This window comes from Brassica napus, chromosome C4 (assembly GCF_020379485.1).
Source record: "Brassica napus cultivar Da-Ae chromosome C4, Da-Ae, whole genome shotgun sequence".
In the NCBI taxonomy this organism is placed as follows: Eukaryota; Viridiplantae; Streptophyta; class Magnoliopsida; order Brassicales; family Brassicaceae; genus Brassica; species Brassica napus.
In genome coordinates, this window is record NC_063447.1 from 53,302,963 (window position 1) to 53,367,331 (window position 64,369).

Consider the following 64,369-nt stretch of genomic DNA (forward strand, 5'->3'; position numbering starts at 1 on the left):
CAATGAATATGAAGAAGCAAGCGGTAGTGACCCATAGGTCTAAGCTCCATGGTTGGAGAAAAAACCATGTATTGTTTTCATTGTCCTTCATTGGTACCAACATAAACACACCAGACTCTGTGTATGGTAACGTGAAATCAACAGACAAAAACCTATTTTCTCTGATGGTTATATCTCCCACAGCTGCGTCGAACATCTGTCTCATTTATTAATGATCTTTTTAGAAAACACACATCAATAGATAGAGCTATATAATCTTATTATAGAGATCGCTTTTTTTTAATATGGAAGTGGATGAACAAACAACATTTATATTTTGGATTTGTAAGAAAAAGAGAACTAACCCCATTATGGACTTGCTCTACCAGAGTGTCGTAGCTATGATTTGGAGTATCGAAAGTGACGTAGCGGTGAATGACAGAGTAAGGCAACCTTTTAAGAGCAGCTTCAAAGACTTCTATGGAGTAACCTGTTGGTATTGTTGCCTTCCTCGGATCAGCTTGCTTTACATCCACAAAGCCTAAAAATCCTCTCTTCAATGGAACACCTACTTTAAATGTTTTCTTCCCGTCCGTTGGAATCTCCCATCCTCTCGGAATGACTGTCGACTTCCCGGGCCATATCACAGGACCCAACCTCTCACTTGTTGGATTTTCATTCACAAGTCCATTGGTAGGTGTCCAGGATCCGATAATCCTCTCTTCTTTTCCAATAAAATTGATGATATCAAAAGTTGATGACTCGAGCTCCATGTTAACGAGTTTAAATTTTCCTGCTAAACCGTTGAAGTCTACATCCGACAGAGCCTTTAGAAGACTTGGACCGTAGCGAGAGACCCCTAGTGTCCCCAAATCCGTCGTGTTATTTAAGAATGCGCTAATAAGTTTATCATACCGTAAGTTCTTTGTGTCCGCTTTCTCCACGGCCATGGCCAATGCAGTTATCGAATCATACGCCCGTAACGCAAAAACGTTTGGTTTTGCATTAGCCTGCCCAAATATTGTCTCCCATCTCAAGCTGAAGTTTCCAAGCTCTTTTGAGTTGGGGATACGGCTTCTCAAACCCAACACCCCTTGCATATTCTCCAAGCTGCTACCGTGTTCGGTAGAGCTAATCCAATTCGTCATTCCATCTGTAAATATCCATACGTACCCTTCCCCCATCATCCCAATATCTCTAGCTTTCTGAATAACCCGAAACCCAAGATTTGGTGGCATGTGGGCAACAAACACCCTTGTCTGCATTGTCATGAGCTTGTAAAGCTGGTTTGTAATCTGATCATTGCTAGCCTCCAGTGAGATCACACTTCTAATCGTTATACAAGTATGCACATCTTGTAAAGCGTCAGCCAAGTATGGCATGATTCCTTCTCCGAATTCGTTGTCCACATAAATTGCGACAACACTTCTCCATTCAAAGGATTTGACAATGGCCGCAATGGCTCTGACCTGTGATAAGTCATTAAGAGTGGCTCGGACGAAGTAAGGGGTCTTGGTAGATGTCAAAAGAGGGCTTGTTGCCGAGAATGTGATGACAGGTACTTGAGATTTGTTGGCCAGTCTAATCATAAACTCGGCTTGCAGAGAGCTTCGTGGTCCGATGATGGCGCTCACTTTCTCGTTCTTGATTAGGTCCAAAGCTGCTTGCAACACAAGAAACACACAAATGAAAATATTATGAGTAAGTTATCCATCAATAACTTTCTGAGTCTAGACATTGTTCTCAAACTAGGTTTCTTATGTACTGTTGCTTTATCTTTTTTATTTGATCCATTTTAAATAGTTTTTGGTATCTGAGTTTCTTTGTATATTTACTTCATTTCATTCTTTAATTTTTCTTTGTTGAAAAGGATCAACATGTTAATAGAAAAAAAATCAAAATTATTTTGTGATTATTAGTAGAGTTTATCAATGTATAGATAAAGAGGTTAACAAGTTCAATTATATTTTAGAAAAGAAGTTCAATAATAGGTATAAAGAGAGTAACTAAAATGAAGTATGTGTATTTAGTTATATTTCATTCCATATTAAAAAAAAAAAATCAAGAGTAGGCAAATGTGTGTGATTTGAAATTGGTCAATCGCTAAGCTATTAATTTTTTGTAGCTCAGTTTGTTAAACTTCATTCAAAAAAAAAAATTGGCCAATAGCTAAGCCATTTTAAACTTACATGATACTAAAAATGTACATTTACATTAATGTATAAAATCGTTTGTCATCATTTAAATAGATTACATAAAAGTTCAGAATTTTTATGGATTTATTATTGGTAAGTTATCCATCAATAACTTTCTGAGTCTAGACATTGTTCTCAAACTAGGTTTCTTATGTACTGTTGCTTTATCTTTTTTATTTGATCCATTTTAAATAGTTTTTGGTATCTGAGTTTCTTTGTATATTTACTTCATTTCATTCTTTAATTTTTCTTTGTTGAAAAGGATCAACATGTTAATAGAAAAAAATCAAAATTATTTTGTGATTATGAGTAGAGTTTATCAATGTATAGATAAAGAGGTTAACAAGTTCAATTATATTTTAGAAAAGAAGTTCAATAATAGGTATAAAGAGAGTAACTAAAATGAAGCATGGGTATTTAGTTATATTTCATTCCATATTAAAAAAAAAAAAAAATCAAGAGTAGGCAAATGTGTGTGATTTGAAATTGGTCAATCGCTAAGCTATTAACTTTTTGTAGCTCAGTTGGTTAAACTCCATTCAAAAAAAAAAAATTGGCCAATAGCTAAGCCATTTTAAACTTACATGATACTAAAAATGTACATTTACGTTTTTTAATGTATAATCGTTTGTCATCATTTAAATAGATTACATAAAAGTTCAGAATTTTTATGGATTTATTATTGGTGGTCTACTGCAGGTTGGAACATAAATGCATCCAACATTCACTACTTTTACATTTGTATTCATTAAAATTCACATTTATCTATATTTTATAGTTTTTATATTACAAGTATATAATATGTATCAAAGGAGAGTGGACTGATTTTCAAATACCCAAGGAAAGCAAAGTTCTCAAATCTAATATAATGTCTATGGGCTCCTCTCTTTTTTTTTTTTCTGTCTGCTTCGATCCATTCCTGTGGGACTAGATATTAATTTTTCACTCTAGCTGTACGACAGGAACTTTGGTTGGTTAGATGTAGAAGACGCGGATGCGGGTGTGATAATTTCCCGAAACTGGTGGTTTCAGTTTCAAGTATTATTATGCCACTCATATGATCAGTATAGCGTTGAAATACTTATGATTAGTTGAATATTGAATGAAATAGCAGTTAAACAAAAAATTATTAGTATAATTTTATTCTACAATGATAAGCACGTCAAAAACTATATTATTATAGTACAATATTAAATATTTATCTCAGTATAGTTAGAAATAAAAATAATATGTATAATACCAATTTATATTTTTTTAACTTTTAGTTTGTATGAATGTCTAGTTTCAATTTAGAAAAAGTACTTTTTGTAGAAATTAATGTTTGATTCCAAAATAATAGGTTGTAGATTAGATATATTAGCAATCGAGAAATAAATTATCAAGAAATTTTTAATTTTAATATTTTGTAAATATAAATTATGATAATTAATTAGTGAATATTAACTAGACAATGAAATTTTATGTTTATCTTTTTTTAAATAATGTTTAAATTTACTTATTATATGTATTAATTATGATTTTAAATGAATTTTGTCTATTTCAAAGAGATTTTTTTAATAACCATATGTAACCAAACACATTCAAGGAAATTTTTTATGATTTTGAAAATCTAGAATGTTATAAATGATTAAAAAAAAAAGCATTTTCAATAATTGTTACTAAACGCCAATAATCTAATCGCTACCATCCGTTAGTTCGATGTTTTTGTAGGGGAAGAAGGACCATCTAACTCCAAAAACTTGAAAGATAAAATGAAAATGGAGATATTAATTGTCCATCAACAATTTTCTTTAATAAATACAGACCACAGGAGATAATATTTCTTCCGTTTTCTGAATAGTCAACAGAATGTTTCATCTCTCTTCCAACGGAACAAGTTCATACAGATATTATCTTATCCCATACGATTAAAATTAGAACAGTGTGAGTCCATGTGTGTAAGAAAAAGAAAACCTCCATTTCCTAGTTATTTCCATTCTACCAAAGAACTTTCTTTAATAAGTAACAAAATTAAATCGGCTATATTTTGCACCCACCAAGAAAACAAAGTTGGAGTTTGAAAACCTTTTTTGTTGAATATTCTTGTAGTTTTGTGAGAAGTTAAAAAGGTTGAGAATAGCCGTTCATATATGGCTAAATACTTATAACAGAAAGTACTGAAATTCATTTAAGAAATTGGTTTAATTAACTCTGGCCGTAAACCTGGCCTTAGTTCGTAAGTAGGTGGTAGTACTAACGTTTCATTCAACAGCAACGGCGGAGAGGCAAAACAAGAGAGACAGAGAAAAGAACCTAACCTGCAGCTGAAGCCTGAACAGGATCTTCCAAGGAATCTCTTATATGAATCGCAAGTCTTGTGGTGTAATTAGAATGATTTTCGTAGAAATCAGACAACGACATATTAATGGAAGTGAGGCAGATCTGGGAAAAAGGAGTTTGGAGATCAAGAACTATTCCTATTTTGATTTCACTTGTTGGGTTTTTTCGTAAACCAACGTTCATCATCATAAAACCCCAAAAGAACGGGACTCCCAAAAAGATATTATTAGCTTTTGTAGGGTTCATCATCTTCGTCCAAAGATTCTGGAACTTTATGTCACTCTTTAACTTTGCCTTTTTCTGTAGGATATATAGGACAGAAAACAAGTTTTATTCCAAGAATTATACATACAATTGAAATTAAAAAATAAAATTCATTAAAAGGTATGAAGATAAATATCTATTAATATATAATAATTTAAATATATTAAAATAAAAAAATATTAATAAAAATAAAAAAATAAATAGATTTTAAACCCAAAATGTATTTATTTTTAAAAACAGAAAATGCGGATCTAGGTTTTAATGTTTACTGTTTAAAGTTTAGATTAATTTAGTTTTTACTATTTAATAAAGAGAAAACATTTTTTGTCCTTTTTTCGACACAATTACACTTACCCTTTTTTAGACTAAATGAAACAAATAGTCTTAGGAATTAAAAAAAATTATAAAAAATAGAATCAATTGATGAAATACCATATACAAACTGATATTTATTTGAATTGTAAAACTTGTTAAATTAAAAATTTTAATTATGTTCTACGGAAAGAAGATTTCATCTTCTACGAAAAATGGCATGATAAAAATTGAATTCTACTTTAAACAATTTATTCTACTTTCTCTAGAACCAATAATCTACTTTTAAATAGAATTCTAAATACGAGGAATGTGATGTCTACGCATTGTAAATGTAGCTACATTTATTCTAAATGCAGCTTCTACTTCTATGAACAATTCTAAAGTTGAAAACAAAATCTAGACACGACTCAAAATGCTACATATGGTAGAATCTACTTATGAATTAGTTGTATGTTCTTTACATAGTGTAGAAGCTACATTCTACGGATAAAAATAACCATATTTTCAAAAATATTTCTGAAAATATTTGGAATTTTTTTTACTTTCCTAAAACGTATTTCAACGATTTTGTTGTAGAAAAAATAGATTTTCATTTATTTCTTTTGATTTATTTTCAAAAAATCAAAAAAAAGTAATTTTTTTTATTTCTTTTAAATTATACTTAAGAATATATATATACATATATATATATATGTATATATTTAAAATTATAATTTACATAGATTTTCATTTATTTATTTTGGTTATGAGATATTAAATAAAATTTTAGAAAAATAAAAATTGTATAAAAATTATATAATTATCAAAAGTAAAATTAAGCAGAATTCATATATTAAAGTAATTTGGGCAAAATGGGAGAAAATGTGTGCGCCTAGGGAAGAGGGAGGAATTGGATTCCGTATGATCCATGAATTTAATCTAGCCCTCCTAGCCAAATAGCTATGGCGCCTTGTTCAATATCCAGATTCATTAGTGGCAAGAGTTCTTCGGAGGAAATATTACCGTCTAAGTTCGCCCTTGCGTTCTGGTGCTGTGGATTCCCCATCGTATATTTGGACGAGTATCATAGCGGCAAGGAAGCTACTACTATTGGGCATCAGGAGTAAGGTACACTCAGGATACGAAATTAATGTGTGGGAGGACCCCTGGATTCCTTCGACGCCGGCAAGGCCAGCAAGATCAAGAGTCCCAGTTGTACATCCAAGCATGACCGTCAGCAGCCTTATTAATTTCGAGTCAAAAAAATGGGATGCCCGATTACTGGAACAATATGTGGACCAAGAAGACATTCCGTTGATTAAGAGTATGGCCATAATCCCTACTCACCGACAGACACTTACTGTTGGAGCTATACTAAAAGTGGTCAATATACGGTAAAGTCTGGATATTGGGTTGCTATGAACGTGATGAGAACAGAGGAGGCTTTAGAAGTCCTACAACCCAATATAACTAAACTCCAAGCCTTTGCTTGGACAGTAAATGCGCCACAAAAAAATTTGTCATCTTATATGGTAATTAATGTTTGGACAGGTAGCGGTAATGAGGAATCTAATACGCCGAAATATGCGATGTGAGAACTACTGCCCAAGATGTGGTGAGCCAGAGGAAACTGTTACTCATGCAATCTTTGAATGCCCTCCAGCATTACAACCATGGGCCTTATCATCTACACCTTCGAGCTCTCAAACCTTTCTGGTACCAAGTGTTTACGCTAATATGGATTATTTGTTCTGGAGGAAGAATAATATAATGGAGCCAGAAGATGATAGAGACCCTTATCCTTGGATAATTTGATACATTTGGAAAGCCAGAAATGATAAGTTGTTTAGAGGCATCGATAGAGACCCATTGGAGCTAGTTAGGTATGCAGAAAGTGAATGTCAAGCTTGGCATAATGCGAGGGAAACTATACCTGCTCCCATACTGGGACAACCCGAAGTGGAAGAGCAAGCCGTAAGCTTGGGTGAGATATGTATGGTGGATGGCTCGTGGACCTCCACAGCTCAGTTTAGTGGAATGAGATGGGTCTGGAAGGATAGCACGGGAAAAATTCAACTTATGGGTTCCAGGAATCTAACGCGGCGTGAAACACCTTTACATTCAGAGTTGGAAGCGCTAAGATGGGCAATGGAGTGCATGATACAACATTCGACCTGCCAGAGATTTAGGACGGATTGCAAGGACCTGATCACAATGATGCAAGAACCACAAGCATGGCCCAACTTTGCAACGAAGCTGGAAATCATTGAAACCCTTCGGTTGTGTTTTTCGGAATTCAAGATCACCTACTTACCAAGGACGCAAAATGAGATTGCAGATTCGTTAGCTAGGAATGCACGTTCTTTCCATAGATCTTTATGTTTTGTTGGTTGTTATATTCCGGTCTGGCTTCCCAGGCCACCTCAAGTTTGAGTAATAGAATAGCCGTTTGCTGTAAAAAAAAAAAAAAAAGTAATTTGGGAATTCTTTTTTCCTTTTTTTTTTGTTTCCATTAAGATTTTGCTTTAATTAGATTCTGGTTTAATTTGTTTTTGTTTTCTTTCTTTTTTGATCAAAATTCTTTTTTTTTTGTTTTTAATTGATATTTTAAAGTAAGTTATAAAATTGCTAATTGTTAAAGTACGATTTAGATTTTTTTTTTAGCAAATATTATATTAAAAGTACTAATTTAGGTTGGCTTTATACTATGGGGACAACATATGTTTATTTGTTCTATTGTGGCAAATTTTCCTTTAATATATACTATCATTTTATTCTCTCATCCCCTATATATTAATTGAGAAATATTACAACTTCTTTTTGTAGCCATGTATCATCATTAAGTTGATTCTTAGAATCTCTAGAAAAATAAGTTGGTCCATCTAATTATATAATAATTATTTTATTAAACTAACCATAAATTATTTATTAATGTTCTTTATTATTTCCTTAAATAAAAGTTACAGAATTGCTTAATAAGGCTAAAGTATATATTACAACTAATGATTTTGAATAATAAAGATTTGATAACAATTATTGTATCTTTTATCATATTTGTTTAATTTTAAACTATTACAATAAATTAAACAACCACATTAACCATATAATAAAATTTTAGACTTTTTTGTATACTTTATATTTTGAATTTTTAAAAACGATAATAAATTATTAAAACTGTTAAAAGTTTCACATTCAAATTTTGTGATCCATGGTTTAAAATTTTTGTTATGACAAAATACAAATGATTACAAAATCATATAAGTAAAAAATCTAATTTAGTTAATTATTAAAATGTGTTAAGAAAATAATTATTAAGATTAAAAAAAATATACATATATATATATATATATATATATATATCATTTTAAATTAAACTATACACCATTTAAAATACATAAATATTCAAATTTTGAAATTTACTTTGAACAATGTTTTGACAAAAGCTTTGAACGAATATTGACAACTTAATTTTTAAAAAAAATTATAGTTACTAAAACTATGAATCTCACAATAAAAATTTTGTTATCAGTAATTTAAATTTTTTGATATAAAAGATACAAATGATCAAAAAGATCATATGAATAGAAAACATCTTTTAAATTCATTAATATTAAAAATATACTATGTATGTTAATATCATTTAAATTTAATTACATATCCTATGAAATAGAAAAAAAAATATTGTTTGGATTAATAAATTGATTTATATGTTTGCACCAATTAATTATTTATATAATAGTTACTGACTTTTTTATTATTCAGCATATATCTATAATTTCATAAAAACATATAATACATAAAATAATTTATATTTATAATGTTCATCCCGCATAGGCGCATGTCTTAACCTACTTTTTCATTATTTTATCAGAAAAAAACTTCTAACGATATTAATGAGGTTTGAAGCTTTAATTAGGTTTTAATGTTTTTTTCTTGAAAAAGAGATGTTTTATGTTTTAGGCAAAAGATCTTCTTTGAGTTTGACTTTTTTTATTTACGTTTTATTTAAATTAGCTACTAAATAACTGAGACCTATAAAAAGTAGGAAAATTTGTCAAAATAGACCAAAAAAACACGCTCTTAGTCCCCTTAGTATAAAACTAACCTAAATTGGTCTCTTTAATATAATATTTGCTAAAAGCTCAAATCTAACCCTTACTTTATCAATTAAAATTTTAAAAAACCACTTTTAAATATCAATTAAAAACAAAACACGAATTTTGACTAAAAGAAAGAAAACAAAAAAATAAATTAAATCAAAATCCATTAAAACAAAATATAAATATAAACAAAAAAAGGAAAAAAAAAACCCAAATACTTTAATATATGAATTCTGTTTTTTTTTTTTAGATAATTATCTAATTTTTGTTTCATTTTTTAATTTTCTACAATTTGATTTAATATATCTTAACCAAAACAAATAAATGAAAATCTATCTAAATTATAATTTTAAATATATACATATATATATATATTCTTAAGTATAATTAAAATAAATAAAATTGTTTTTTTTTTTGAAAATCCTTTTTTGAAAATAAATCAAAAGAAATAAATGAAAATCGATTTTTTTTTGAAAGGAAAATCGTTAAAACACATTTTAGAAAAGTAAAAATATTTCGAACTTGCCATATTTTTGAAAATATGATTATTCTGATCCGTAGAAATAGAATTTAGCTTTTACACTGTTTAGTGAACATACAGTTAATCCATAAGCAGATTTTACCATATGTATCATTTTGAGTTGTGTCTAGATTTCGTATTCCTAAAATTTTAGAATTGCTCATACAAATAGAATAAATGTAGCTACCCTTACATTGCGTAGACAACGCATTCCTCATATTTAGAATTCTATTTAAAAGTAGAGTATTGGTTCTAGAAAAAATAGAATAACTTGTTTAACGTGGAATTTAATTTTTACCATGTCATTTTTCGTAGAAGATGAATTTTTTTTCCCATAGAACATAATTAAATTTTTTAATTTAATAAATTTTACAATCCAAAAATACCAGTTTGTGTATATGGGTATTTCATCAATTGTTTATATTTTCTATTATTTTTCTATTCCTAAAACTATTTATTTCATTAAGTTTGAAAAATAAAAAAGGTAATTATATCAAAGGGGACAAAAAAAAGAATTTATATTAATGGGACAATGAGGTTGTTTTTTCATTCTACTTTGGCAATTTTCCCTAAAATGTATAGTATTCCTTTCAAGTGGGTTTAAATAAAAGTGAGTCTGAATAAATAAATAATAACGTGAGTTCAAATACATAACACCCAATTAAATGAAACGTGTTTTTTCTACTTTTTTATGGGATCAACTAAAAACATTTGTGGGATAATCTATACTATTAAAGTAGGATCCTATTGTCTTTTTTACCTTAGTTTGTCATTTCTTTACTAAGATTACATGTTTCATTAAGGGCAATCAAGTATCTATACTATTAAAGCAGGATCCTATTGTCCTTTTTACCTTAGCCTGCAATTTCTTTACTAACATTACATGTTTCATTAAGGGCAATCAAGTAATATTAATAACACATCTATATTGGGCCTTTTTTTTGATTCAGCCCACTGATCACATCAGATCTCTCTTGGACCATTTGGGCCGATTAAAAAATCAGATCCAATTCTCACTTTTTTTTTCCTTTGGGCCATTTAGTCCAAGTTCGAAAAAAAAAAAATTTCAACCATTCCTAATTATTTTTTTTTCTTTTCTTAATATAATTTAAGCATTCATAAAAAATTGATTTTTTCATTGAAAAGTATAAATCTTTATTAAAAGTATATAATTATTTTTATTAAAAATATTAACCACATAATACAATTAATTTATCAGAGTTATACCAACTTAATTCATTAAAAAAATAAAGTTTAATTTTTTTAACATAAATAGTCATTTAAAATGAAACACGATAAAGAAAGATAAAAAGTTTAAGTCTTTTATAAAATAAAACACAAATATATGAAATATGACATTTACTAAATATTTGTCAATTGAAAAAAAAAAAAAATGAACCCAAAGAGCAAGTCAAAATCTAGTAACATCTTAAAGAAAAATAACTTGGTAGGGTCACAACATTTTTGATTAAAGAAAAGAAAACTTAAATTTCTAAAAATAAACAGAAACCACCAAATTTCACGCGGGTCTCCGAGACTAGGACATGAGGACGTATCCTATGGGCAAATCCAAAACGATGAAAAAAGTCTAACAATTATAATTTTTTATCATTAATAATGTTAGGAAAAAATTTGCCAACTAACCAATTTTAGAGTCAAAATTAAGAAAGTAGCTTTGATTTTGATGTTATTAAACTGATAACATTTTATACATGTTTTGTCTGGTTATGTCCTTACAATTTTTAAGTTACCGGTGACAGAGTGATCAAATTATGACATCGACGAAAACACATATGGCTAGAAGAAATTAAGGTTGAAGATGGCGAATCAATAAATATGTAAAGCTCAATTTTTTTTTTTGTTTGGCTTTTGTTACAATCATCAGATTTGATGTGTAACTTTCAAAAAGATAAAATGCAAACATAATTTACAAAGGAAGATGACAAACAATGGAGCAATGCCGACAACATTGTTTTCTATGTACAAAACAATAGAAAAGAACACCAATAAAACTACATATTAAATAGCTTATTCTATTTAGAAATGAATTAAAACATAATATATAGTATAGTAGAGTTTAGTGAAATTAACCTGGCCCTCAACCTCACCCACCCTATAAATATTAAATCCTAAACCTCATTCACTAAACCTTAACCCTAAAATATAAACCCAAAACCTAAATATCAAAACATTATCAAATAATATAGTAGTAGAAGATATCAAAAACACATTTAAAAAACCATCATATAGAATGGAACATGATAAAATAAATAATAATAGAAGAAATTGTGTACATAAGTGAAATGGAATATCAAATGAAACAAAACAAGGCCTGGGCATTCGGGTCCTCGGATCGGGTTTGGATTGGGTCGTTGCGAGTCCAGGTCCTTCGGGTTTAAGAGTTTATATAGGACCATACATGGTAATTTGAAATTCTCGGTTCGGGTCTTCTCGGGTCCGGATCGGGTCGGGTCTTAGATAATTAGACCCAATATGGTAATTAGAGTTTGTCGATTTGGATTCGGTTCGGTTACGGATCAGGTTCGGTTCGTATCATGTCGGGTCCAACCCAAACAAATACCTAAAAAACACTGAAAATATCTGAAAATATTTAAATACCTAAAAAATATGAGAAATTTTATCTAAAATCTGATCCAAGGACATGAAAAATATCTGAAATTTTATCTGATTATCCAATTATATTTTAAAAAATCTAAATTTTTATCCGAAACCCAAAACCATACCCAAAAACTAAAATTTGAAACTTAAAAAAAATACTCATAATACCAAAAATAAACTAAAACATCCATATATACCTAATATATACTAGAAGTTTTAGGTACCCCACTCGGATCTCGGGTTCGGGTCGGGTCCAAGACCCGCGGGTCCATCACAACAAGACCCAATAGGGTAAAAGGACCGGGTCGGTTTCGGACCGGACCGGGATTTTTCGGATCGGTTTCGTGTCGGGTCTCCGGGTCCGGGTATAATGCTAATATAAATTTTCTCATCCCTAAATTAACCTAAGTTCTTACAAATTTTTTATTTTTTTGACAAGAAAATCACAGGTACATGTTTTACGAAAGTAAAAAAAGTTTCAATATATTTTTAGAATATTTTGTAACTAAATTTTTGGAAATATTATTCTTATCCGTAGAATACATCTTTTACACTGTGTAGAGAAACAATAACTAATATGTAAGCAGATTCTACTATATGTACACTTTTGAGTTGTGTCCAGATTTCGTATTCGTAAAACTTTTGAATTTCTTATAAAAGTAGAAATTGTATTCGGAATAACTTCGCATTCATCATATTAGAATTATATTTTAACGAAAGTAGAATAGTTTGTTTAATATGGAATTAAATTTTCACCATGCCATCTTCCGTAGAATATGACATCTTCTTTTCCGTAGAATCAGTTACGATTATTTACTAAATAATTTAACATTTAAAAAATATAGAATACATGTTCTAACTAGGTAGAGCGATTAAATATGGTCAAAATATAAATAACAACCCGATTAAAACATAGCATACACGTAACAACTAGATGTATTGTATTTTATAATTAACGTTTTCGAAAAATCAAACGCAGAAAAAAACCTACAATACATATGTATTGTAATTTACAAATAACAAAGAAGTACGAGTACAATAGAGGTTGGTGTATTTTATATTTAGACAGATAGTAGAGAAAACTTTATAATATATACAACAACTTCTTTAAAACATAGAAGGAAAGTTAAAATACACATTATATCCATGTAAAATGGTTATATTATAGAAAACCTAGATTAAAATATATAAATTTTAATTTAATTTTTGTATAGTTAAACAGGTTAAAAATTCACAGATTTTATAGATTTTTTATATTTTCTGAGTTGTATATAATTTTTGATAATTAATTTTATTAATATAAGGGAAATTATCTCCAATATTGATAAAAAAAAATACAAAGGTATACATGGAGAGATTTATTTTCAATATGGCCTATTTTTCCAATTTCCCCTAAAACATTTATCGAGAAATTTTGTAAAAAGGACAAAAAATCTCACATTGTCTCCCAATAGTCTATTTTAGTCAAATTTACTCATTTTTCTTGTAAAACCCTTACTCAATTATAAATAATTGTAAATAAATGTATATTATTAGAAAAATAGAAAAATAGACATTATAAATGTAATCTACTTTTAAAATAAATGTATATTTTAAAATTTTTAATGATTTTTTCTACGAATTTAGAATTCATTCTACTTCAAAACTAGAGTAGAAAATGTTTTCCGATTTTTAAACTACTTACCATATGTATAACATACATTCTACCACTTACTCATTGATCTACATCTTGCCAGTTGACACTTTATATCGTTCTTTTAGTTTTGTAAGGGAATAGAGAAAATTCCATAAAAATACCTTAACTAAATTTTATTGAACTTTTTACTATCCAAACTTTTTCGGTACCTAGTTTAATATCCCAACTAATTATTTTGTTTATTTTAATACACAAACTTTTGAAACTCTACTTTTTTTAATACGCAAATGATATCTTGCATATTCACATTGTTTTATTCATTTATTCATGTGCATTTTCATCATATAGATTAGGATTAAGCCATGTCTAGGTTGCATTTTGCATACATATGTCTCTATCAGGTATTGGAGTACCACATGAAGTTCCTGGAGACACTTGGGTGCATTTGGAGCTCAAATGAGGTGATTAGAGTGATCTTTGGACAAGCACTGCCTGGAGGGACCAGCCCAGAGCGACTATCTCAAGTCACTCCAGCCAGAGCGACCTACCGGAGCGACGCCATGAACTCGCTCGCCCTATACGCTTCGGAGCGACCTCCTAGAGCGACAAGGCGAAGTCGCTCCAGCTCCTAGAGCGACCTCACCACAGCGACCAGTCCAGAGCGACGCGCCGAGGTCGCTCGCATCTCACACCCCTCTCGGAGCGACCTCCCAAAGCGACACCCCGAGGTCGCTCGCGTTTCCATGGCGAGACGACACCCAACGAAGCCTGGAGCGACGTCCTCAGAGCGACACAGCCAGGTCGCTCGCGAGGAGACGACCCGGGAGCGACGTCTTCGGAGCGACACAGCAAGGTCGCTCGCGAAGAAACGACCCGGGAGCGACCTCTCACAGCGACGTGCCGAGGTCGCTCCGCGTTACCTTGCTGCCGAAAATCATGATTTCTCGAGGACCTTTTTGCAATTTATTTTGGACGTTTTTCAATTGGAAAAACCTATGTTTTAAACACCTTTGGTAGCCACCAAGGAGATTATCTTTTAGATCTATTGAGAAATACACAAAAACTCTCTTGAGAAGTTCATCTCTTGGATTTTGATTGTTATGTTCTTGTGTTATTGTTGATTTCTTATCTATTTCTCTACATGATTAATCTGAAATCCAATATGGGTTTAAGAGGAATCATGGAGATTAGTGAGTAATCACCTTTTGAATTCATGGGTTAGGGAGATTAAGGGTGATTAGGTTAGTTCTAGGATGTTTTAGTGTAGATCATTCTTGTTCCTTGCTAGTAGAGTATTCCTAATGCATCTTCTGAGTTGGCCACTCAAAAGTTGATCAATAGGCATTTCCCACCCGAAAGGTGTTTGATGAAATGTCTGAGACAACTCTCCTAGGCTTTTAGTATACTTTGCCAAAGACATTTGTTGTTAAAGATGCTAAGATAGCTAATAGACTTGTTAGTAATGATTGCTTTCATATTATTCAACCAAAGACATTTGATGTTTGAGATATGTTAGCAAATGAGCATTTATCTAGACATAGAGCTTGCTTAGAATTGTGTCTAGGCTTAAGGTTGATAGTTTGATTGATCATTTGCCATCCTTAGTTCGATACTTGATCACCCAAGGTCTAATCCCTATGCCCATGAGTTCTCTTTTCCCTTAGTCAAGAAAGTATCATTTTGTTATTGCTTTCTAGTATTAGTAGTAGTTTAAAACCCATCTAAATCATTGGTTGCACTTAGATTAAGTGAGTACTTGCATTCTCAGTGCTTTGATATCCCTCAGAACTGGTTCGACAATCACTATACTACAACATTTGTCTTAGGAGCCTTGAAAGCTCCTAACATCAAATTGGCGCCGTTGCCAAATTCTTAGTAGATTTAAACATTGAGATTTAGTCACTTGCTTGAGACTAAGTCATTTTAATTTTGTTTTGTTACTGATTCTTCTTCTTCACTTACCTTTCACTTTCAGGTGTATGAACTTGAGGAGCAGGGGTCCATCAAACCTAGTTCCAATAGTAGCAGACATCAGAGCTTTTGAGAGGGAGTGTACTAGAGCTAGAAGAGAAGAAGAACACCAGGCCCACTTGGATATTGATATGGCAGATCCACCGCAAGGGGCAGAACACCAACCGCGGGCAGCTCGACCCATTGGCACTTTCGACCGCCCCAACATACATGGTCATAGATTCGGAATCCGAGCACCAGCTGTGGCAGCCAACAACTTTGAGGTCAAGTCAGGACTCCTCAACGTGATCGAGAACAACAAGTATCATGGCTTGGCTCTGGAGGACCCATTCGATCACTTGGACAGGTTCGACAGCTACTGCAGGTTGTCAAAAACCAATGGTGTGTCTGAAGATGCTTTCAAGCTCAAGCTATTCCCTTTCTCTTTGGGGGATAAGGCATGTCAGTGGGAGAAGTCTCTACCCAGCGACTCTATCACCACTTGAGATGAGTGCAAGAGAGCATTCTTGGAGAAATTCTTCTCATCCTCAAGAACTGCTAAGCTGAGAAATGAGATCTCCAGTTTCCAACAGAAGAACTTGGAAGGATTCAGTGAAGCCTGGGAGAGATTCAAGGGCTACCAAGCTCAATGCCCACACCATGGTTTCTCTAAGGAGAGCTTGCTGAGCACATTCTACCGTGGTGCTCTTCCTAAGTACAGGGCCAGACTGGATACAGCTAGCAATGGGTTCTTCTTGGGGAGAACTGAGGAAGATGCAGAGGAGCTGGTTGACAACATGGTAAAGAGTGATGCAGTCTACAGTGGAGACCACGACAGAAGCAGTCGAACAGATGATAAGCAGACGAGGAAGGAGTTGAAAGCTCTACAGGATAAGATAGACATCCTCCTTGCTGATAAAGCCACACAAGAGCAGCTGCACTTTGTTGGTAACCCAAGCCAAGAGACACCACCTGTTGTCCATGAGGTTGAGGGTTTGGAAGGTCAGGAAGAGCTGTGTTTCATCAACAACAATGGTAGCTGGTACAAAAAAGAGCCCAACTTTCAGTACAACAACTACCAACAGAAATCCTATCCCAACAACCAACAGAGTGGTTATCCGCCTCGAAACAACCAGCAAGGCAGCTATCAACCTCAGCAAAACCCCTCATCTGGTTCCTCTGCTCCTCAAGAGAGCAGCACTGACACCCTGCTGAAACAAATCTTGGAGTCTCAGACTAGAAGTGAGAAGCATGTTGGTTATGAGTTGAAGAACCTTCATTCCAAGATTGATGGGAGCTACAATGAGCTCAACAACAAGTTCTCACATCTTGCTTCTACAGTCAAGAATTTAGAGAATCAGTTTGCTTCCATGAACACTCACCAGACTCGCCAGCAAGGATCTCTACCTGGAAAATCTGACCAAAACCCCAAGGAGGCCAAAGCTATCACCCTTAGGAGTGGTAAGCAGTTACCTCCTACAACCCTCACCAGGGATGCTGAGAAACTAGGTGAGGAGGTGGCCATCAACTTAGATGATGAAGTGGTGATTGTTGATGAGAAAATCAATGATGAAATCTTGGAGAAGATTGTGGAAGCCAAGGGTAAAGGAAAGGTTGGGGAAGAAAAGAAAACAGTGAAGGATGGTGAAGTTCTTGCTCCAGCAAGTGAGAATTCTTTTGTTCCTCCTCCCTATGAACCCAAACTACCATTCCCTGGTAGATTCAAGAGGCAGCTGCTAGAGAAGTACAAGGCTTTGTTTGACAAGCAAATGAGTGAAGCTCAGGTTGCAATGCCCATCATCGATGCTTTCATGTTGATTCCTCAATACAACAAGTTCCTGAAAGATGTTGTAGCTGCAAAGAAGAAGGAAATGGAAAGCATGATGATTCTTACCCATGAGTGCAGTGCCATCATCCAAAGGCTTGATGTTCCAGAGAAGTTAGAGGATCCAGGATGCTTTACACTACCTTGTGCTCTTGGACCTATGGTATTTGAGAAATGTCTCTGCGATTTGGGAGCTAGTGTCAGCGTGATGCCTTTGTCTGTTGCAAAGAAGCTTGGATTCACTCAGTACAAGAAGTGTAAACTCTCTCTGGTGTTAGCTGATCGTTCAGTGAAGTACCCTGTGGGCATCTTAGAGGACCTACCTGTGAAGATTGGAAGGTATGAGATACCTACAGATTTTGTGGTGCTTGAGATGGGTGAGGAGGCTCAAGACCCATTGATTCTTGGAAGGCCATTCTTAGCTACAGCAGGAGCAATTGTTAAGGTGAAAGAGGGCACGATTGATCTCCATTTGGGTAAAGGGCATGTTCTCCACTTTGACATCAAGGAGAAAATGAAGAAACCAACTGTGTTCGGGCAAGCCTTCTACATTGAAGAGATGGGCACTCTTACTGATGAGCACCTTGAAGAGTTACCACCTGAGGACGACGAGGAGGGAGCATCTCCCTCTACTCATTCTCCATAGAAGGTAACCCACTACTTTCCCTTGTATATACCATTTCGTTTTTGCATATTAGTTTTCTCTTTTTGGGTATCTCTCTCTCCTTGACAACACAGAGACTGTGTCATTTAAGTTTGGGGGAGGTACCAAGTATTTGATCACGTTTGCTTTGATGATTTTGAGTCTCATGCATTGCATTATACATATATATTTGCATAAAAAAAATTCATTTAGTTTGCATCATTTGCATTTCTAGGAGAGTCTAGAGCATATAGGTTGCATTTACTTGCATTGGGAGCAATGATTTGAAATGCCTTGTAAAGAACATTAGTTTGCACCTGAGTAGCTTATGCACCTCTCAAAAACACTTGTATGCTTCGAGCCTTGAAGACTCTTCCTGAAACTTGTTGATTGCTGAAACTCAGTCTTTGAAGCCAACTACAACCTTATTTGAACTGAACGAACTTAATGCTTCTTGCTCATGGTCCCTTGTGTACTGAGTCATGGCTATACACACTTAAGTTGTCACATCCTTTATGCCAATCTTATTTTGACAAACTCTAGTGGTAGACCACTCCCAAAACCTTTCCCTTCTTTTAAGCTTTCATTGTTTGATGAGTGAGGCCTTCTTCGGAAAGTCTTACATGTGCATAATGTTGAAAGTATCGGGAACGACAATGCTTGATCTTCATTCTTGCTAGATTGGGCACTCTATTGTCTAGCTATAGGTGGGGGGTGAGAGTTGTGATTATGATTTGGGAGCAATGAAAAAGGAAAAGAAATAACTCTTTGTGTTTAAGTGAATTGTCTTATTGGGATAAGTAGAAAAACCTCTAGCTCAAGTTATGAAAAGTCTTGGCCTTCATCTAAAAAAAAAAAAAAAAAAAAAAAAGAAAGAAAAAGGGGGCTAGCAAAGTTTTTAGGAGCTAAGTAATGTTTTGAGGTTGTGAAAAATCCCTTGTAGATTTCAAAGAGAAGGAGTTAATGTTCTTAAGATCTTTTGGTGAGAGATGTGAGTTGGGTTTGACATTTGGGAATGATTGTGTAATTGTATGTTTGGAAAAAGGGTAGAACAATGGAGATTGAGCATTGTATGCATGAGTTGGTCCCTTTCTTAGATATATTATGTGCAATGTCAAGTCTACTTGTTTCGAGAGTAAACCACCTTAAAGATCATATGTTTTGAACCTCTTGAATCACTTGAATAAAAGCCTTCCCTTACTCAACCAAATGATTTGGACCAATTGACCATTTGCAAGAATTCACTTGATGCTATGCTTAATGAACTTGAGAGTTGGCTGATTTGCGTGTGTGAATGCATGATGATGAGTGTAGTGATGAAAAGAGTTCAGATAGGCCTAGAGAAGCTAGAGTATAATAAGAGAGGGTGTACTAATGCTGAATTTAAATGTTGATTTGAGTGCTTTGTGTGTTTCTTTTGGCTATGAGCTCCCACCTTCAAACCTCTCTCCCTATGAGTTCTAGAAAGTTCACTTGAGGACAAGTAAAAGAATAAGTTTGGGGGAGTTGATATCTTGCATATTCACATTGTTTTATCCATTTATTCATGTGCATTTTCATCATATAGATTAGGATTAAGCCATGTCTAGGTTGCATTTTGCATACATATGTCTCTATCAGGTATTGGAGTACCACATGGAGTTCCTTGAGACACTTGGGTGCATTTGGAGCTCAAAGGAGGTGATTAGAGTGATCTTTGGACAGGCACTGCCTGGAGCGACCAGCCCAGAGCGACTATCTCAAGTCACTCCAGCCAGAGCGACCTACCGGAGCGACGCCATGAACTCGCTCGCCCTATACGCTTCGGAGCGACCTCCTAGAGCGACAAGGCGAAGTCGCTCCAGCTCCTAGAGCGACCTCACCACAGCGACCAGTCCAGAGCGACGCGCCGAGGTCGCTCGCATCTCACACCCCTCTCGGAGCGACCTCCCAAAGCGACACCCCGAGGTCGCTCGCGTTTCCATGGCGAGACGACACCCAACGAAGCCTGGAGCGACGTCCTCAGAGCGACACAGCCAGGTCGCTCGCGAGGAGACGACCCGGGAGCGACGTCTTCGGAGCGACACAGCCAGGTCGCTCGCGAAGAAACGACCCGGGAGCGACCTCTCGCAGCGACGTGCCGAGGTCGCTCCGCGTTACCTTGTTGCCGATAATCATGATTTCCCGAGGACCTTTTTGCAATTTATTTTGGACGTTTTTCACTTGGAAAAACCTATGTTTTAAACACCTTTGGTAGCCACCAAGGAGATTATCTTTTGGATCTATTGAGAAATACACAAAAACTCTCTTGAGAAGTTCATCTCTTGGATTTTGATTGTTATGTTCTTGTGTTATTGTTGATTTCTTATCTATTTCTCTACATGATTAATCTGAAATCCAATATGGGTTTAAGAGGAATCATGGAGATTAGTGAGTAATCACCTTTTGAATTCATGGGTTAGGGAGATTAAGGGTGATTAGGTTAGTTCTAGGATGTTTTAGTGTAGATCATTCTTGTTCCTTGCTAGTAGAGTATTCCTAATGCATCTTCTGAGTTGGCCACTCAAAAGTTGATCAATAGGCATTTCCCACCCGAAAGGTGTTTGATGAAATGCCTGAGACAACTCTCCTAGGCTTTTAGTATACTTTGCCAAAGACATTTGTTGTTAAAGATGCTAAGATAGCTAATAGACTTGTTAGTAATGATTGCTTTCATATTATTCAACCAAAGACATTTGATGTTTGAGATATGTTAGCAAATGAGCATTTATCTAGACATAGAGCTTGCTTAGAATTGTGTCTAGGCTTAAGGTTGATAGTTTGATTGATCATTTGCCATCCTTAATTCGATACTTGATCACCCAAGGTCTAATCCCTATGCCCATGAGTTCTCTTTTCCCTTAGTCAAGAAAGTATCATTTTGTTATTGCTTTCTAGTATTGGTAGTAGTTTAAAACCCATCTAAATCATTGGTTGCACTTAGATTAAGTGAGTACTTGCATTCTCAGTGCTTTGATATCCCTCAGAACTGGTTCGACAATCACTATACTACAACATTTGTCTTAGGAGCCTTGAAAGCTCCTAACATCAGCAAACTTTGTTTATTTTAAATTAAAATACTAATAAGTTTCAAACGAAATTTAAAAAACCTCTAAAATCTAAGAAAAATATTAAAATATTCTAATTGTTTTTTAAAATTTAGGAAGGAAGGTAAATTAGTGACAAAATTTTAAAATTTAATTTTGAAGGAGAATAACTAATTTTTTTTTCTATTTCAGAAAACAAACTAAATTCAATATTTAAAAATTAAAACTTTTATTACAAGATTTAAGGTTATACACAATTTAGTTACTTTTATTTCTCAAAAAGAAAATAAAATTAGAATTTTCAGAGATTTTTTTGGTAAATTTTATAGATTTTTTAAATTTACTTTCAAATATATATAAGTATTTTTAATTAAAATGAACAAATTTTGGGTATTAAAATGGGCGTAGTTTTAAAAGATTGTATATTAAAATGAGAAAAATAATTAGTTGGGGTATTAAACTGTATAACGAAAAAATTTGGATATTAAAAAACTTAGCGAAATTTAGTTGAGGTATTTTTATGAATTTGTTTCTTTTTGTAAACTATTATATCGTTTCTTTATTATTCTACCGATTCTATTCATGAATATACATTTTACCATTTCTTATTTTTTACTAATTTTTATAAAAATTTATCTAGTAAAAAGGGTCCAGATCTATATATATTTTTCTTAGATCCAATTTTTTTAACTCTTCTATACTCATGAAAACAAAAGTTATTTTATAAAAGGTGAATTGGTTAAATAACCAAAAAAAAACTGAAATTAAGAAATTAACCATGGCCTAGAGAGATTTAAGAAGAAAAATAAAGAAAGCGCAAAGAGAATTTTGTTAGTTTTTTAATTTTATTTGTTTGTAGGGCCAAATTTCTCTTTTATAAATCCACAACATGAATTTAGTCTTTTTATTTTTTTCAGTTCAGGGTGTTATTTAGGAAAATTGGGTTGTATGACCAAGAAAAAAAGCATAATGCGGTACATAGCCATATGCCCTAGATTTTTTATATACACATTCAATTTTATGTAAAAATACAGTTATACCCGTGAAGCTAACCAGTGCAACTTGCTGGAAAAAAAATTCTTAATTATTTATTGTTAAGTTACGCGTGACTTAATTATATTCACATTATTTCTTTTAACTTTATTTGGAACATTTTGAGGAAGTGAAAGGTCTCTCTATCAACGGTTTGCTCCACCTCATCGAACCTCCACCGCCGGCGACGTCGTCCATGTATATGTTTATTAGCCATCTCGAAATGTGTTGTGAAGGGGATATCGTGTCCGCTTCTTAAATCGCTTGAGACAAGAGGTCGTTACACTACAATCGGCGAGACGGAGCAATCCGAGCTTCTTTTACTTCACATCGACGATTCATATGAGGACTGTTGAAATATTGTAAGTTCTCGGTTATGTGCCTTCGATTCTATTCTTCTGATGCTCTTTTCTCCTATTTGAGATATAGTCAGCGCAACTCAAGACATAGTTCTTAAATCTAATCCATCGATGCCGCTGCATATCAGATCTGATAGGACTAGTAGAAAGAAATGATTTAGGGTTGAACTTGCCATGGTTGGTCGGACTCATCCGTTTACTACGAATTGTTCTGATAATTATGTTTGAAATGTGAATTCAAACTTTAGGAATTAGATCTATATTGGATTTCTATGCAGCTTGAAATGAAATAGCTTGGATACTCTATGTTATGTTAAATGGAATGCTTTGTTAAATATAATAGTTTACACTACTTAATATTATAGTTATACTCGGTTGTACTATTTTTCTGGAATGAATTAGCAATCCGTATGAAGATTTCCATTTCATTTCCTGTTGCTGTTTATTCTGTTTTATGCATATAAATACTAGACTACATAAAATATAACTGGTAATTGAAGACTATGCTGACTTTTCATATTATTTGTATATCTCATCTAATGACTTCACATGTTATTTAACCATCTCAGGTTTTTCATGGATGAGTTGGGTCTTCCAAGTAGACTGTTTGCAACAGGCTTTGAACCAGTTGGAAATAAAAGAGTTAACAACTATTTCAACTTCCGATGGATGGAGGTGATCAAGAGTGCATTAGAGGATGAGCATTTGGTGATGTTGAATGCATCCCAGTTTGGAAAGTATTGCAGATGGGGACCCACAACCTCTCAGTCATGTTTGTATATTACATTCTTGGTAACTGAGAAGGACTTCGAATTATGGTGCCTCGTGTAGAATGGAACAAAATTTTGTGCTATTTTCTATGTTTTGCTATTTGGGTTGGGATTTATATTTCTGTCGTGGGTTTAGTGATCAGTGGTTTTGGGTTTAGTATGGAGGGTTTTAGTTCACTCTGGCAAAGCAGCAGATAATTCAATGTGAGCATATAAAAATTACATAATTTGAACAATTTCTTCCATCTTATTTTACCTTTTCTTATCATGTGCATATTCTACTATTTTGAGTATATATAATAGTACTTATATACCATTCATTTCATAACATATGTTTCTATTTGTTATGTAAATAGACACGGCTTTAACTTTAACAAGGTACCCATTTTTTTTCATTTTCTTATTGCTTTCGGTTAAACCATTTGTGCTAAATTAATCTTTTGTATTTAGTGTGTTTCGATATGTGATTCTCATAACACTACAAAACCAACGACGTTACGTACTACGTCATCTACTCTCTCTTAAATTTCTATTTTAAGTGCCCCATGTAGCATGAAACATGAATTGCTACAGGTTTTACTTTGACACTATTCATTTCGCCTAATAGAGTAAAACTATCTTTCATAATTACATCTTAATACGTGCCTTCTTGGTATTATTTCATGTCAAATACGTTACCAAGTCTTGGCTATTTATTCCATCGCCTACGTCATATTTTCTCACACCTGGTGACCTCGTCTCCCATGACATACCTTCACCTACTTCAATAGTTTTTCTATTCTATATGTCTCATGTAGAATAGAACAAACTATTGTATTATTTTTATGTTTTTCTATTTGGGTTGGGTTTATATTTCTGTTTTAGGTTTAGTGATCAGTGGTTTTGGGTTAAGTATTGAGGGTTTGGTTGACTCTGACAAAGAAGTAGGTAATTCAATGTCAGCATATAAATATTATAAAATTTGGACAATCTCCTCCTTCCTATTTTACCTTTTCTTATCACGTGCGTATTTTATACTATTTTAGGCATATAGAATAGTACTTATACACCATTCAGTTCGTAACATATGTTTACATTTGTTAAGTAAATGGACACAACTTTAACTTTAACATAGCAACCTTTTTCTCATTTTCTTACTGCCTCTGATTAAACAATATGTGCTAAATTAACCTTTTCCATTTGATGTGTTTCGATATGTGATTCTCATAACGCCACAAAACCCACGATATCACATACTATGTCACTTGTAACTGGTAACTTGTCAAAGGAAATGACAAAACTGGATGAATTGTGTGTTAAATACATGACATTATATTTTGTCAAAATCAAATATTACTTACCTAATTAACATGCGATATATGGCTACTTAGCCCTGGGACGGATCCGGATATCCGGGAAATTTAGGGTATCCGGATCCGGATCCGGATCCATCGGATCCGTGGATTTAATATCCGGATATCCGGGTTTCGGATATCCGTCTCGATATTCTATTATCCGCGAATATCCGGATCCAGATCCGGATCCGTCAAAATAATTAAAAATATTTTTTTTGAACAAAAAATACTAATTTTTTTAATATAATACATAAATTAAATATTTATAAATATATTTATATATGTTTATAATATTGTAAAACTAAAATATAATATTATAAGATTAATTCATGTATAAATATTAATATATCAAATATTAATATTAATAAAATTTAAAAATTTAATGTATTTTAAAAATACAGATCCGGATTCGGATATCCGGACCTAAAAATTAAGATATCCGGATCCGGATTCGGTTTGCACGGATCCAAGATTTTACTATCCGGATTCGGATCCGGGCACCCCGGATATCCTATTTTCGGAGCGGATCCGGAGCGGATCTCGGATCGAATCCGGATCTCGGATAATAAGTCTCAGGCCTATGGCTACTACGCAAATAAACCCTATTATTACCATTGGGACGGGCCTGACAGAGACGATAACATTGTAAAACTAATAACATGAATCAATTATATAACAATATATGTAACAAGGATTACATGGGATCAGAGTATACCATGTGGGTTAATTTTTTGATTTACCTGTTCACAGCATTTGAGCATTTGACCCACAAAAATATTCCCACATTGGTCAAGAATCTCTTAGCTCTCGACTCTCGACTCTCGACTCTCGACTCTCAACTCTCAACCAGTAAATTTTTAACGGAAGATTCCTGAAGCAGATTTTTTTAGTGCACCCTTCGGTTTTGGTAATTTAAGGACCCGACCTCCTTACCATTTTTCCCTATAAACACTCTTGTTCAATCATTTAAACTTATTTATTTTCGCGACGTGTGTAATCAAACTAATCATAAAAGCTACACCTTTCTAGGGGTTCGTTTACGCTTTTCTGTTAATCAAGTTAACAAAATAATTAAACGCATAATCTTATATTTTATGGTTCGGTTTTGATATATAGTACCACCTTTGTTTAATTCTTAAAAAATAATAAAGTTTAGTGATCATTATGTAGATCCAAAATGGAATCTACGATCCATGATGACTGGTGAGCTTTGTCTCACTAATAATCCATGATGAATATAGAGCATTGTCTCACTAAGAAGAACAAAAGAAAGAATTTTATCTTTAAAAGACTGAATTAAATTGTTATTTTTGCTTGTTGTGCCCAATATTGAACCTCAATATTAAATAACTTGATGCACAACTTTTACCAAAAAAAAAAAAAAAAAACTTGATGCACAATTTAGCCTTTGTTTGGATATGAAAAAAGGAACGGCCGTTAATAACGCGCATACTGGTAAAGTATGTCGACAACTCTCCATTATCTTAAGACTGTTTGGCTTAATGTTCATCTCTCTCTCAAAAAAAATATTAGCATATGTATTGCTACTTCGAGTATACCTCGTGACCTTGTAAAATGGTTCTTGTTGTTTTTGAAAAGAAGTTTATTATTTATTAGTATCATATAAGTATGGACATGGTTAACAAAAAGAAAATTATGCACATGACCTGTATAATGTAATGGTAATGGTCAAACCAAAATTAAGTTACTGACAAAACATATTAAAATAAATTAATTGAAAATTTTGATATATTTGACCAGTCAAATGAACATTAAGCCAAACAGTCTTAAGATAATGGAGAGTTGTAGACATATTTTACCTAAATGTGCATTATTAACGGCCATCTGTCTTTTTTTCGTATCCAAACAAAAGATAAATGCAAAATTATATATGAAATATATATTTATTCGAATTTCTCAGTATAATACGAAAACCAATTTTTGACTAACCAAATATTAGTCAAATATTAAATACATATGAGCCAGCTTCCTAGGAGTATAAGAAGATGTCAATCGATGACAAAAACGAGATCATGTTAATTAGATAAAAATTATACTGCTTGTGGTAATCAAACGCAGGGCAAGCACTTCCTTAGCCTCCTACGTTGACCACTAGGACAAAGCACATGTCGATATTAATCATAAGTGGTAAAGTATTAGACTGATTTTGTGCAGTAGTATTATTAGATAATTGAAGTGTTACCAATATATATAGCGATTTTGGTTGCTAAAAACTCTTTCTAAAGGAGGAATGGTAGAAGCTCTGCCTTCTCTCTAAGATTAAGAGAGAGAGTCTTCGTGGTGGTTCCTCACGACAGTACTAACTCTGGCACACGGTGGTCTCCTCGACGCGGTGTGGCCGGCTCTGACTCCGGCGTTGCACCTTTCTCACAGTGGACGGCTGGCTTTTTGACTCCGGCATTGTACCTGGCTTTAAGGTGAACGACCGGCTTTAAGATCCGCGTCGTCTGATCCTTCGCAGTCGACGGCGGTTTTATTTGGAAGCGTTCTCTGACTTTGCTCTCGGCGGATGAGATCTCGTGATGATTCCGATGGAAGCTCTCCGGCGTTGAGTTTGTGATGATGAGGATGTAAGAGAACGGAAAGGATGAGATCTCGGAGATGGCTTGCTGAAGCTCTCCGGTGAAAGAGTGGGTGACGAATTTGGGCGCGGTGGTTTGTCTCCAACGTGATTCGGCGAAACATTCGGCGTTTCGTTTTTTTCCGGCGAAAATCTCGGCCTTTGGATCACGGAGTGGGATCGTATGACGCGTGTTGCGTGCTTTCGGTGGGTTCAATACATGGCGTCCATGCGAGTTGACCAGACGCGTGTGTCGCGTGATGATGGATTCAACGCGTGGATGAACACGGGTGTGGGTTTGAGCTTTTAGGCCCATGTTTTATGTTTTCCCTTTGTTTCGGGCTTTGGTGTGTGTTTTTTTATTGTAGTTTGGTTTTTGGGCTTTTGGCCCTTTATTAAATAAAATTAGATGGCAAAAAAAAAATATATATATATATATATATAGCGATTTTGGTAATTTTAATTTCAAAATGTTCAATGTGAAGAAGTAATGAAAGTAGTCATGACATATGGTACGGCATCTGGCCAATGTATTAACTTTGACAAATCTTCCTTACTTTTTGGTAAGAGGATTAATGCAACTACTAGGCAAGAGATTAAAAATGTACTTGGCATACATAATGATGGTGGGATGGGAAAGTACTTGGGAATCCAGAGGATATTAGTGGCTCTAAATGCAAACTCTTTGCATTTCTAAAGGATAACCTGATGCATAGAGTAAATGGATGGACAGGTAGATGACTCTCAAAAGGGGGGAAGGAGGTAATGATCAAATCCATTTTGCTTGCTCTTCCGACATACATTATGTCGACGTTTTCTGCTCCCATTGAAGATTTGCGAAAAGCTCGCTAGTGCCATTGCACAATTTTGGTGGAGTTCGAATCCACCAAAAAGAGGAATACACTGGGCGAAATAGGAAAAGGTTTGTCTACCAAAAGAAGAGGGCGGGATTGGCTTCCGTTTAATCCATGAGTTTAATTTAGCACTATTGGCAAAGCAATTATGGAGATTGGTGCAGTACCATGATTCACTGGTTGCCCGAGTCTTGAGAGGCAGATACTATAGGATGACCTCACCATTAGGAGCAATCTCTGTAAGTAGTTCGTCATATGTGTGGACAAGCATTTACGCCGCAAGGAAGCTTTTGCTTCTGGGGATCAGACAGAAGATTCATTCTGGTTATGAAGTCAAGGTGTGGGAGGATCCGTGGATTCCAACGATACCTGCTAGACCAGCTACACCTGTAGCACCTGTGATGCACCCGAATATGAGAGTTAGTGACCTCATTAACCAGGAATTGAAGGAATGAGACGTAGGGCTACTAAAGGATTATGTCCACCCCGATGACATACCACTCATACGTAGTATGGCCATAAGCTCTACTCATCGCCGTGATACTTTCTGCTGGAACTACACGAAGAATGGCCAATACACAGTTAAATCTGGATACTGGGTTGCTCAAAATCGGTTGAAGCCAGAAGAGGAAAAAGAAATACTGGAACCAAGTATCACTAAACTTTAAGCCTTTGCTTGGAAGTTGAAAGCGCCAAGGAAGATGTGCCATCTTATATGGCAATTGATAACGGGTCAGGTGGCAGTAACGAGGAATCTAGTAAGGCGGAATATGAGGTGCGATAATTATTGCCCAAGGTGTGGAGAATTAGAGGAATCTGTAACACATGCAATATTTGAATGCCCTCCAGCACTCCAATTATGGTCCTTTTCAGCAACTCCTACAAACCCAGGTATATTTCCAGTGGCAAGCGTCTACACAAACATGGACTATCTATTCTGGAGGAAGAATGAAATCTTAGAACCAGACCAAGACAAGGATCCTTATCCCTGGATAATATGGTATATTTGGAAGGCTCGTAATGATAAACTTTTCAGGAGAATAGACAGAGACCCCTTGGAATTAGTTCGATACGCAGAAAGTGAATGTCAAGTCTGGTTTAATGCGAATGAGATGATACCACCAGTAGTACATGCCAGCAATAATGAGGAAAGCCAAGTCTTAAGGTTGGGTAATATTTGCTTGTTAGATGGATCTTGGACAGATTCTGATCGCTTTAGTGGATGTGGATGGGTCTGGATGGATAGCGGGGAGAACACACAACTTATGGGAACACGGAATTTCACTCGATGTGAATCAGCATTGCATTCAGAGGTAGAAGCACTGCGATGGGCGATTGAGAATATGCTACAACACTCGCCATGCCAGAGCTTTGGAACAGACTGCAAGGAGCTGATTGCAATGATAAATGAACCCCAAGAGTGGCCAAGCTTCGCGACAGAATTAGAGAAGATAGAGACGATGCAGATTTGCTTCTCGGACATCAAAATCATCCATGTGCCACGAGTGCGCAACCAGTTTTCTGATTTTTTGGCTAAGACTGCTAGGACCTTTCGTAGGGAGTTACTTTTCATTGGTTGTTCTATTCCAGTCTGTTTACCCAGACCACCTCAAGCTTGAGTAATGGAATGGCCGTTCGACGTTAAAAAAAAAAATGTTCAAAATTTTATACATCAATTTATTTTCCATTTCAACTTTAGTTGATCTATATAAATTTATTCTAATTAGTTTTTACCTTTAATTAATTTAATTTTTGTTATTCCTAGAACAAAAACAAACTGTATAAATTTTAAACTGAAATAAAATCTGATCTAATCATATTTTATATATTGTTAAATTAATTATAAAAATATATTTTATTTATTTATAGATATATTTACCAAATCCAAAATGACTAATTTCAAAAAATAATTAAATTTAATTATGAAAAATAAAGACATTTTAAATTAATCTTATAATGTTTTCTCTGTTTTCACAATTCAGTATATATTTTAGACTGTAAGATCTTCTTGGTCTGCATTTATATCACTAAGGCTTCCAATGGGAAAAGTGGATCTAGTGCTGCGGATCAAGCGGAACAAGAGTGGGTAAACCGGATCTAGCGGTCCAAAATATATGTATGAATGGTGAAAGTGGATAAAAAGTGGTTCAAAATACTGAATAGATTTAAAATAATTTATATTACTATTTAATTTTATAATTCAAAGTATTTATTTTAAAAAAATATTATAACTTTAATTCAAATATAATACAAAATTATTTTAAACACACACACACACATATATATATATATATATATATATATATATATATATATTGGGATGTAAAATGAAATTTATATCTAACTTTGGATGAATATGTTTTTGATAAAGTAGTATAATAATTTAAGCTTTAATATTAACTAATAAATTAATTTTAAAATATTATAAAATATAAAATAACACATTGTTAAGAAACTAAAGTATGATGTCCAATATATATAGCCAATATAATTAGAATGGACGTTCGGACACCTATTTGGACTTGGGTCTATTCAGATTTTAAGTTAGCGGGTTAGAGGTTTAAATTTCATTCGAATATTTATAATAAAGTATTTTGAATATGTCATATTGAAATAAATTCATAATTAAACTTGAATTGAAAAACCAAAAAATAGTCGGTTTGGTACACATAAATTTAGAATTAAAAATAAAAGCATAAAATTAGAATATGAATAATTTTATAGATTATATAAGTTCTTATTTTGTCTAAGACTGAGTTTTTGTAGACATTTATATGATTGTAACTATTTTAAAGTTAAAATTAGCATTTTTACATATTGTTTAAATTAAAATATAATTTATTTTAAAAATAAAGATAAAAGAGAAGAACTGCCAAAAACACTCAGAATTTGGAGTGTGTGTACTGTAGTGGGTGGTTCTTATTTTTGTTCAGAAGTTTGAACCACTTGCAGTCCATTATTAAAAAAAAGTGAATCAACGTAAATATCACACATAAATGTTGAATGGCAAACCAAAGTGCAGTTGGCACACTCATGCGTATCCTCCGTCATCAACGTAAATATTACATAAATGTTGAATGGCACAAACCAAAGTGCAGTTGGCACACTCATGCGTATCCTCCGTCATTTTTACCGCCTCCCATCCGAACACTTAAGTCTAATAAATCCTTACTTATTCCGCTCAATCCATTTGATAAATCGGCGGAGAAATTTTGTGTTATATATGGTAATCCTTCTAATATCAAAATTGGATATCCGGAACTTAGCATTTGTGATGCAACATTTAATCCACTTTTTCATTTGGAATCTTAAATTCATAGATCTATCCGAACTACAAGAACAAACGAGGTTATGATTCTTTCCTGTGATAAGGCTATAAAATCTAACTAGAGGATAAATCTTCACTAAAACACACTAGCCTAAAAATTGATAATTATTCTGTTCCTCATTTATCTCTACAGATATTATACAATGTAAATATTTTAGTAATTTTAAAATCAAACATTATATTTCAACAAACTGTTTGCTAAGACATTCTTATTAGCAATTGAAAATTGATGCATAATAAATTAATACACGAATAATAGTCTCTCGATAATATTAATGTCTTGTTATAATTAAGATTATTCTAATGTTTACTATCCAAAACAGCCCTAAACCAGCCTGGATATAATACAAAATGAAAAATAGGGACAATGTAATGTGGGTTCCTTTTTTCGTAAATCCAGGCTGGTTTCGAGACATAAGTGAAAAACATGTAGAATATTATTAGACCAAACCTGTCTACTCTTCCACTCCTTTAAAAATCATGATCATACGAAAACACCTATCCCTCCATCCCTCTTTGCCCCTCTTCTCCAACACCCACACAATAGTATACCTTCTTTATTTCAAGAAAAAAAAAATTCCAACATTTTGAAAATAATAATCTTACATTGAATGAAAAAGAAAATTTAGTTTCAACACTTTGAAAATAATAACTTTACACTTGTAGACAATTATTTGAGGATTTTTTTTTAATAACTTTGGTATGATCCAAAAAGATTTCTAGGTCCAATGACTAATCACCAAGAGGCCCATAGAAATCTGGGTTTTCTTGCCACTTAATGCGTTTATTGGTGGCCAAGGGGAATCGAACCCAGAGCGGAAACTCCAGCTGAAACTCATTTACCATTAGGTCAAGACCACTTGGCCGAGGATAATCCTTACTATCGTTTAATTGGTTAGTAAATTAATTCCGGAAGCTATATATATTTCAAATGTTACTGTTTACTAAAAGGCAAGCATGATTAACATGGCAAGCCGAGTAGCCAAGCTCTATTCCGAATTCTCTAGTCGCCTTCTGATCATCTCTAAATTTAAGTCCCTATATATTAATTGAGGATGATTTAAAAAATTATAACCTTAAGTTTGTACTAATTAAAAAGAGACTCTGCTTAGGTGTCGCTTAATTAGGATTACAATTTAGCTTACGTGGTAGCTTAAGAATCAATTGAAAAAAATGTTGGTACAAATCCAATTACTAGAGAACATTATATTAACCCAAAATATAAAAAACATGTATTCTTTCTTTAAATAAAAGCTACGAAATTACCTAATATGATTAACATATATATAACAATTAATTACTATGAATAATAAAGATTTGATAACAATTTTTGCATCTTTCTTCATTTCTGTTTAATTTTATATTATTAAAAACAAATTAAACAATCACATTAACCATATAATAAAAAGTTATATTTTTTATTATATGTTATATTTTGAATTTTCTAAATGATTTTAAATTAAAAAAAATGAGGAAACCTTATATGTTATATTTAAAAGATATTAAAACGACTTTAAATTACAAAAATGAGGAAACTTTATATGTTAGATTTTTCTTATATGTTAGATTTTTTCTTATATATTATATTTTGATTTTTTTTAAAACGACTTTAAATTATAAAAATGTAAGCATACGACTAAAATCATTGAAACGACATGTATCAATGCGATGGTTGATCTGAAACCTTTCAAAACCATATGGAAGATAAATGTCAAAATAATTCAATTGTAGAAACAATACTGTTCACATTTTTCAAGAATGTGTTCGGTAGAAAAATCAGGTTTTTGTGTCATAATTTGTTTAATATTTAATCCGATTAATCCATGATATTAATTATAGTTTAGTTCCATAACTTTTAATAAAAATTGATCCAGTCTATCGAAAAGAAATTATATAATAACAACAAAAAATATTGTATATGCATAAATAATATGATCAAATATAAAAAAAAATTATTGATAATATACACAGATACACTCACTCTGCGCAACACGCCGGTCTTGTCCTAGATCATCTGTATAACACTTGTTCATTTCGAGGAAATTTAGCTATGCTGTTAACCAGTTTTTTAATTATTATGTATCTCCCTCCCCCCCACCACGTTATTTCTTGAGATTCCTGTCCCACTATGGCAATTATATATAGTGATCCGTATAAATAAAATATTTTATTTTAATCAATAAATTATTTTAATATATAAAATATGCGTACAATACACACTGATATGAAATCAATACCGATAAATTTTATCGTGCTCCATGTTGAGATCTCTCTCATGTGACATGCTTAAATGAAGATTATAATTGTGCTATACGTATAGATTTTTTTTTTTTTTATCGGAAGTCCCCGAAGGGACAATAGATATATGTAACTATGTATGTATTAATATATGTATTATGCACATAAACGTACGACATTGGTTCCGCCAACACTAATGGCAGATCTCAAGAAGACGATTTCGACAATGTGTAGATCTTGTGATGTAGATCTTGTGATGGTAAGAATAAGACCTATTCGTCAAAAAAAAAAAAAGAATAAGACCTTGAGTTCTAGAAGCTCCACCCAATCGAAATTTGCCACCTTTGCTATGTAACAACTCGCTTTGCAAGCATATGTTATCTAATTAATACAACTTTCATTAATCAAAGCATAACTAAATCGTCAACGCTAAGTAAAAGGCCCTCATCCCCAAACCTTGTGGATTCTGTATAACTGATACCAATTAAAATAATTAAGGATTAGAATAATAACATGCAAAATAACTGTAGTGTGATTTTAATAATATCAAAATATATAAATACATTTGTATATATATATATATATATTATTTTATTATTATTATTAATTTTAACTGATGTGGTGTAGTTTGGATCTTCAGAAATTGTTATATATAAAAAGAAAAAGAAAATACAAAAATAATCATAACAAATATTCATAATTTTTCCAAGCAAGGCTATGAACTCCCAAAAGCTCCATCAACTATTCCTCAGGTCACTTATATAAAAGTGTCTACATTTTCTGCTAGCAAGAAAAAAAAGATTTTTACTGTTTTAAATTTGGTGCTGTTCTTTTTCTTTCAAACAGATTTGGTCCTGTCCAGAAAAGGCAGAAACCATCCAATACTTTTTTTTTTTTGTAAACTAGAAACCATCCAATACTTGATACAAATATACAATTGCCTTAACCTTTAAGAGAAAACCTACTTGACAAATTTACGCAAGAGTTGTATCGTTGTTTTTCACTTTTCTCGTTCTTTTAAAAACAAAAACAAAAACTGTTTCTTCTGTGAGATTTACAGTTTTTTTTAAACAGTACAGTAAAAACTATATAAATTAATAATGTTTGGACTATGATATTTTATTGATTTATAGAGTTATTAATTTGCAAAAAAAAAAAAGTTTCTGGATTTTTTATTTTGGAATAATTTTTTTTATAAATAAACAAATAATTGATATAACTGAATATACATTAGTTAAATTTTTGAAATTTGACTTTTAGGTTATTTTTATTGTATTGTTTGGGGTATATAAATTATGTTTTATAAAATTTAAATGTGGTTTAGATATAACTTTACTAAATATTAGCAAAAGATATTGAAGTGTTAAGAAAATATAAAAATTATTCTATTGCGAAATAAAAATAATAATACAATTGTTTTTTGTACTTGTATAAAATGTATATATTCAAAAATTATTAATCTGTGATTTTAATGAAACAATATATTTATATAGGATTTTATAAAATATTATTATTTTATCGATTTGTGTCATATTTGAGCTGGTCAAATTTGTGACAAAAAAATTTATTAATTTATAATATTTATTTATTTTTTGATTATTAATTTATAAAGTTTATAATGTAGAATAAACCAGAATATCGTAACAGTAGAATTGCTTTTCTACATAAATTCCTATGTAGTTTAGTTTTTCTTTAAATAATTATTATTTATGACCTTTGCGTATGGTGATTTGATAGCATTGCCAGAAACAAGTGAAAATAGTTAACTGAGTATCAGGTTAAAGCAAAATTTATGATTAGAAATATTAATGAGATCAAAGTTAATATTGAGCGGCGGGGTAAACATAAAAATCGTGAAGATCTTTATTTTCTATATAGATTATGTAATTTTGAGTTTCTTAGTCCATCAACTTATTGGAAGTTTGGAACTACTTAAAAAATATGTATATACAAATTTTATAAGAAAAAAGTATTACATTAAGTTTAGATAAATAAAAAGTTTAGCATAAGAAAGAAGTATAGAAAAATAAAAAACAAGTGGATGTTAAATAGTGTTCCTAACTCTACGCCACAAGAAAAATAGTTCCCAAGTCGATGGGAAAAATAATCATTGGTTTAAAATAATTTTCATTTTTCCCATTAATTTGTATGCCATTTGTTATCTCCATTGATTTATTACAAGTATAAGAAGCATCATATATAAGCAAAGTGACACTATCACTCTCTCTACTTCTCTCTTTCTCTCTCTCTCTCTCAATCACTCTCTTTTTGAGTTGAATCTCCACAAACTCATAATCAAATACACAAGAAACACACACAAAAATTCGACCAATTCATCTGAATCTGAGTCCAAAACTCCCAGCAGAAGCACACAATATTCATGGAGGAGAAGTGGAAGCTGTCGAAGAAAGAGACAACATCTTCTTCTTCCTCTAAGTCAAAGTTCTCAAGAAGCTTCTCAACAAGTGCTTCATCTGCTAAATCTCCACTATTCGCAAGGAGTTCCTCTACTAAATGCTCTGTTCCCTTATCCTCATCTTCCTCATCTTCAATCTCTAGAAGCTTCTCAAGAAAAGAGAGAAAATCGTCTTCCTCTCCATCTTCTTCTATCACTCGAAAATACAGCAGCTTGGCTAAAGAACAAAAGGCAAGGTTTTACATCATGAGAAGGTGTGTGGCTATGCTTGTTTGTTGGCATAAACATGGAGATTCTTAATTAGATCTTCCTTTCTTTGTTACTTGTAATTAGATCAGTATGATTATTCCATACAAGTTCATTGTAAGAAGAAATTTTGTTTTTAAAAATTAGGGTTTCAATGCTCATTGTTCCGTTACATAACATTTTCCTTAATTACCTAGCTTTCATATGCTACACATACACAATCATAGACATGTGTATATGTATCATCAATGCAAGTATTTCTATTCAGATCGGGATTAGTTAATGTTTTTTGATAACTAAGAAAATATTAGTTTCAACTAAAAAAAACTAAGAAAATATTAAAACTACAATATCTGGAGTATTAATTAACTGGTCATTGATGTATCGAGAAGTACAGTGTTTTTGTTAGGATTTGCAATAAATAGTTAATTTCATTGTCTCTGGAAAAAAAAAATTGAAATGATATAACACACAATCTTTCATTTTATATAATATATTTATCTGTTGGTTACTTTAATTGGTTCAAGATATATATTCATCTGATCAAAGATCTGAAGCTTTTTTCTTTGAATCTATTATTATGAAACGATAATGGAGTCCACTTAATGTCAATGTGATGATGATAAAAATTTATCAATATAATGCTATGATGCTGTAGATCTTGCAAACACCAATAATGTCTGGAACTCTACTCATATTTTGTTTTTTCTTAGCTTTATTAAATATTAATTTATTCCTTTTTGCATTTTATGGCAGTATTTGGTGGCAGTATTTTCTGTTTGCTTTCTGGGTTTTTGTCTCTTTGATTGAAGAAAGATTCCCTCTTGGCAAATGGAAAATATTTAGTACCAACATATTTTCACATTTTATTTTATAAAAACTTAGGATGAAATTGCTATATTGTGTATAAACAGTTAGTTACTTTGAAAATTACTAGCCGGCATTATTGAAATGAGATAAAATCTATCTTTTCACTTTATTAGAGGAAAAAGTTGTGATTATTATATAGAGAATTGTCAATGACTCCATCTTTTGTCATTTATCATAAATATTTTTTTTTTGGGTAAAATGTTAAATATCGTAAATATGTTTTGTTTAAACAGATAATGAAAAACGATCACGAGCGTTGCAGATTTTTTTTATTGATTTTTTCGTTGATTACCAAAATTATGTATTTTGCGCCAAAACTATTTTTTACTAGAAAGGAAAAATAATATTAAAAACTCAAAATTCAAAAACATCAGTAAACAGGAAATGTAAAAAGGAAATCAAGAAACACATATTGCACAATTTAAGGAAAAAGCATTCCAAGAAACTGAAAGTGCTGATGTGGAATTGGCAGGGGCGTTGGATTTGTCAGAGTCAACATTTAGGAAAATCTGAGGGTGGAGGGAGCTTCTGATTTGGAACATGGTCAGACCCCAACTCAAATGAATCTCAATGTGAATACATGAGCCATACACCTGACCCCATCAAACAACGATTAAAAACACATATAATTTGAAATTTACGTTAACCACTAAAATTAGGAAAATTTGTTAAAATAAAACAGATTCATGTTGAGTTTGTCCCAATAAGACTTTAGTCATTAGAAATTAGAGGATTAGAGCTTAGATTAATAATACAATTTTAATCCTAGGAAAATCGAATTACTAGGTCAACTAAAAAGAAAACATTATTTTCTTTACATTTTGTACAATTTAAATACCATTTATTACATATGCTGATATGCGAGAAAGCGTTGATGGAACGAAGACAAAGCTACCAAGCTTCTATGTCTGGTTTAAGGAGCACTTAGAAGCCAACGAGTCAGACTACAAGAACCTCTAATATATCACATCGCTTGCGAAGTGTGAATAATGCTGTAGCCAGAACTTTGAATCTTGATTCTTGAGTCACAGACTCACAAGGAAGCAGTTCTCCTGATGATCAGATTGCTTTGGTCAGGTCACGTCCACCATTACCGTCTCGTCCTGTGAGATCAGCTGGGTTTCGAGAAGCTAAGAGAGTGTAAGAGAGCGCCAGTGAAGATGGCGAGTATGAAACCAACTTTGTTGGATCAAGGAACCGAGACATGGGATGAAGAGAGTGGAAACACACGGTCTGGAAAACTGGAACAAGCTTGGAAGATGAAGAGCAAGTTTGATGACTACACCTAAGAACAAAGGTGGGCAGTGTCATAGAAGAAAAAGCAGTAGACGTCAAGGTTTTGTCAAGTTTCCAAAAGGAAGGCGGGTTAAGTTAGGGAAAATATCTTTTTTTTGTGTAATTAAGGATTAAGAACATGATGAAAACTAGTCTCATAAGTAGATAATAGCAAGGAAAGAAACAGAACTATAAACCCTTAACAACCAGGCCATAAATGCATCTCCAAAGAAAGTACTTCTTCAATGTTGTATAATAATACTAAAACAAGTCCACGTTCATATGTTTTCAAAACAGATTCAGCTTCTTTCTGACGTGAAGCAATGGTAGAGTTTGCCATGAAACCATTGTTTTAAGCTTATTTCTAACTTCTTAATCATTAATCAATACTTTGACCCCCCAAAAAAGAACTTCAAGCAAAGAACCATGACAACAATTGGTGTTCAAAAAAAAAAATAACGTTGACCTTACAAGAAAACATTCGCTATGGTGGAGAGAAATCAGTACATAGCACAAAAGTTACTAGTAAAAATCCATAGGCTAAAACGCTCTGAGACAGCTCTCGACAATGATAATTCGGACCAGGAAGCTGGGGTTGAAAAGAATGGTGATGATCCGGTTTCTTCACCAGCATGATCAGTTCCGGTTTCGAGTGTTGTCCCAAGTTAAGTATCAGCAGTACTGCTTTTTAAAATATTCTTTTGTTTGTTCCAAAATAAGAAATATATATATTTTTGTTTGCAAGGCTAAAATTTCTTGGCTGCTTCTAGGCTTACGAATATCAAGACCGGCTCTAACAGGAGATCGGCTCTCCTGATTGTTGATCCTCTTCAGAAGCTATTGTGTCCGGTGGTGGTCAAGATGGTTTTGCTTTGATTATACAAGGGCTACTCATTGTCGCTTTTCTTGCTCCCACTGTTTTCACCATAGGTGTTTTGACTACAAACCAAAATCTTTTTCCTAACCTGAATACAAGTCTTAGACATAAGGCCCTGAGAATGGGATTATGAGAGGTTGTCTACATAGGAGTGACTGAGTCTCTGGGGAAGAGGGAGAGAGCAGTTTATGAAGGAAGAGGCAGCAAAGAGGTCTAAGAAAAGTGGGAAGAAGAAAGCAACTGAGAGCCAAAGCTAGACAAGGAGGTTGTTTGTTCGAGAGACGAGATCCATTATATTTGTAACGCTGGTCGGCTCTCTATCAACTAGTACTTGCGTAACAAGCGAGGCAGGACCAACAATGTATTAAACAAGAACAAGACTTGCAAATTTCCAAATAAAACGAAAAGAGTTTTGCCTTGAGAAAAATACGAAATAAAAAGAGTTGTGATGAAAACAAATTACATAGATGGAGCAGAAAATCTCTAAAAGAAACACTGGGGGATTGGTCCTAAAAAGCATCAACATTCTCACTTCTACACATCTTTTGGCAAATTATAACAAAAGCCATTCTCTCCCTTTGTGTGAAGGAGAAACCCTAAAGTCCTCGCACCATTTCACAAACCCATCTTTACACCATTCTCTCTCTCTCTCACTCATCAGCCTAAGGAGGGATGCCTTGGTTCTATTGTATTAAAAGCCGTAAGAAACTACACGATTTTACAAAGATTTTTTGCAGAGAAAACAAGTCCTCTCTCTCTCTCTCTCTCTTATTTCCAAGTTTAGATCTTACCTAAAAATTCTCAAGACCCGTGCACCCTAGTTAAGCTGTACAACACTCCTTACACCATCTGAGGCTGGTTCACAGACTGCAAACCCATTCTCCTCTCTGCACATTAACACAACACACCACCACTTTCAGAAAAACACTAAAATATATATATATATATATATGTTGTCTCAAAAGGCCAAACATGTACATTACCTCCAGCAGCAACGAGCTTTTCAACACGGGCAACAATATGCTTTCCATAAGTGTATTTCTTCAACGCGTTAAGGTGCACTTTAATCCTAGTCAGAATCAGCTCACGGCGCTGGTCATCGCACGTCTCCAGAACCTTCTGCACTACATAGTTCGCAAACTGATCCTTCATCATCGCCTATTTACATATACACACAAAGAGTGAGTTTAGTTTCTTTTCAGTAAATAAACCTAAAAACGTAACAACAGAGACCTGAAGAGGCTCGTTCTCATCAGTAGTCCCCAGCATCTCATTCACGAGCAGCTCCCGCTCCTCTGGACCTCCAAAAGTCAAGCACTTCTCAACAACGTTTGAAGCGAACTTCTGCTGGCTCATCTGCACAATCTTCCCCGCTAGCTCCTTGATTATCACCGTGCGCTCATCAGGCTTCCCATGCTCCAGCACGTGCTGTGTGTCCCCCCCCCCACAAAACAATCAGTTTTTTGAACAAAACAGTATGAAAGTCGCTTTGTTCTTTTTTTGACAAACCTGAATGACATAGTTTCCATACTGATCTTGGGCCAACATGCTAACTGTGGAGAGGATCTCTTCCATCACCTTGCTCTGTGTATCCGGATCATGGCAGTGTTCCAACACCCTCTGCAGATGAAGACACAGAGAAAGCTTGAGATGAAGAAAAACAGTCAAATCAATGTTTTTTTTTTATCACGCTAAGGACCTGAATGACGCGGCAACCGTAGGGGTGAGTGGAGAGTGTCACAACTTGACCAAAGAAAGTTGAAATGATGAATCCGATGTTTTCTTCAGGCACGCACTCGATGCACTTCTGAACCACGTGGTTCCCGTTCTGATCACGCACGCACCGCATCACGTGACCATCGAGCTCTTTCACCATCTTGATCTTCTGGTCTAGATCAACCACCTCTATTGCCTACACAGCAGAACATATTAAGAACTGGAGAGAGACAGACAAAGGGTGAGAGAACAAGGCTTTACCTTCTGGATAACACGGCAGCCATACATCTGTAAGCTAAGTGCCAAAACGTTGTCAAAGAGCTTCTCCGCCAATTCTCTCCTCTGTGCCGGGAGTCCATGCTCAAAGAACTGTTGCAAGATCAAAACAATCAGTAATCTTTCTTGTATAAAGCTAAAAAAAAAAAGAGATTAAAAAAATATATACCTTTTGGATTACATAGTTTCCGAAAACATCAGTCATCAGGGCAAGAGCATGTGGCATGATCTCCTCATAGACCATGTTCTTCTCATCAGTTGTTGCTGTCTCCAGCTTCTGCTGAATAAACCGGCTCCCATATTGATCCGCACTGGTTCAAAACAATACACGTCAGCTTGGGACCAAAGGTAAAAGACTTTAATACAAGAATAATAAATAAATACCTGAACTCAACAACATGGGTAGCTATTTCAGACAGCTCAAACCCTCTTGTTTTGTTACTCTTGAACTCTTCAAGCAGCGAAGAGCCAAAGCCCCCATCCATGTGCCAAGAGTCCATCACCCCTCCTGGATGATAGTTTCTCCCTGCTGCAGATGGAGGATACCTCATGTCAACTTCGCCGCCTCGCCTCATGGGGCTGCAAGGCGCCATGAGAGAGCTTTGCATAGCGTGGTGAGCCAATGGGCTTCCAGGGAACGACATGTTAGCAGACCCAAACGTTGGGCTGCCGTAGTAGCTGCTACGGCTGTTAGGGCTACCGGATTTGTACGGGACGCCGTACTGTGATTTCTGAGCTCCGAGGTAAGCTCTCTGGAGCTCCAGCATGTTCATGTACGAGTTACCGTACTGATGATCGGTGAGAAGATCGAGCGGGTCAACGTACTGATTGTACATTGGGTCGGCGATATGTGACTGGAGAAGACCAGCACCTCCTCCTGCCATCATCCGGTTACTGATCCTGCCGCCGAGGTTATGTGATTCAGAGAGGTTTTGGCCCAAACCTCTCCCATGGAGCCTGGAGTCCACTCCGGAGTATCCCACATCTTCATACATTGGAGAGAAGTTGTTACTCCCAAGCTGGCTCGCCATCAGAGAAGACACGCCTGGGTTTAACGCGTAGTTGTTGGGATAATAGTTTGACCTATCAAGATGCTGAGGATGGAAGGGACCAGGTAGTCCACCACCACCAGCAGACCCTCTCCTCCAGGAATCAGTTGCCTTATGGGCTTGATTAAGGTCGCCATGTCCACCACCAAACATGTAGTTCCTGACCTTTTCCACATCCTGCTCAGCCTGGCCACTGCCTGTCAGGTTCATGCCAGATAAAGCAGCTGCGAGATCAGAAGCCTCGGTGAGACCAGACGTGACACCGTTGAAGGGGCTTTGGTTGCTTGTGTTCCTCTTGTCGTTTGAGCTCACTCTCCCGCTGCCAATGGGAGTGAGGCAGGGACTAGGCACCCTGCCAATAGCCTGAGGATCAGGAGTTCCGTTTCTAGACAGCGAAGAGCCTAGAACAGCTGCGTAGCTGAAAGGAGACGCGGCCCCAACGCCGCCTTGTGATGCAGATGGAGACTGGTTGTTTGTAGGACTGACCTTCTCATCAAAGGTGGCGTTGCGACTCGCAGGACGTGAGGGAACAGGATGGTCAGCCTGCACAGAGAGAAAGCAATCCAATTAGCTTTTAATCAACAGAGAATATATATATATTTATTATTACAAACCTGAAAGATATCAGCAAAACTCTTCTGCTTGCCACCAAGATCCAAACCAATAAGACCATTAGCATCCCACTCGGAAGAAGAAGACTCATGCTGCTGCTGCTTCATCTGCTCAAAGCCAGGAGGCATAGAGAACAAAGATCTACTACCATCATCCCCCTTCCTCCTATCCCCAATCACAGCGCTACTCCCTTTAACCCTCTGAGCAATCCTCAGATCCTCCCTAGACATCAACGGAGGAGGCAGCCTCGGGTTCAGCTTCATGTTAGCATAGTAGTAAGACAAGTACTCCGGATCCTTCCTTATCTCATCATCGTCCCCACCCACAAACCCATTCCCCTTATTGCCAAAGTCAATAAAAGGAGCCCCGCCGCTGAAAAGCCCCCCGGCGGCGGTGAAAGAACCGTCCACGGTCGGCGGCGCGGAGCCGCTTCTGTACAGGTTAAGCTCTCTCTCGAGCTCATCAGCTTCCTCCTGCCGCCGCTGCTGCTCGCCGAGCAACGCGCCAATCTCCTTCTCGTATTCGTCCCCAAAAGATGGATCTTGTTGCATCGTCCTTCTTCCCAGCTCTGGAATCATTACAACCCTAACAAACAAACCAAACAAAACCCACAAAATCAATTAACGAAGCGTAAAGATCAAACCTTTATTACAGTTCTTCTCTAAACCAAAACACACACCAAAGATCAAAACTTTAAAATCAATTCTCTACCAAAGATCAAAACTTTACCAATTTTCTCAGAAACCTTAACAACGACAAAGATGAAAGAGATAGCAAAAACTGAGCTTTTATAGTGTTGACGGAATTATGGAGACGGCGATGGAAGAACCTTTAGGGTTTTTATGCCATTTATTTATAAGTAAAATAAATTTTAATGGAAATATTTATATTTATTGCCTACCGAAATTTAAAAAAAAAAGGCAATTTATCTATTAAATGAAAATAAGAAATGAAAAAAGAAGATAACTACGAACTTTGTGTTATGTTCCTCGTTTTAAGACCCTTTGCTTCGTGTCTTATGTTCTGTTTGGGTTTTAGAGCTCACGTATAAGTACACTTAAGGGTTATGCAGTGAATTCCCTTTCTTCCTTTCAATAAGTTCCATAAGCAGCTTGGAAACTTTCTAAAAATACCACGAAGTTTAGATTCAGGAAAGGTTTCAAGAAGTTTGGAAATGTTCTTATATTTGAATAGGAGTCATTCTATGACTTTTTTTATAAAACTTCTTTAAAATCAGCATTTAAAATGGAAAAGATGATTTCATGTTTTGGAGGAAAAAGAAGATGATATCTCAACCTTTCAAAAGGACTATTTTCTTTCTTTTTTTGTCATCGGACGATTCTATTAAAACTAAAAATTTAAGCGATTACATCCGGAATTATGTTTAACGGTAACAAAATGTACTATTTTCCTTAGATTGTTCAGTACGTACGAAAACTATAAACAATAAACTTTTTAATGGAAAAAAGTAAAAACTATTAATACTCTCTAATACCCCTTTCGTTTCATAGAGATGCACGTAATATAACTAAAGAAAATGTTTCAACATTTTTTTTTTGTTTCCATTACATTTTTTATCAACTAGTAATGATTAATTTTGTAAACTTCAAAAAACTAATTGCATTTTCTAAATATTATTAGTTTAAAATTATGGAAAAAAGCATCGCAAAAAAAAATTACTGAAAAGTTATTTGTTTAAAATTACGAAAAATTTATTGCTAAAATATATGCATTTAATACTGTAATATATATTACAACTTTACAAGAGAGGCAATCAAGGAAGCATATTATGTTTAGAGACTTGTAGCAAGGTTGGGAGTTGATAAATGTTGTGTTCATTTACATTGCGATAGCCAAATTGCATTGCGTATTGGCCAAAATCAAATGTATCATACTTTGACGAAGCACATAGCTGTGAGATTTTATAAGATCATGGAGCTTCATGATAACATCTTATTGTGATGCAGTTAACATGTTGACTAATTCCATTACAGTGGAGAAGTTCAAACATTGTTTGGATTTGCTTCATGTTGGACATTTCTAGAAGCAAATGTACTTCCAAATAGATGAGGTAAAAGTTTTGGAGAAATTTGTTTGTTGAACTGAAATTTGTTTATTTTCTAGTAGTGGTGACTTATTATTTCTTATATTTAAGAAAAATTATTATGTGTCCAACCATCTAGGGGAGACACTGTGACAATTGAGCATATCATCTTTGCAGCGTTGTATTCGATCCAGAAGACTCTCCTATAGGCTTTCCACCTGTCTCCTACTACCCAGCTCCGAGTAACGTTTTTAGCCTCTCGGTTAAAGGAGTTTTCATTCTTGAGGAAATTAAACCGAACCGAACCGAATTTTCCAAACTTGTTCGGTTCGAGAGGTTTCGGTTCATAAGAAGATATGAAAACATAAACTGAGCGCTCTCTCTCTCTCTGCACCAATGGCCTCTCGCTTGTATACAAACTCACCTCAAAACCTTTACTTTCTTGCTTCTCCCACCAAACCTCGCTCTTTCAAATCCTCCGTCATCGTCCGTTGCGCATCCATTGCCACATCACCCAACAGATGGTCTCTCCATGGAATGTCTGCTCTTGTCACCGGCGGCACTCGAGGCATCGGGTTTCTCTCTCTCCACATCTATTCAATTTCCACGAACATAATCCTCTCAAACAACGAATCCTCAGACATTTGTGTGTGTTAACTGTTACTACAGGCGTGCGATTGTTGAGGAACTGGTCTGTCTTGGAGCAAGGGTTCACACTTGCGCTCGCAATGAGACAGAACTCAAAGATTGTTTGAGAGACTGGAACCGTTCGGGTTTCCAAGTTGATGGGTGGGTCTGCGATGTCTCTGATCGAGCTCAGCGAGAGAGCTTGATGGAAACTGTCTCCTCTCTCTTCCGCGGGAAGCTCCACATCCTTGTAAAGTAGTGCACATAAAGTGTTCGTTGTTATGCCTCTGAGAACAATTCTAAAAACATAATAATTTATTCCTGCTTTAAGGTAAACAATGTTGGGACGAACATCAGGAAACCAATGGTAGATTTCACTCCTGAAGAGTTTTCAACTCTCCTTTCCACGAATTTCGAATCGGTTTTTCATCTGTGCCAACTTGCATATCCGATGCTTAGAGCAACTGAGGCTGGATGTGTTGTGTCCATATCCTCTGTTTCTGGTTTCGTCTCTCTCAAGAACATGTCTGTCCAATCTGCAACCAAAGGTGTTTGTTCACACACTTTCTTTAAGGAGTAAAATCAACCGATAAGGATTTGATTCCCTTTTGTGTGTGTTTTAGGAGCAATCAATCAACTTACGAGAAACTTAGCTTGCGAGTGGGCTAAGGACAATATAAGGGTCAATGCTGTTGCTCCTTGGTATATCAAAACATCTATGGTGGAGCAAGTAATGTTCTCTCATTAGCTTAACTTGTTTTTAAACATCGTCTCGTTTTAATGTTTTCATGTCTTTTTGGTCCTCAGGTTCTTAGCAACAAAGACTACTTGGATGAAGTTTACTCAGTAACTCCTCTTGGTCGGCTTGGCGAACCGAGAGAAGTGTCTTCTGCTGTGGCATTTTTATGCTTACCTGCATCATCTTATATCACAGGGCAGATTGTACGTGTTGATGGAGGAATGTCTATAAACGGTTTCTCCCCACGACATGATTAGTCCACTCTTATAACATTTTTTAGTATATCTTTTTCGACCTGTGAAAAACAATTCGTCATATGAGACTTTAACAGCTTTCTGCGTTCGGTGTTTCATAAGAATTGAAGTTTATTTTCATGTTAATGACTTTTATGATAGCAAAAGTCTTCACTGTTTTGTTCAGTCTATAGATGGATCCAGAGGTTGCTGTTACTATCCAAGTTATGCGCTTGTAGATTGCTTCTTCTTTGTAACCTTTGCTAGGTGACTCATATATCTCACAAATGTTTTCCCGCAAAATCTGGAGGATATAAATGGATGGTCCTTAGCTTTCGTGTCAATCAATCTCTGCAGATGTCACTATGAGGAGCTGCACAATCTTTATCATTTTTGTTTTGTTTCTTATGGATGTAAATTTAATCTCCTCTACATAAAGAGAGGCTGTAGCTAGTACTAAGTGATCTACCTTCGTTCAATATAGTATCTTAGACAATGATGGATAACAGCAGATGGAGTCTTCAAGGTATTACTGCTCTTGTGACCGGTGGAGCCAGAGGAATCGGGTTCGTCTTTCTTCTCCGTTCGCTTTACATCACTATCTTACCCACTGTCCTGCTTCTTTTAAACATCTTGACTGTTCAAAGTTAGGTTTGCCATTGTAGAGGAGTTGGCTGCTTTTGGACATGTATGCGATATATCTGAAACACTTCTCAATCAAAGTTTAAACGAATGGCAAAAGAAAGGGTTTCAAGTGAGTGGTTCAGCCTGTGATGTATCCTCTCGTCCCGAGAGAGAAACACTTATGCAAACTGTCTCATCGCTGTTTGATGGAAAGCTCAACGTTCTAGTAAGTAACTTGATCTTCAACAAACCAATCAAGTTAAGCTTATTCTTGAGAGCAAAACTTTTAAAGACTCAACTTGTTGAACCTAGGTAAACAATGTAGGCGGAGTCCGCTCAAAGTCAACACTAGAATACACAGCTGAGGATTTCTCGTTTCATATAACAACAAACTTGGAGTCTGCTTATCATCTTAGCCAGCTTTCACATCCTCTCCTAAAAGCTTCAGGATCCGGAAGCATTGTCTTCATTTCTTCTATTGCAGGGGTTGTACCAGCAGCAAATTATGTATCCATCTATAGTGCAACCAAAGGTACGTATAGATGTTAAAATGGGCCTGAAGCCCGCGGGCCTAAACGGGTCTAGTATACTAATTTACAGCTCTAACCACGGTACCACCATTTAAAGTAAGTATATATAATTATATATATATATATATATATATATATATATAAAAAAATGTTGGTCTCTCTCCTGTGAAGACACCTCAGCGCCACGTCATTAAGTCGAGTGTTCTGGTCTCGACACGTGTCCGTTAACTCCAAAGTGCTGCGTTTCAATTAATGGGATAAGTTTAATTTGGGCTTGCTAAAAAACCAAGAAATTTGACTTAGGATGGACCATACAGCAAGACTATTATTTTTTAAGTTGGTCTGTACGAAAAACATTATTTGACTTAGATTATGACATGTTTCTTCTTCCTCCCGCTGAGAAAAAACTGCGGCGTTACTGTTCTTTGTTAGATTTATTAAATACAATAAATATTTTCATTAATATCACCAGCCCACTCATCCACGATGTCTCATTCCATACATCTCATATCTCAAATTGTTGTGGATTTACAACTATAAATAAGTGAGTTCAATTCAGTGAAGATCATCACTTTTTCCTTTTAAATCATTCCGTAGATTTCTACAGTCTTTTTTCGATTGTAGGCAACAGATTATTCTGTGTTGATAACTGCTTGATTATGAAACAAATATTGCTGTAGATTTGCTTGATAATCAACTAGAGTCTGTTTTCCAGTGATTTATTCCCACCAGATAACCAGTCTCCGATCTAATCGAGGAATATTTCGAGACTTTGTTCTTAATTCTCTCATGTCTTGCGATTGATAGGCTCTACTAACCTCTCCTCTTAGTTGATGCAAGTTTGGTACTTTACCTCATGATGCTTCCTGGTTTGCCAATTTAGTAGATGATTTCTTTCGTGCACTCCATCTCTCGGATCTTCGTCAATCTTCGACAAAACCAAAGTCTGCATGTATTTTTCAGAATTGACTTTTTCTCTACTTGATTGGGTTTTGATGGGCCTCTTCATGATTCTATCCGATGGGATACAAACATGGACAACTGGTTTCGTTGATATAAAACTCTGGGCTATTATAATACTAGGATTTTTATTTGAAGTCTCAATCGAATCTGCCCCATTGGGGATGTAATATTTTACACTTCTTTGTTTTAATTGAATATCAGCTCTCAAATAAATAAATAAACTGAAGAGATAAAGACGCATTTGATTTTTCTCAAGGCATTTCTTTTAAGATGATGGTGACGAAAATATATATTAAAAAATAGAGTATATAGCTTTTTTACGACTGTCCGATCATATATTTTTGTTAACTTTATTGAATAGAGTTATTTAGTAATGTTAAATCAAAGCCTGATTCAAAGAAATAGAAATACAAAGTAATAAATGCCAGTTTTGTAATTTGCAATTTTTTTATTAATAAACATTATTTCTTTTGAACAATAGTTTCCTATTAGGTTTTGCATTTATTACGGAAAACAAATTAAATAATGCATTTTCATTTAATCTATACACTGTATACTGTCTGTAAATGTTTTGAAAATCTTCGTGACAAAAAAAAACTTAATTTTGATCCATTAATTTGTCTTAAAAAATCAGTATTCATTTAACTTTTAGTAAATCCTTAAAACCCTAAAAATAAGAGAAAATAACAAAAACATGCCACTTGGGTTTCAATTCAAATAGCACCAGACTTTCACGTGCAAGTAAGATAGTTTTCGTCTCTTACTTTTTTCTTACCTCTTCCAATAAAACACAAACATTTTTTTTAAACACAAATTTAGTAAGTGAACTATTTTTTTGTGTTCCAAACAAAAAAAAACTATTTGCGCCAAACTTATGAGTTTATATGGTCCTAAACAGGTTGTTGCCCTTTAAGAATAAGAGAACAAACGGTCTCCGGCAATCTTTATGTGAGCTTCCAAGTATTGCTGTTAAATATTTCTTATAAATCACTGGAAGAACATGAAACTTAGGGTTAGGGCTGAGACTTAAATTGCATGTTAATTTTGAACTCAACTAGTTTTCCAAATAAAGTTAAAAATTTCATGTTAATTTAACCTCCGAGTTATACTTACAGTACTAAAAACATTCCAAAAAAGTTCAAAATCGTCTACCTATTATACCACCACTAAAAAATCACTATTAATTTTGCAGGGCCACATACGAAAACCAAAAAGAATTGTCATATTAACCCAAACAACATTTAAAAGACAAAATATAAGAATCAGTTCACGGACTCAAGCTTCCTACTTTAAAAAGGTCAAACACTAAAATTGAGATATAACAAATAAATTATTTAGATGTTAATATATAATAAATCACTGACATTAACTAAATGTGATTTTTGTAAATACTTTAATAAAAAAAAATTCAACTGAAAATGATATAATAACTCAATCATAGTAATATCATAGAAGCAAAAAGTCAAACAAAAATTATTTACAAATTAACTAACCAATAACTTAAATTAATAAAATAGTATATCTCGTAGGCACATTTTGCAAATGTGAACCTAAAACACAAATTACAAAATTATATAAAAAATAATAACATAGATCACAAGTAAAGTATATCCCGCCCGCCTACGGGCCGACCCTAGTATATATATATATATATATGTTTGTGTATCAGGGAGATCTGAATCAACTGGCTAGAAACTTGGCATGCGAATGGGCAAGAGATGGGATAAGGGCCAACGCGGTTGCGCCTAATATTATCAATACTCCTCTCTCTCAACCTGTAATCAAAAGAATAAGTTTTTATAAATATTAAGGTGTTGTTGGTTTATAGATTTTAACTGATTTAGAAAACTTCGAAGCCTTTGCATGTTCAAGTTTTGTTCACCATTTCGACACCTGGTTTCGATTGTCTCTTGCGAGTGAAGTTACTACTCAAAGAGACAAATTAAAGTCCTTTTCGTCGATTTATTGATTATAAAGTCAAATTTTCTGTGTCTGGGACCACAATTTTAGATATTTTATTAGTCTCTTACGAGTGCTTGCTATTTCCACCACACAAACATGCAGAATCATTCATTTTCTGTATATAATCTGTGGGGGTTCTGGTCATTACTAATCACAAGAAAAAAAAAAAAAGAAAGATGGATAAGAGATGGAGTCTTCAAGGTATGACTGCTCTTGTAACCGGTGGAGCCAGCGGAATCGGGTTTGTCTTTCTTCTTTGTTAGATCTATATCAGCTCTTCTACTGAACACCCTGAATGGTCAAAGATTTCAATGAATTTTTAAGTTTGTGGAATGTTTGTTTAGGTATGCCATAGTAGAAGAGTTAGCTAGTTTTGGAGCTAGAATCCATGTATGCGACATATCTAAAACTTTGCTCAATCAAAGTTTAAGCGAATGGGAGAAGAAAGGGTTTCAAGTGAGTGGCTCAGTCTGTGATGTAACCTCTCGTCCTGAGGGAGAAACTTTGATACAAAAAGTCTCCTCGCTGTTTGATGGCAAGCTCAACATTTTTGTGAGTAAAATGGCCTTAAAATAGAAACAACTAAGCATACTTTTTAAAGAAAACTGAGAGAATATCTTCTTTGTTGTGTAACATAGGTGAACAATGTGGGAGTGCTTCGCGGAAAGCCAACAACAGAATATGGAGCAGACGATTTCGCTTTCCATATCTCAACAAACTTGGAATCTGCTTACCATTTTTGCCAGCTTTCACATCCTCTCCTAAAGGCTTCAGGCTATGGAAGCATTGTCTTCTTGTCCTCTGTTGCAGGGGTTGTATCCACGAGCGGCGGATCAATTTATAGTCTAACCAAAGGTAAGAGTTACTAATCAACAAGTACTTTGTTTTTTGTTTTGTTCTGTTGACTCCTTTTTCGTGATATAAAATCATTTACAGGAGCTTTAAATCAGCTAGCTAGAAATTTGGCATGTGAATGGGCAGAAGACAGCATACGAGCCAACGCTGTTGCACCTAATATCATCAAGACTCCGCTGGCCCTACCTGTAATAATAATAATAATAATAATAATAATAATAATAATAATAATAATAATAATAATAATAATAATAATAACGACGACGACGACGTTTCATTTGATTTATTTATTTATTCTTGTGTGAATTTAGCTGCCTGAATTCCTCTAATCATCTGTCCATTTTTGTTTTTGTGGAAGTATCTTGAGGACGTCGGGTTCAGGGAAGGACTGTTCGGTAGAACTCCACTTGGTCGAGCTGGAGAGCCGCATGAAGTTGCATCAGTTGTGGTCTTCTTGTGTCTTCCTGCAGCTTCTTATATTACTGGTCAGACCATTTGTGTTGATGGAGGCCTAACGATTAACGGTTTCTCATACCAACCACACGCTTGAGAATGGTACTGTCACGTTTTGTAACTGTAATGTTCTCTTTCCAATAAAAATTTCACGCTATGTCATGTGTAATTCGCCCTGATTTATTTGGGCTAGTGAAAGGATATAGTGTCCAACGTAACAACGGTTAATCTCCACCCTAACTTCTAAATAACTAGATATTGTTGTAAAACGAAGATTTTTAGTTCTGAATATTTCTGTGTTTTATTAATGAATAAGAGATTCCTTTATATAAAGGGTTATATGAGAGATAAATAAAAATAAATAAATGGAAAGATTACAAATCATAAACCAACAAGGAATAGGAAAACTAGAAGAAGAAGAATGAAAACTCCTTGGCCGCCAATCTCTTTCTCTCTCCAAGTCGTGTCCACTTCTCTCTAGGGTTTGAGCCGTCTCTCTCTCACTCTAGGTTTGGGCCGGTTATGGACATCCACTAGTTGATTTATAATACTCCCCCTTGGATGCCATAACCATTCATGGATTGTAATACGCTTCATGTTGTCTCATTAAAGCCTTATCAGGAAAACTCAGTGGGACAAAACCATGATAAAAGAAAAAGAGTACAACAAGTACTACTCCCCTGATGTGAACCTCAGTGTAGGTTCTTTTAGTCTACGCGTCTGATGCGTGATCTTTCCTGAACGTACAGGAAGAGAGTAAATCAAATCGGCCAAGTTTATTACTGAACCATAATTAAGACACTTTGACCTCTCATGTCTTTTCTCATGTCTTCTGACATCATGTGTGCATGGTCAAGAAGTGAACCTTTGTTGTCGACTACTCTTAATTAGGTCGGACAGACTAAACACACTGTGGACAATATATATACTGAGCATGATACTTATGAACTTATAGTCTCAGGTCGTAAACCTATGTTCCGGTGTATCTACTACACAGATGTGTACCAATATCTTTGTCCATAGATCTTTCTTTATTATCATCGACTATGCACTAATCTGATCGATCCATGTTGAGTCATAGACTTCTTTTATACATGATCGTAACTTGTCTCATGAGTGTTCTAGATCATGACATGATCAATGATCATTGTTGTAATAAGTTTTACAATCTTATCTAATTATGGCTTTGCGGCTGAACACACTCATGGATCTCGATCAGTAATCTCTCTTGCATTCGGTAATGCTATATATACATCAGACATTGCAGTCCTTTATCCATATCTTGATGGCGTCATATGACCTCTGTTGTTGTGGATCATATCACACTGAATATATTATTAGGTCATGGACCTCGACTACACGAGCTTATGGACAGCAATCATGATGGCTGACCTTTCTTTTCCACTAGCCATGATCAAAGAAGAAGGGCTGGACACCTCTAGCCAGACACCCACACAGATTTAATAAATAATCTGTATCAACCAATTAACCTCTCTTTAGGCTGGTTTAGTATAAAGTAAACACAAGGAAATTTCGAATTTCTTTATAAGTATATGGACTGAATTGGATTGTCTTTATACAACTCCTTTATATAATCTATGCAGCTGCTTTGTTTCAGTCCATGAACAACTTAAGAACAATGTTGTTCTTTATCCATGAACAACTTAGGAACAATGATGTTCTTTATCCAGTGATCCATATGCTGCTTACTATATCTTTGTATCTAATTTCTTTTTTATGACCAAACCTTTGTCAATTTCGAAAATATGTAGCAGCATCCACCACATAGGAGCTTATCTCCTTATAATTTGTTCCATGGTCTCTGTGAGTCTCCTTGTGTAACAAGCTATGATCGAATGCTGTTAATGGGGAAAACATGAACACCTTTACACCTCGTGATCATGTACCATCTCTCACGGTTTCTTTTCCCTCACAAGACCCATTTATTTCACTGGTTTATCAGATGGCATTTCTGTATATGTGTATGGCCAATACGCCTATCTCTTCTATAGATACTTTAAATCCCATGTTTATCTTTTCAATCTGATCTTTAATCTTTATGAGTACTCTTTCGTGGGTTCATGATCCTCGTTTATATCTTTAAACTCAAGTGCTACTACTTTATGTATCCTTATACAAATATAACTCTCACGTGTCGACACTTATACATATGTGTGGTTCCATTGTGTTCCAGACATGATCTAATCGATTTGAGATTTCATTATCCAGGACCTTTGTTACCTAGTAGCTTGGCGTCCCAAGCTACATGGTTTGGTACCTTAGATGTTTAGCTGCGCAACCTTTTCTCAATGTCTGGTTTGGTTTCCTTATGACCTCGGATTTGTCTTATCCTTCTATGCACCTTTTCTTTTCGAGGTTTCTTATCTTTATGGAACACTTTGGTCTATCTTGTATAGAATCTGTAGCAACTTGACTATGTCTCTAGGACATCAGATTTCGTTTGGTGCTAAGCTAGTTATGACTTAGTCATTCTTTTCTTTTCTTTTCTTTTCGGGTCAGTATGTCTGGCATCTCGATTAGCTAGCTTTGTATAATTTTCTTTTCTTTGGACGTCTTAAATCATATTCTCTAGTCCGAGGATCTTGACAAGACAATGATGGTTAATACCATTCTATTTTACTTATCATTCTTTACCAGCTTATTACTTTCTCCTTCTAATGTTGGATAGTCGGATTCATTGACTCATGCAATCCGTGTACATGGCTCAATCTGATCACCCATATTTGGCTCAAGGTCTCTTAAAACTCGTGGGAGAAAGTCATACTTTTATCCAACATATATTCTCAATCCTCTTCTGAGGTTCCATCTTAGACGACACATATATGTTCGTGGTGGTTATTTCAAAGTCTCTTAAGATGGTATATGTCTGGCTCATGACCCGTATTCAATCTGAGATGTGAATATCTATGCTCACTTATATGGCCGGATGCATCTTAACTTTATATACATGTAAAACTCATGATGTCCCCAAGCTTATAGACTTTAGATTCTGAACCTTATACGTAATAGCCTGTATGGCCAAACTGTTATCAAGCTGTTATATCCGTGTTTATAGTATGGTCATGGACCACGGGTTTTGTCCTCACTCCTCCTCATGATCATAATATAATCTGCAGATGCTTGGGACATTATAGCCTAATGAGTTTATCTTGTGTACATGTTACACAACGTGAGATACTATGGGATAACTCTGTGTGCCCTTTTAATATCAATCTTTGCATCAAGTTTAGACTAGGATGGCTAATCCGGTCATGCCATAAAGTGTATAATTTTCGTGGGGTATACCAATCTGGTTATCATGGCTTTTGCCTCTATCATACTGATCTTTGCATAGTCTAGATCAGTAGAGAATGCAAGTATAGTTTCGACCACTCTTTGTTTCCTTTGCCCATTGTTTCTATATGGAAATCATTCTTATATCATATATCATATAAACTTAATGGGCTTCTATGGGTGGGTATAGAGCATTAGATCTTTCAAGCCTGCGTGCTCTTTTTAGGCACCAATGTACTTAGCCTCTTTAGGCACCAATGTACTTAGCCTAGCCGTAGCCCTTTAGGCAATTTTTTACTGGTTGCAGGCTCTTATCTGACTAACTATACCCGCAACATTGCCTTATATATTGGTGTTTTCTTAGTCATATCTAAAATCATTCATTCATCTTATAATATAAGTTCTTAATTCAAGAAAATCACAAACATAAAGCAAATCAAACACATAAGTCGAAATCAACATTATTCTTTTAGACAATCAGATGTTTTAGCCTAATGATTCCCCATTACATATCTTATGGCACACTGACTTGGTCGAGTGTGGTGGCTTAGAAATGCCACAGCCGCCTCTCCCTTAACCATGGCCAAAACTGGGTCCACAACCACGGTTATAGTGATTCCCATGTCCATGGTCGTATAAGGTAGTTTGGCTATGCCCACGTCCTTTCCATCCATCACGGTTACAGCCGTATGGTTTATCATGATGGACGTGGCTGTTTTCTTTAGATTTTTTTTTTCTTTTCCTCTGCAGCTTCATTGGCTTCAGGTAATGGGGTTGGCGAGTAATCATTATTGCCATGTATCTATTACTTTAACTTGCATTATTGTCCTCGATGATACATTCACCGAGGCCCTTTGATTCCAGGACAATCTATGTGTCTAATGCCCATTGTAAATAATTATCTCCAAAGAGATTTAGGGCAACATAATCTAGATTGCTGATTTTCGACATCTGTAATCATATATCACTCAATCTTTATAGGAAAATAAATCGTGTGACTAAGTAAACAATCGAGTTAATGCATTCCTAATAAACAAGCCACATGGCTATAAGGGTGATATTCAATGAGGCCATACGGGCTAGGTGATGTATGATGCGGCCAAGCAAGCAATCAAGTAATGATCAATGGATCAGTAAGTAAGCCACACGGCTTTGAGGGTTTAATGCAATACAATCAAGGCCACACGGCCATACAATCATGATGCAAGCAAAGAGGCCATACGGCTAGATAGATATATGATGCATACGATCCTAGCTTTCGGATTCTATATGTGATCAAGGTGATACGATGTATGCAACCCACACAGCTATGATAGCAAGGCGCAATAAAGGCCACACGGCCAAGCTATGATGCAAACAATCTATTAGGTTTTTATCATCTTAGCAATACTAAATGTGGTTAGGGTATCAAATTTTATGAGAATAAAAATAATCTAGCACCTTAGCTTTCAAGACATCAATAACAAGAATCAAAACTAAACTCAATTTGGATCAATATCATGCGATTTAGGGTTTCAAGGCCCTTCGGGATTCAAATTCGGTATTTAGGGTTTCAGATTCAATATGCAATTAATCTAGCAGACTTAACTCATAATTAATAGAATCAATCAAGCAAGCAAGTCTTATGACTAAGATTTTATGCCTCTCGGCCAAGTAGAAGCCACACGGCCAAGCAGAAGCCACACGGCCATGAGTAAGCCATACAGCCAAAATAAGAAAACAAGCCGCACGACAAATGATTCAGATCAATGCATATAGTTTGTTGTGTAATTGCAATCCTAGTATAGATGAATTCTATAAGTTCATACAGTGCAATCAAACAAACAAACACACATGGCCAAGTAAAAAACAAATCATGCGGCCACTTGATTTTAGTTTCAATACAATCCTAACATTAGATTCTAAGTTCAATTTCAATCAATCAGTAGTGATCAGGTTCAGATATGAATCCAACAAGACCACACGGCCATATAATATGATCTAGAACAATTAACCTAGAATGTATCAAGGCCACACGGCCACAACTCCAAATTCGATTTCTAGATTATTAGGGTTTTAGTTTAAACAAGATTAGCAATTTAGATTTAAGTTTAAACCAATTCTAATCATAGTTCTAGGCGATCAATCAAACACTCAAGTTTCAAATCAAAAATTAAAACCAATTTTCCAAAATTAGGATTTAGGGGATTACGAAAACTTTGATCTTTGATCAAAGAGATTTGATTTGAGATTCAAAAACCTTTAAGGTTATGATTTTAATTGATCAATGAATCAATCTCGATTTAGTGTTTAGGGGATCAGACTTATTCGAGCTCCGATTTACTCTTTAGAATTTGATCTATTATCCTATGGCTTTCATCTTAGGGATTAGATTTTTAGTGTTTCAATCTTTACAAACAATCCAAATTCAATTCTCATGTTCTTAGAATTAGGATTACCTTTAGTTTGTAGTTTGTTGAAACCGGACCACCAAGATGAATGGATGAACCTCGAGCTGTACACGGACGGACACGAGCTCGTTACTATCTGATCGTCGTCGGATTCGAGCTGGAACAGGATGCGTCAGCTTCCAATCGGGTTCGCGAGCTGGTTGATCGGGAACGCGAGCTGGCTGTGATGCAAGCGGGAAGCTGAGGTCGTCTAGGATCAGGAACACCTTAGGGCTGGAGCTGATCGGATGCTGACGAGCTGGTACGCGAGCAAGAACGGATTAGGGTTCGTCGGGTTCGGATTAGGGTTCCAAAGCAAACTGGCACGCACTGTATCGGGGCGTGAGGGCGCGTCGGTGGTCAGATAGACAAACGGTTTGCACTGACTGATTCGTCTTGGCAAGAGCTTCGATTTGATATCTCACTACAAGAAAACACACCGAATTCCGACGGAGGTTCCGACGGACACCAAGGTCGTCGGACATTTGTGACGGAATACTGACAAATTTCCGACCAAATCCAAAAAAATTAAGTCGTCGGAATTCCGTCGGCCATTTCCGACGGAATTCCGACGAATTATGGTTCGTCGGAATTTTCCGACGACTTTTCGACGACATTCCGATAAAAAATGTAACCGTTGTAGTCGTCGGAAGTTTGTCGGTATATTCCGACGAATTTCCGACGACATTCCGATTAACAGCAAAGTCGTCGGAATTCCGTCGGTATATTCCGACGGAATTCCGACGAACCATGTGACCGTTGCCGACAAATATATATGACCGTTGTATAGCCGTTTGAGATTGGACAATTCCGACGGAATTCCGACGGACTGCTTTACATCCGTCGGAATTTCGTCGGAAAGTCGTCGGAGGTCGGCTACATAACTGGCACAAAAAGAGTATTTTCTGGGATCTGCCATATTGGGAGAGTCATCTATTGAGGCATAATTTAGATGTCATGCATATTGAGAAGAACTTCTTCGATAATCTGATGAACACAGTCCTTAACATCCAAGGTAAAACGAAGGATAATTTGAAGTCAAGGTTGGATTTAGTCGATATTTGTGATCGTTCTGAACTTCACGTTGATGAGAACTGTACGGCCCCTTTTCCCATTTATCGGCTAGATGGTGCTAGAAAAGAAGAGTTCTTTGATTGGATTACAGATAAAGTGAAATTTCCTGACGGATATGCATCAAATTTGGGGAACTGCGTTGATAGAAGCGAAGGAAAGTTTACTGGCTTGAAGAGTCATGATTGTCATGTAATTATGCAGTGTCTCCTTCCGTTTGCTTTTTCAGCATTATTGCCACGTAATGTTCATGAAGCAATTGCAGGTATATTATATTTTTACAATTTAATTTATTTTTATATTTAACAATTATGCTTATAAAAACTTAATACTTACGAAAATTATGTCTTTTATCTATGTAGGGATTAGTGTTTTCTTCCGCGACCTATGCAGCAGAGTAGTGACTGAAGAGAGTATTAATAATTTGAAGACAAACGCACCAGTCAGCATGTGCAACCTTGAGAAGATATTTCCTCCATCATTCTTTGATGTAATGGAACATCTTGCTATTCATCTCGCAAGAGAATTGGAACTTGGTGGTCCTGTGAAGTACAGATGAATGTATATTTTTGAGCGTTATATGCATCATCTGAAGAAGATGGTCAAAAATCAAAGCAGGGTGGAAGGATCTATAGTGGCACAGGTGATCAATGAAGAAACTGCAATCTTTGCTGAAAATTATTTTTCACCAGAAGTGCATACAAAACACCGAAGACCTGCTCGGCATGATGATAGAGGGGAGAGAGCAACATATCATGTTACTGTCCCAAGCATGTTCAAGGAAATAGGACGACTTAGTGGAAAATTCACGAAGCGGAGACTTACGGACACTGAGCACGCTCATTTGCAAACATATTGGCTCACCAACTGTGAAGATGTTCTACAATATGAGAGGTAAAAATATTTATTCATTTATTGTTAGATTAAAATTCAATAATTTTATTTCATATTGATAATATTTTTGTATATAGTGTATATATGGCGGAGTTGCGTATGACTCACAGGCATGCAACAGAAGATGAGCTTCGACAACTTAGAGATAAAGGATTTGCTGCGTGGCTTCGTAGTTATGTGAGTCATATATCATATTACCCTATGCAAATGATTAATTTAAATTTAATATATATAAACTAATTAATTTTGCAATCATATATGTTTTTACTTTATAGGTGAATGATGGTTTGGCCAGAGGTCTTGTGTTCGATGATTGGATACGCGAATTTGTGCAGGGACCAAACTATGTGGTCAAATCATATCCTAAATTTTGTACGCGAGGATATGCATTCACAAGGAAATGTCATTCTAAGACAACATATGATGCTGGTGTTTCATCTTCTTCTGGTGACGATGTCTACTACGGCAACATAAAAGAAATATTGGAAATCCAATTTCCTGGAATGGTTGGATTGCGTTGTGTAGTATTCTATTGTGATTGGTATGACACCACCCCAGATAGAGGAGTGAAGATTGATGCGTTTGGTGTTACATCAGTTCATTCGCGGCGGAAACTTCAATATTATGATCCCTTCATTCTTGGTTCGCAAGCTGATCAGGTATGTCAATCTATTCATAATTTTTTACCAATATAATTAATTAATGTTATATATTTTACTAATACTTGTATAATTGATATGTATAGGTGTGCTACATCAGTTACCCTCGGGTGACGTACAGAGACGATCCATAGGTTACTGTAACGCAAATCAACCCAAGAGGACGAGTGGATGGAACTTCTGATGATGATGAACCATTGCAACCAGAGTCTACCAGCAACGCCCAGGCAGTTGAAGATTTGGAAAATGTTCAACTCGTTGAGAATTTGACTGTGTTTGGACATGATGCTGTCGTACATTCAGAGCCGGAAGCCGAGGTTGGAGAGTTTGATGAAGATTCAGAAGATTCTGATTAGTTTTTTTTTTTTTTTTTTAATGGTCCGTCGGAAATCCCTCGCAATATACCGACGACATAGCGACGACAACGGGTTTCATTGAAAATTGGAAAGGTCGTCGGTATTTCGTCGAAAAATACCGACGACATGTTTTTCTATAAAGTTTCAATCATAAAAATCTATAAATTTAGATGCCAAAACTATGAAAATAACACATAATAAGTGTTTAGTATAGTATTAGATCGCAACCGTTCAAATATAACAACTCATTAAAATATTTATGTATGCATATCATTGTTTTCATAACATCTCATCTTAACATTATATACTTATACAATCATATTTATATAAGCTTACACTACAAAAAATGTTGTTGTGTAAAATCGTGTTATAAAACATTTTTATTGTTAAATCTTTATGCAAATACTATATATATTATCAAAGATTTGGATTTTGCATTTAGAAACTTGAAATCAACACCCTAAACACTAAGTCGTCGGAATTCCGTCGGAATTTCAATTAGCCCGGGAGAACCAAACCGCTTGAAAATTTTCGCGAATCGGCATTTGGTATATTTTAATTATACCGACAGAATACCGGAGAACCCGTGTCCGTCGGAATCCTCGGATATAAAAACCCTTCTTCTTCCTTCTTCGTTATCTCCGCGGCCTCTCTCTCACAAAACACTCCGGCGATTTCTCCCCCTCTCCGGCGATTCCGGCCTTTCTCCACCTCTCTTCACCGGCGAATCCTCTCCTCACCCTCATATCTCTTCCCAAACCTTCTTTCTTATCAATTGTTTAGGGTTTTGGAAGTTGATCTCGGATTTTAGGTTGTTTGATTGAAAATTTTAGGATTGAATGGATAGTTTAGGATATATAAGTTAGGATTGTTGTTTGGATTGTTGTTTTAGTTTTTTTTGGAACATTTTTTTATTTTTAAAAATGTTTTTTTTTATTTTTAAAAACGTTTTTTAATTTTTAAAAACTTTTTTTTTATTTTTTAAAACGTTTTTTTGATTTTTAAAAATGTTTTTCAAGTTTCCAGTAATGAAATATATATAATAAAACGTTTTTAAAATTTTTTAAAAATATTTAACAACATTTTTCTATATTTATAATTTTTTTATAATTTTGTATACATATATATATATATATGTAAATCATGTATAATAAAAATTTTAAATTTTTTTATAATTTTTTATAAGTTTCCACTAATAAACTATGTATAATAAAACGTCTTTTTAAAAAAAATATAAATATTTAACAACATTTTTCTTCATTTATAAATTTTTAACAACATTTTTCTATATTTATAAATTTTTTATAATTTTGTATACATATATATATATATATATAAAAGGTTTAATAGTTTTTTTTAAAACGTTTATAAAACCTTTTGTAAATATATAAATGAAAACATTAAAAATAGAAATGATTTGAAAATATGTTTGATGGGTTAATTTTTTTTTTTTAGAGCCGAGGATGAAGCCCGCCCCGCAGCCTGTCTTCGACGTAGTTCGGTGAGCAGTTCCCGTGCATCGGGATCGTCTCATGACTCGGTTCCCGCATATATTCCCGCTCCAGCTCCCTCAGCCTCTCACGCTGCCCCTCACGCTGCTGCTCAACAGGATCCGGGGGTCATGCCGGTTCATCTATTGGTTCAACAACCAGGTCGAGAGCAACTCCCGTTTCTCCAAACCAACCCACGACGAGGCCATAGCACTTGGTTAGTATTTTTTTTATTTGTACCGTTATATTTTTTCCTTTAATTAACTTGCTAACTTGTATTTTTTTTAAAGGTTCACCAAGTCGAAAAATGGCATTAGCCGGAGCATCAACCAGATGATGTACTCCATGCTCCGTTTTGGATATCCAAAGCGGAGTGTGATCCCTTCCGACGAACGAGAGTTGTGGTTTCGTCAGTTCGCGGTATAGTAACTCTTCATTTTTTTAAAGTTTGAACATTTTTTTAAATATATTTACTTATTAAATTGTGTTTGTTTTGTAGCAAGAGTTCAACTGGCACTCCGATCTTACGGAAACAGTCCGTAAGAAATTCAACGAAAAGGCCATGGACTCTTACACAAAGCAGATAAACTCGTGGAAGACAGTTTGGCAGAAGAACAAGAAGCCACGGTTCATCAACGGGTCGGTGTGGGAGCAGTTGATAGCTCATTGGGAGAAGGAAGAAACTGCAGAGACGTCTTCTAGGAACTCCAGGAACCGGAAGAGCGATCGTGGCGGGAAAGGTATGTATGTGCACAACCTCGGCACTTGCTCTATGTCTACTAAGGAGGATGAACTTGTAAGTTTTTTATTACTATTTATCTTTATATTTTTTAAATAAATATTTTATATATTTCTTGGCTAATAATGGCGGTTTTTTAGATCGAAGCAAATGACGGTAATCCCGTTGATCGTCTACAACTCATTAAGGTGGCTCACACTAACAAGACGACGGGTCAAATTCAGGACCCCGTGATCAAAGGTGTAGTTGATTTGGTGGAAGCTGAAATAGTTTCCCAATCTCAGCCTCTCTCTGATGACGGCGACTCCACGGGAGCTTCAACCAACCTGTCTCTATTGCAAATAAATGAGATGGTTGAAAAGGTAATTTTTTTTATTAATATATTTTTTTAATAATGTCGATTACTTACTTGTCCCTATTTACTTACTTTAAATATTTTTGTAGGCGGTTCCTAAAAGGAAAGGAGGCCGTTTAGTTGGGTTGGCCCGTCGTGCTTCTTCGTATCCGGCATCTTCTTCACAAGCTCCATATGCCGATCCTATGATTCTCGAGGAGCTACATGACAAAGATGAACGGATTGGGGCATTGGAGGAGCAGAACACCACTATCCTTTCCGAGAATGCCACTATCCGTTCGGAGAATGCCACTATCCTTGCTGAGTTGGCATCCCAGAAGAAGTTCAACACCGAGATTATGCAGAAGCTAGATCGTTTGATGTCTTCGAGTTCATCTTAGTTTATTTCGGCTTTTTAAAACTTTCGGAATGTTTTTTTTTTATTTCGGTTTGTATGGATTATAAATTTTATGAATGTTTTTTTCCTATTTCGGTTTTTATGAATTTAAATTTTATAATATCATTAGTTTTAAATTTCTGATTTTTTAAATTTATTAATATCAAAAAATATATAAAAATTCAAAATTAATTTGAAAAAAAAATGGGTATATACCGACGGACAGTGGTCGTCGGAATATACCGACGGACATATATCCGTCGGAATTTACCGACGAACCTCGTTCGTCGGAATTTACCGACGGACATATATCCGTCGGAATTTACCGACGAACCTCGTTCGTCGGAATTTACCGACGGACAACGGTCGTCGGTATATTCCGACGACCGTTGGCCGTCGAATGCACCGAGGAACACTCTACGTCGGAAGTGTCC

At 34.9% G+C, this 64,369-nt stretch overlaps 6 protein-coding genes and 1 non-coding gene across 7 annotated transcripts in view; 4 read left to right on the plus strand and 3 right to left on the minus strand.

The window, feature by feature from the left end:
- Window positions 1–4,832, minus strand: part of LOC106425666 (glutamate receptor 2.7-like) — a 6,411-nt gene extending 1,579 nt beyond the window's left edge. The window contains exons 1-3 of the mRNA XM_013866378.3: window positions 4,472–4,832; window positions 345–1,639; window positions 1–196 (exon numbers count right to left, since the gene is read on the minus strand). The exon at window positions 1–196 is cut by the window's left edge and continues 114 nt beyond it. Coding sequence (XP_013721832.2) covers window positions 1–196; window positions 345–1,639; window positions 4,472–4,742 — 1,762 coding nt within the window. The 5' untranslated portion in view covers window positions 4,743–4,832. The remainder of the gene's footprint in view (window positions 197–344; window positions 1,640–4,471) is intronic.
- Window positions 4,833–16,436: 11,604 nt separating this feature from the next.
- Window positions 16,437–16,543, minus strand: LOC125586595. The gene has a single exon (XR_007323132.1). It is a non-coding gene; the product is annotated as a small nucleolar RNA R71 (small nucleolar RNA).
- Window positions 16,544–36,099: 19,556 nt separating this feature from the next.
- LOC106449261 (small polypeptide DEVIL 13) lies at window positions 36,100–36,761 on the plus strand. The gene has a single exon (XM_022710367.2). It carries the CDS (start codon window positions 36,286–36,288, stop codon window positions 36,619–36,621), a length of 336 nt encoding a protein of 111 aa, XP_022566088.1. The 5' UTR covers window positions 36,100–36,285; the 3' UTR covers window positions 36,622–36,761.
- A 3,224-nt stretch (window positions 36,762–39,985) lies between these two features.
- Window positions 39,986–44,124, minus strand: LOC106445423 (pumilio homolog 1). Its single transcript, XM_013886980.3, has 10 exons — window positions 43,972–44,124; window positions 43,245–43,827; window positions 41,966–43,173; window positions 41,751–41,892; window positions 41,567–41,674; window positions 41,289–41,501; window positions 41,099–41,209; window positions 40,823–41,017; window positions 40,573–40,747; window positions 39,986–40,476 (listed from the first exon to the last, which is right to left on the minus strand). The coding sequence occupies exons 2-10, from the start codon at window positions 43,818–43,820 to the stop codon at window positions 40,430–40,432; spliced, it is 2,775 nt and encodes a 924-aa protein (XP_013742434.1). The 5' UTR covers window positions 43,821–43,827; window positions 43,972–44,124; the 3' UTR covers window positions 39,986–40,429.
- Window positions 44,125–45,490: 1,366 nt separating this feature from the next.
- On the plus strand, window positions 45,491–47,065 carry LOC106450025 (tropinone reductase homolog At2g29260, chloroplastic-like). The gene is made up of 5 exons (XM_013891675.3): window positions 45,491–45,861; window positions 45,956–46,163; window positions 46,245–46,461; window positions 46,537–46,643; window positions 46,721–47,065. Exons 1-5 carry the CDS (start codon window positions 45,683–45,685, stop codon window positions 46,907–46,909), a joined length of 900 nt encoding a protein of 299 aa, XP_013747129.2. The 5' UTR covers window positions 45,491–45,682; the 3' UTR covers window positions 46,910–47,065.
- A 318-nt stretch (window positions 47,066–47,383) lies between these two features.
- Window positions 47,384–48,757, plus strand: LOC106449258 (tropinone reductase homolog At2g29300-like). Its single transcript, XM_022709272.1, has 4 exons — window positions 47,384–47,451; window positions 47,537–47,735; window positions 47,822–48,041; window positions 48,720–48,757. Exons 1-4 carry the CDS (start codon window positions 47,384–47,386, stop codon window positions 48,755–48,757), a joined length of 525 nt encoding a protein of 174 aa, XP_022564993.1.
- Window positions 48,758–51,004: 2,247 nt separating this feature from the next.
- LOC106445422 (tropinone reductase homolog At2g29310-like) lies at window positions 51,005–52,490 on the plus strand. The gene is made up of 5 exons (XM_013886979.3): window positions 51,005–51,205; window positions 51,309–51,516; window positions 51,603–51,819; window positions 51,901–52,007; window positions 52,178–52,490. The coding sequence occupies exons 1-5, from the start codon at window positions 51,141–51,143 to the stop codon at window positions 52,367–52,369; spliced, it is 789 nt and encodes a 262-aa protein (XP_013742433.1). The 5' UTR covers window positions 51,005–51,140; the 3' UTR covers window positions 52,370–52,490.
- The last annotated feature ends 11,879 nt before the right edge of the window (window positions 52,491–64,369 follow it).

Excerpts from the sequence above, each read along its gene's own strand:
- LOC106449258 (XM_022709272.1), top strand. The coding sequence starts at position 47,384 with ATGGATAACAGCAGATGGAGTCTTCAAGGTATTACTGCTCTTGTGACC. Across the intron at positions 47,452-47,536 it reads GGTGGAGCCAGAGGAATCGG|GTTTGCCATTGTAGAGGAGT; the intron begins GTTCGTCTTTCT and ends GTTCAAAGTTAG. Across the intron at positions 48,042-48,719 it reads CATCTATAGTGCAACCAAAG|ATTTGCTTGATAATCAACTA; the intron begins GTACGTATAGAT and ends ATATTGCTGTAG.
- LOC106449261 (XM_022710367.2), top strand. The coding sequence starts at position 36,286 with ATGGAGGAGAAGTGGAAGCTGTCGAAGAAAGAGACAACATCTTCTTCT.
- LOC106445422 (XM_013886979.3), top strand. The coding sequence starts at position 51,141 with ATGGATAAGAGATGGAGTCTTCAAGGTATGACTGCTCTTGTAACCGGT. Across the intron at positions 51,206-51,308 it reads GGTGGAGCCAGCGGAATCGG|GTATGCCATAGTAGAAGAGT; the intron begins GTTTGTCTTTCT and ends ATGTTTGTTTAG. Across the intron at positions 52,008-52,177 it reads AGACTCCGCTGGCCCTACCT|TATCTTGAGGACGTCGGGTT; the intron begins GTAATAATAATA and ends TTTTTGTGGAAG.
- LOC106445423 (XM_013886980.3), bottom strand. The coding sequence starts at position 43,820 with ATGATTCCAGAGCTGGGAAGAAGGACGATGCAACAAGATCCATCTTTT. Across the intron at positions 41,502-41,566 it reads GCTGCCGTGTTATCCAGAAG|GCAATAGAGGTGGTTGATCT; the intron begins GTAAAGCCTTGT and ends TCTGCTGTGTAG. Across the intron at positions 41,210-41,288 it reads ACGGTTGCCGCGTCATTCAG|AGGGTGTTGGAACACTGCCA; the intron begins GTCCTTAGCGTG and ends CTTCATCTGCAG.
- LOC106450025 (XM_013891675.3), top strand. The coding sequence starts at position 45,683 with ATGGCCTCTCGCTTGTATACAAACTCACCTCAAAACCTTTACTTTCTT. Across the intron at positions 45,862-45,955 it reads GGCGGCACTCGAGGCATCGG|GCGTGCGATTGTTGAGGAAC; the intron begins GTTTCTCTCTCT and ends CTGTTACTACAG. Across the intron at positions 46,164-46,244 it reads GCGGGAAGCTCCACATCCTT|GTAAACAATGTTGGGACGAA; the intron begins GTAAAGTAGTGC and ends TCCTGCTTTAAG.